This window comes from Nilaparvata lugens, chromosome 2, assembly GCF_014356525.2.
Source record: "Nilaparvata lugens isolate BPH chromosome 2, ASM1435652v1, whole genome shotgun sequence".
Taxonomy (NCBI): domain Eukaryota; kingdom Metazoa; phylum Arthropoda; class Insecta; order Hemiptera; family Delphacidae; genus Nilaparvata; species Nilaparvata lugens.
The window spans coordinates 66,985,199-67,057,287 of NC_052505.1; the positions used below are offsets into that span (position 1 = coordinate 66,985,199).

At 34.5% G+C, this 72,089-nt stretch overlaps 1 protein-coding gene across 1 annotated transcript; it reads right to left on the reverse strand.

The window, feature by feature from the left end:
- Positions 1-4,341: 4,341 nt before the first annotated feature.
- On the reverse strand, positions 4,342-52,114 carry LOC111047709 (serine/threonine-protein kinase ATR). Its single transcript, XM_039422521.1, has 15 exons — positions 50,835-52,114; positions 50,366-50,482; positions 49,410-49,523; positions 46,903-47,153; positions 33,545-33,766; positions 27,884-30,680; positions 27,236-27,376; positions 26,857-27,011; positions 22,793-22,916; positions 19,672-19,779; positions 19,002-19,134; positions 17,690-17,804; positions 13,712-13,865; positions 6,862-7,101; positions 4,342-5,881 (listed from the first exon to the last, which is right to left on the reverse strand). The coding sequence occupies exons 1-15, from the start codon at positions 52,008-52,010 to the stop codon at positions 5,705-5,707; spliced, it is 6,024 nt and encodes a 2,007-aa protein (XP_039278455.1). The 5' UTR covers positions 52,011-52,114; the 3' UTR covers positions 4,342-5,704.
- Between the last annotated feature and the right edge of the window lie 19,975 nt (positions 52,115-72,089).

Sequence of the window (72,089 nt, forward strand, 5' to 3'; positions counted from 1 at the left end):
TATCTCATTATAGTTATTGATTAGAGCCAAATTAATGTAGCAAGTATGATAATTATTATTAGGAACTGTTAGAGTCCCACTCCATAGTTATTGAAGGGTACAACTTTAAATTAATAACAGGTAGGCATCTCCCCGTTATAAACGGCTATGAGCCGTTTGGCAACGGTAAGGACATGGAAAAAATAGAGTTATCTGTTTGTCTAGTGCAAGGTCTATAAATACAAGTCTATAGTGTAAGGTCTAGTAAAAGGTCTATAAAGGGTATTCATTTATAGACCTTGGTCTAGTAGTGTCAGGCAAGAATATCAACCAATGCTAGATGCTGACTATGCATAGCACATGAATTTCATTAATAGGATTGACTACATTTTAAATAAGTCATCAATGCCCTTAAATTAGCCCAGGGAGCTTTCACTTGCTGAACCACTCAGTAAAATCACGATTTTTGAAAAACTATTGCATGAATTGTATGACAAATTGTTCTTCTCAGTAGGAAAATGGTGGGAAGACGAATTTTCAAGGAGAAAGTAAAAAATTTTCAGTGAAAAATGTCAACCTTTTTCAGGAGTAATAGATTATGTTGGAGTTCTATGATGGCGTGAAATGCCGCGGGATTCCTACCTATCAGTACGGATTCCCACGAGTGTCCGGTACAGTGAAAATATAATATCCCATGAGTTCTAATGAGACTGAGTCCAGCCGGGTAAGTTTGAATAGTCTCATTAGTTATTTACCTAAGGGAATAATATATCCACTGTACCGAACAAGTTCATCCAGTGATACTGATAATATGTGGAAATTCAGATTTCAAGGCCCCGTTTAGGCACTGCGGGTACATAATTTGCTCTTATGAGAGCATTTATGACTACAGGCCGTGGAACGAGGATAACTGACGTATGGTCCGCAACTATATTGCATTTTCAAGATAAATATGGTATTTAAGGGTGCCGTAATGATACATTTCCAAGGAAAAAGTCAAAATTTTTCAGGGGAAATGTAAACTTTTTTCAGGAGTATTAGATATGGCTTAGTGAGGAGATCGAGGTACCTCGATGAAACAAACACAACATGTTGTGTTATGGGGCGCCCACATGGCGAGTGGTACGAGTTAAGCCGCGCAGTAAACCTCTTTCTTGAAGGAGGAGGGTTTCAGCTCAGTACATAAAGTCTCTATTTTTGACCAGTTCTTGATATACTGAAACAAATGGGAAATTGAGCCATTCAATTCGTCAAGTTTAACAGCATCAAGGTTTCGTTGCAGGCTGACAGTCAGCTACAATAATTATTAGTGAGAAGTAAGTTAATAAAGGTTAAATGTCAGGTTTAGGGTTAGGTTTTTAATTCTATAGTCAGGTCCACTGTTATAATGGCAGTTTTTAATTAGCAATGGTATTGCTATCCTTGTCTATCAATCAACAAAGCAGGTAGCGCTATCTCTTTCTTGCTTTGATCTGTTGTCAAATCATCTTTTAACAATGTAGAATGACTAATAATTGATTGACAAAATATTTCATCTTAATTTATTATGAAAATAAAATTCTTTATGAATTTTATACACAGACGTATTAGTCTTGTAGGGGTATTCTTGTAATAATAATTCTATTAAATTTTATTGTATAGTGCATTTTAAAGAATAAAAGAATTTTGAATTTGAAAATAATTGAATTTGAATCTATTGAGGCCAACAAAAGTACAAAGGCACTATGGGCCAGTTTCCAAGCTCGGGATTTAACCAAGTTCTAAATTCTAGACTTTGAACAGCTGTAGTCAGAAAATTGGCTTTCCAAAACGGGGCGTAGTCATAGTCCACGTTTAATAGTATATTTCGCACCAAGAGCAGAAAATGAGATTTTTCCGGCCCGTGGTGCGAGCTCTATTTTTCGCCACACACAAAAATAAACTATATATATATATAAATTATGAGAATAGTTGTTTACTAAGCACTTCCGAAAGCAGAAGTGGAAGGTGATATATCAGGAAATTGTCCAAGTATTTTTACTTTCCTTGCCCTATTACCATAGGTAAGGAAAGTATTGCTTTCCAAAAAAAAATTAAGGTACCCTAATTTCAAGTTTTCTATACGTTTCAAGGTCCCCTGAGTCCAAAAACATGATTTTTGGGTGTTGGTCTGTGTGTGTGTATGTCTGTGAACACGATAACTCCATTCCTGATCAACCGATTGACTTGAAATTTTAAACTTAAGGTCCTTATACCATGAGGATTTGACAAGAAGAAATTCAATAAAATTGAATTCAAAATGGCGGGAAAAATGGCGGATAATTACTAAAAAACCATGTTTTTCACGGTTTTCTCGAAAACGGCTCCAACGATTTTCTTCAAATTTATAACATGGATAGCTATTTATAAGTCCTATCAACTGACACGAGTCTCATTTCTGGGAAAATGGAAGGAGTTTCGTAATATTTTTGAGAAAAATGCCGGATAATCACTAAAAAACAATGTTTTTCACGGTTTTCTCGTAAACAGCTCTAACAATTTTCTTCAAATTTATACCATGGATAGCTATTTATAAGCCCTATCAACTGACATAAGTCTCATTTCTGGGAAAATTGCAGGAGCTCCGTAATATTCTTGAGAAAAATGGCGGATAATTACTAAAAAAAACATGTTTTTCACGATTTTCTCAAAAATGACATGACCGATTTTTTTTCAAATTCATACCCTGTATAGTTATTTATCAGCTCTATCAACTGGCATGAGTCTCCTTCCTGGGAAACTAATAGGGGGTCCACCCCATCCTTGAGAAATTTACTTTGTAACCTCCTTCTCGTGCATGAGGTAGGTAGGTAGAGCAGTTCATAAAAAGAACACATAGACAAGATATTTCATCTGTAGAACAGCTGTTTTGACGACTACCGTAAGGTTAAAAAAAAAATCGAATTTCACAATTTACACAAAGGAAAAAGTACTCTGAAAACAATTATATATAAATACTGTACACATAAATACCAAAGACCTTAAAGAGATAAGGTCTTTGATAAATACAGAAGTCTGATCGTAGTTTCAAATATGGTATGTTGCCGCCAATCGTCATTATTTTATTCCCCTGAATTATTCTCGTTTAAGAATGGGGCTTACAGTTCAATGAGCAAGGAAAGTTGTGTGAGTGTACCACACCAGATTTTTATTTTTTATTCTGATTTGTCTAAATAACCTAAAAGATGATGTTCAATTATGTGGGAGGTTGAGTTTTATAACCAAGTAATTTTTATACTTTTTTATTCTTTCAAATGACAATAAGATGATATTATAAATGTTTTAATTATTGAATAATGAACACAAATAATGAAACGTTTTTTGATCAGCTGTTTTTTGATGACCTTTCTTAGTTCCATGTTAGCGGCTGGAAAGTACTCTTTCCGGCCTAGGCCGGAAAGAAACCTGTTCCTATGTCAGACGAGAGTCGTCAGCAAACAATGTCTTTCAGATCTACGTAGGGACTGGAAAACAGCTCGAAATTAAATTTTGAAAAACTGGAAAATTGAACACGAAATAAAATAAAGAGAAAATAGTGTAAAGTTTCAGTTAGGTACTTTGAATTATTAAGGAATGTTTCATTTCGTCAAGGAAAACGTTTCCAATTATTATAATGAGAAAATAAACATTATTTTGCTGCTACTACGCCCCGTTTTGGAAAGCCAATTTTCTGACTCCAGCTGTTTAAAGTCTAGAACTTAACTAAGTCCCGAACTTGGAAACCGGCCGTAAGACTTGAGTTGAATATAGAAGTGCATATTTTATTAATATAACTCAATAATTACACAAAATTAATCACAACTATATTATTTATTAAAAAAATTTTCAAGTATAAAACTATAAACAATTAATATAATAATACAAGGATATGAACATATATAATCACAGAGATTATCTATATTTATTTTTTGTTATTTTTAGAATCGAACAAACGCCTTGTGTTAATGTCAAGGCACATAATGTTAATATTAGGACCCGTATTATAGATAAGGCACATATCATCGAATTATAATTTTACTGCATATCAAGTTAAAGTGAAACAGATTTTCCCTTTAGCTAGTTGCAAAATCATCTAAAATTAAAATTTTAATATAAAATAACAATAACTAATCATTGCTATCCACAAACAATGGTAACTCAATAATTAAAAAATGCAACCTACAAAATTATTTTTAAATCAGTCTTATAAGGATACAAGGATAATGAATGTTGAATAAAAAGACTGGAGGTTTATCAAGACAACCAGAAATTTGTTTTCTACAACTGCGCGTAAAGAAAGAATTTACATACTCAATTCTCCTCGTAAAAAAGCTTATTTCTGAGGAGAATCTACTTTTTCGCTCGCTAACCATCTGCGCATGCGCAGTAGATTTTCTTTACGCTCGCAAATCATTTGTGCATGGACAGAAGAGTTTGTTTACGCTCGCTAATCAGCTGATGATAAGCAGCTCGCCAAAAGACAAACCACTCTCGGTCAGATCTTAACCTAAAAAGTCGGTAATTGTACCGATTCTACAGCCATGATGGATATCAGTGTAGACGAATTATTATAAACTCCGCCAGATATAAGTGATTTAACAGGTTTGTGCAGTTGTAGAAAAAATTTTGTAAGTAATTCGCGCGTAATGCTTCTTTATCGCTCTTGCAAAATTATCTCCGCTTCGCATCGCGTGATAACTGTTTTGCGCGAGCGATAAAGTCGCGCATTACGCTCTTAATACATAAATAGCTATTCTATACGTTTAAATATGGTAACAGCTGACCTGCAAGTGCACACACAAGTCGGAAGCAACTGTTCCGGTTTTCGACTGTCAGTTAGTTGGTCTAAAAATAAGGCACATTTTCTTAAACGATAATTTGACTACTTATAAATAATTTACTGCTTGAGCAAAAGTTTTTAGCTAGCCAGGTCACTTCCGTCTCCCGTATAATCGAATGAGCACGTTGAACTGTTAGTCCCGGCTAGAGTATAACAATCGTAAGGACCATTAACGGCTTATATTTAGGCGAGGTGGGACCTTCTTGCAAGGGAATCCCCATGAACAAAAAGCCATACAAGTTTACTCACTTTATTGCTTATTATATGAAATTAAAATCCATTTTCCAGTCACTAGATCGTGAATAATGCTAATTTTGAGATTCTTAAAAATACTTTAATATCACTAAATTTTAATTATTTTCTTAACTATTCTGGTAACTGGAAATTAATGTCCTTAGTAGAAAGTAAAGACCTAACCCTATTTGGAACTTTGTCATTAATTTATAGTTACAATTTTATTTTTAAAGTATAACTAGTATTATTCGTACTGATTCGTTGGATGTTAGCATATGAACCCCTAATGACAGCTATACTCTGAACAAAATAAGTTGAGACTTGGACGAAATCCGACAATATAATTTGTGATGCCTGATGCCAAATTAAGTCAAATACATGTAATTTCACTAAAAAAGTGAAATTACAATCTTTTCATGCTAGCTCATATGACTGGATATATTAATACTGGCAACTCTGCATTGACTGTGATGTCAAATTGAATATTTCCAGTCATTTATGGAACTGCATGAAATTTCGCACAATTTGGTATAACACGAATATTTTGTGCAAGTCGCTTATTCATAACTTATTTATTCATTGATTTATTAAGAGTATAGTAATTTAGCCATTGGGAAGGGTAACTTATTTTTGCGGCATAATTTAAAATGATGTTCACAGGTAAGCCCCCCAGCCAATGAACATTTGACAGAGATTGTCAATGCTGGTTGCCTCGGCAATCAGCATCTGAGTTTGGCCCTCGACCGATAGAACACGCTCGGTGAATACTTTGTCATTGTTCCTCACATGGCCGAGCAGTCGATGCTGGATGTTCAGTGTATTTTCTCGACCCTGAAACAGGCAAACATGTTCAATGAACAAGATTAATACAAAACACGTATTAGTTTGATTCTCAGAACTACAACTTTAAGCTCTACATCATTCAAATTACGAGGGTCATTTTTTCAATATCCGATTGGCCATAAATAAAAGATAGATTTATATAGAAGAATAATTTTTTCACTACAAGTTATTTACGCTTATGATTATTCTCCAACATAATTGCCGTGAAGGATGAAGCATTTATTATACCAGTGGACCGACCAGCCAACCAAAACTCTCTTCATAAAATGCTGTCACCAAATAAGTTTAATAGGCTATGACGTTGTTTTGGAGCTCCTCGTTACTTTGGAAGGTTTGCCCTCAAAGTCATGTCATTTGTTTGGGGAAAATGTATTACAGTTACTAGTGGCCAAGTTAGGTTTGTGTGATGGATGATCGAGATTATCCCATTTGATTTGCTGGAGAAACCGTTTCGTTGCATGAGCACTGTGAGGCCGAGTTGCCTGCCATACATCACAACCATTACAAAAGTCAAGTTCAACTAACTTCTTTAATTTTTACATACAATTCACTCACAATAAATCATCAATCACAGCGTTTCCTGCGTTGAATTGGATAATTCTTCGCCAGATTCATGCTGAACTATTGCCTTATGCTTGCAAAAAAGAATAACTCTATGCAACTAGCACTTAGTGGGAGACTCAAGTGAGGCGGCCATGTTTCGGGATCTATAACTCTACAACAATTGACGATCTTAAACATTCAATAGTGTGATATATGATATATCTGTTTGCAGTGGGCCTCAAATGATAATTATTGACAATTGAGTTTCAAGTGCGTGGAAAATAGGAATTTATATTTTATCAAATACGGTATTCAATGACGTTTTTTTTATATAATTGGCGTATTGTCATTACATCAAAGTCACTAAAACCCATCTCGATTGGGTACAATCTAGGTTTGTTTAGAATATAAATAGATAGACTTACACATTGGTTGGTCATCTCGGTGTACTCGTCGCGTTTGCAGTTGCGGTTCCACTCGAGCAGTGGGTCGTAGATGAAGGGTCGCACGACCGAGAGCAGCTGTTCGATGTGCGCGCGCATGAGACGCACTGTGATCTCGCAGGCCTCGACGAACATGCCCTCGTAGCCGGTCGGGCCCATCGCCCACACCATGTTGTGCGTCAGTCGGAATGGCACCACTTCCGGGATCTCCATCCGGTCACCCTGTCAAACATCACACAAACATCATTCATCACAGCCACCTCTAACACCAATCAGATGGCAACACTGTAAAAATATGTCATCTTCACATCTAAAAATGTTTGATTCATATTAATAAAACCACGTTCCTAAATCGCAGCTACCTCTAATTAATTGAATTTCAAGACCAATAAGTTGGCAACACTGTAAAAATTGTCATCTTTAAGCAGCTTTAATATTGCTATAACAATGAAAGGAGATCTTGGAATAGTGAAAAAGTACATAAAATTGAAGATAATTCAATGCTCTACAAACCTACAATGAGCATTAATTTTTACAATGCATTGTTGGAGAGTTATAAGCCCTGAAAGAGCAAAGAAAATGGATAGAAACCAGTTATTTCGACAATTCCACACTTTCAAGAGCGGATATCTCGAAAACTGTTGGAAATATCACAAAACTTTATAGAACGAAAATTGAACGAGAATTTATCAAACTTAATTTTTGAATAATTAGTCATGATGGTTTAACATATTGTTCACAAGATATAACCGTGGAAGCAAAAAGATAAAAAATGAAAAATGCAACATGATTATAATATAAACCCCCCTCATCACTTTAGCACATGGGGTAGTGATAGGGACTTTTGATATTTTCTCCTCCTGACTAGTCCCAACAAAGCTGCAAAGTCAAAAATTGTGCTGAAAACACTCCTTCCACATTCCTTTGTCAATTGTTCCAAAACTGAAGATTTCACACTCAACACTAAAGCTGCTGCAACAGTCGTAGGGAAATGCGTAAAAGTGTTAAATTATACATCAAATTGAAGAGAATTTGATGCTTTATAAGCTTATAATTAGCATAGATTTTTTCCATCGATTCTTAAGAAGTTATAAGTGCAAAAAATTGGAAACGTGGTTTTTTCAAAATGTAACACCTTCAAGAGCGGATATCTCGAAAACCATAGGAGATATAGAAAAAGTTGTGGGATGAATATTGTAGGAATTTACGTAAGCTTCAATTTTGTATAGAACTGTAATGTGCGTAAGATGCATAATTTTCGAGTTATATGCGAGAAGCCAAAAAATGGTACCTTTGAAGTACCCCCACCACTTTAGCACAAGGGGTAGGGGTTCGGACTTTTGATATGTTTACCTCCTCACTACTCTAAACAGAACTGCAGGGTCAAAAATTGTATTCCAAACTTTTCCCTCTATAACCCTTCCTTGACTGGACTACCGCGTGATTACAAATGAAATAGACAACTTCAATAGCCTGTACAAAATTAAACTGGTGTATTTCAACATAGTAAGTGATATAGGTTTGTAGGGAATTTCTTAAAGTTTATGTTGGTAGAACTGTTGCTGGCTATTGTTGGCTGCTCCGTGTTACAACAGCCAGTTTAGTTTAGCAATATGGCCGCTACTCAAGTGGAGAAAGCTTATTGTGTTTTTGAATTAGCCAAAACAAACTCTGTTACTGTTGTGTAGCGTCATTTCAGAACAAAATACGGTAAACCACCACCAACAAGGCAATCAATTTATGACTGGTATGAACGTTTTGAAAGCAGTGGATGTGTGTGTAAGAAGAAGAGTACTGGAAGACCTTCTGTTACAGAAGAAAAAATTGATAGTGTTCGTGATGTTTTTGTACGAAGTCCAGGAAAATCGACTAGATCAGCAAGTTTAGAATTGCAAATTCTTCAACCTACTGTGTGGAAAATTCTGCGGAAACGTTTGAAAATGACACCTTATAAAATGCAGTTAGTACAAAGTTTAAATGACAATGATAAAGTTGTACGTAAAAATTTTTGTCAAGAGATGCAACATTGTCTTGAAAATAACGACACATTGTTTAATCGCCTAATTTTCAGTGATGAATGTACTTTTCACATTAGTGGAAAAGTTAACAGACATAATGTACGAGTATGGGGAACAGAAAACCCAAGAGAGACTGTACAGCATATACGCGATTCTCCTAAAGTGAATGTGTTTTGCGCTTTATCTTGTGAAAAGGTTTACGGGCCTTTCTTCTTCCAATTCAATTCAATTCAATTTATTTCACCAAAACACAAAAACTTTACAAAGATGTGACAATCAGAAAAAAAACAATAATTATTATTCTAAATATCTATATCATCTATCTGTAAAATACGGCTGGAGGTGAAGAACTACTGGCATAAGTGAAACACTTGTTCGCCAGTAGGAGTAGAGACTTACCGTAACTGTTTCTAAATCTTAAGCTAATAATTTAAAATGGAATATTTTTATTCAAACAATGGTAAGTATATTTAAAATAAATGCTATTAATTGTGAATTAATCCAGACAACAATGAAAAGCTGAAAAAATTTTGAACTCATAAAATATTAAGATGGAAATAATAGTTGTGAAGTATCCAGTTTTTAATATTTATTGGTACAGACTTAATAGGTACATCGATGAGCTCGTTCGGGATGCAGTTTACAATCTTTGGAGCGATGTATACCAGCTGCTTACGAATGACCGTTAAATTCGAATCATAAGTAACATATCTATGTAGATTGTATCTTGTTCTATGAGTTACATTGATTCTTGAAAATGAGCTTCTATGTTTATTGAAATATTTAAATATGCTAAGCACATAGAGTTGACGGATTGACATGACTCTCAATTCACTGAATGCAATTTTTGAGGGGAACAATATGGGTTTATTTAATATGGTTTTTATGATCATTTTCTGTATAATGAATAGTGGTATTGATGGCAAGAACCATCAGTAACCGGAAGAATTTATCTGGACATGTTAACCGAATGGTTAATGCCTCAACTCCATGAAGATAGATGTAACTTCATTTTTGTACAAGATGGAGCTCCGCCTCACTGGTACTCAGACGTCAGAGGGTATCTGGATGAACATCTTCCTAGACGATGGATCGGCCGTGCAAGTGAGGAAAACGTTGTGTTTCAGCCGTGGCCACCTCTTAGTCCGGACCTAACGCCCTGCGACTTTTTCTTGTGGGGCTATGTAAAAGACAGAGTTTTCGTACCACCGCTTCCTGTTGATATCGATGATCTTAAACAACGAATCACAAATGCTCTTGCTACAGTTAACCGTGAGATGCTTAGTCGTGTGTGGTCAGAATTTGACTACCGTGTTGATATCTGTCGTGTTGCAAATGGTGTACACATTGAACATCTGTAAATTTTCAATAAAAACTTCAAGAATTCTTCTATGTAATCATGTAAGTAATGATCTAAACTTTTAAATAATAAATTCTCTACAAGCTATTCAAACTGTCTATTTCATTTGTAATCACCCGGTATATTAGTTTAAGCTATAATAATAGGTTAACAAGCAGTATTGAATCACTAAAGTTCCTAGGCATTCATGGTGTTATATATATTGATAATACACTGAATTGGTTCTCGCACATAGAGTCTCTAAGTAAGAAACTATCTAAAGGCCTTTATGTGGTAAGAAGATTGCGTGGAGCTGTTGATGTTGATGTTTTGTTAAATGTTTATTAAGCTCAGATTAACTGTTGACTCTGCCGTCCGTCTATGTGATGAGTCTGCTTCTCTATTTACATCAGTATAAAATGGAGTTGGCTACCAACATTCAAGTACATAATCATAACAGGTGGCACAGAAATGACATAAGAACTGAATACCTCAAGTATTCACGATCTCAAAAAAGCTGCATGTTTACAGGAGTAAAATTGTATAATTTCTTGACATTATCTATTAGAAGCCTTTCTTGTAAGTTTCAAAAAAACTTAAATTTATCCTGCATCAAGAATGAATTTATAAAGTGGCTGAATTTTATGAAATTGATTTTTGTATGTATGAATTGTGATAATGGTTTTGTAACTGACTTTATATTGTAGCAATTTATTCATCTTAGAAATTTTGTCTTATTTTTTTATTGTGTTATATTTATTTGGAAAAGCATAATAATTGAGCTATATTTATTGTTACTGTTATTTTGATTATTTTATTGTATATTGTATTTTTGTGTGTTGTGTTTTCCATTCACTGAGAGAATTCTCTTTTCGAATTTAGGATGTCATAGGAACGATTTTATCAAATTTGTCACACTTTTTAATAAAAAAAATTAAATAAAAAATATTTTTAAACACTACAAATTTGGAATATGGGTTAATTATAGATATAAAAAAATAAGTATGATACTCCAATATCCATCTATAAATGAAAAAATATGGAAAAACATGAAAAATTTCAAGTCACAAAAATCACTAACACTATGACATTTTAATAGTTATTTGTATATCTAGAGTGAAAAGTACGACTTTTTCTCCCTGAGGGGAAAGTTTGAAGCCCGAGGCAAAGCCGAGGGCAACAATTTTCCTGAGGGAGAAAAAGTATTTTTCACTCGTGATGTACACAACATTTTTCCTCCATCTACATTTTTTTATAGAAACTGCAAATAAAATCATTTTAATAACTTACGTATTGGTGACAATGTTTCCTAACATCATAACCTAAAATCTAAAACCTAAAAACCGGCCGTCTGATTGGCACTGCCGATTGCGCTATCTATCGGCAAAAGTTGTAACAATTATATCAGCTGGGTGTCTACCAAAAATGGCTGACTCCAGATCACGCGGTTCAGATTTGAATTGCAGATCAAAAATATTTGTTGGCTGGTATTTTGAATAGAATAAGATATTTTAAAAATTGTATAAATTTTCAGACGATAAATTGTATAAATTTTTATCGTCTACTAATATTAAGAATATAATATCATACAAACATATATTTCATGAGTTGATCAAATTTCTGGTTGTGGTATTGAATTCAGTTGACTCAATGACAGACACCTCTTTATGCTTTCTCATCTGAGCGTAGACCTTCTAACCTATTATAATGTAAGTTTTTAAAATAGAGATGCTTCCCATGTTATTTAAATGGAGTCACTTTTACTCCCTAGGGAGTTTTTCTGTTTTTTACTACCGAGAGCGAAAAAGTGACACTTTAGTATTATGTTTCAGGGAGTAAAGTAAGTACTTTAGCCAGTAGGTGGAGGAAAAAGGATTTGAATTAGTTTCCTTTTAACAACAAAATACAAGGGCCCGGTTGCTCAAAGGCCATGATCCAATCACAGAAGGAAAAGAAGTTTTTTCTAACAAAGGCTTCTCAGGTTGGCTCTCGTGGCATTTCATTTTATCAATTCTTCATTCATCAAATTCACACACTTGTACATCACACATGCACAATGCATGCAGAATTGTACATCTTCTTCTTCTTTGGCTTTACAACCCAGTGCGGGTCACAGCCTCTCTCAACTTCTGCCACCAAGCATCCCTGTCCAACGCTGCACTTCTCCATCTCCGCACACCTATCACTGAGGCGTCATTATTCACCACATCCATCCATCTAGTTTTTGGACGTCCTCTCTTTCTCCGACCGTACAGTCTTCCTTCCATAACCATCTTTGGCGGGTATGCGTCGTCAGCTCTCATCAGGTGCCCTGCCCATCTTAGCCTGCGTACTCGCATCAAGGTTACCACATCTGCGTGCTGGTACAACCTGTACAACTCTTCATTGTGTCGCCGGCGCCAGGCTCCCGATTCCTGTACACCCCCAAAGATCCTCCTCAGGATTTTCCTCTCAAACACGCCAAGCATTTCTTCGTCTGCTAGTGTGTTCGCCCATGTCTCGCTACCGTATAACAGAGCAGGCAAAATGATAGTCCGGTAGAGCATCAGCTTGGTCTTTCTACTCAGAGTTTGGCTCTTCAAAATATTGTACATGGCAAAATAGCATCTATTTGCTAGCTCTTCTCCTCACCTCTTTGCTTGTATCATTTTTGGCATTTGTAGAAGATCCTAGATATATAAACTCTTCCACAATCTCAAAATGCTTTCCATTAATTTCAATGAGTGCTTCCCGTTCATGCGTGCCTAATGCCCCCGAGCCACCAGCCACCATCACTTTGGATTTCTTCTCATTAATGACAAGACCTATTCTTTTTGCAGCCTCCTCAAGCCTTCCATAAGCGACCTTCATAGATGATGTAGACCTGCTAACAATATCTACATCGTCTGTCTGCATAAGCTAGAATCTGGGTGAGTCGGATGTAGATATTACCTCTAGTGCTAATTTGGGAGTCTCTGACCACTTTTTCTAGGGCCAAATTGAAAAGCAGGCATGATAGGGCATCTCCCTGTCTTACTCCATTGTGCACTTCAAAATTCTCTGAAGAGTTGTTCTGTATTCTGACGCAGGAAACAACCTTCTTCATGGTCATCTGGACTAGTCTCGCAAGCTTACAATTTGGAATATTCATCTCCATCATAGCCTCAAACAATTTGCTTCTAATGATACAATCATAGGCTGCTTTAAAATCTATGAATAAGTGATGGGTTGTTATATCAAATTTCAATGTTTTTTCCAGGATTTGACGGAGTATGTATATTTGGTCTATAGTGGAGCAACCCTCCCGGAATCCTGCTTGGTACCCGCCCACTGTCTTGTCTGTGTATGGCCTTGGTTTTCCATATAAAATATTGGAGAAAATCTTATATCCTATATTCAACAGTGTAATACCCAGAATTGTACATCACACATCATTAAATCACATTACATGAATTGGATATTGTAAAATTGAAAACGTCTCAAGTGGTAGTGGTACCTTGTTGAAGAGGCAGCTGAAATCGACATGAGTGACCCCTCCGGTGATGGAGTCGAGGAGGATGTTCTCTCCGTGGCGGTCGCCCAGCCCCACCATGTATCCCACCATCGACATCACCGCCGACGAGCGCACAAATGCCGATCGCGCTTCATACCTACAACACAAACAAACAACTTCAACCGTTTCATTTTTATTGATTTTCAAAGTTACTAAAATAATAATTTTGTAATGTTGAGGCTTGGATACAGAATTAATAATAATCGTTATATTGATAATCGGTAACTCATTGTGATATCAATTTTATCCAAATAGATGATAATAATAAGGAGGTATTTGTTAATTTAGCAGAATGACACCCATTCTATTTTGGAATATTGAGGGAACATGTAACTTTCGATGTTGAGCACAGTATGTATTTATTTATTCATTTATTGAACAAAACACTATAATCATAAAATAATTATGACCATGGAGGAAAAACTAGTCTGAGGTTGTACCACTTCTTTCCAAAATTTTAATAAAAGGTTAATGTTGTTCAATTTTAGGTTATGAAATCACACATCACTGTTTCTCATTACTTTCTGCACTCACACACAGCACAGTCTCAACCTCTTTTTCTCAGCTACGTTAATTTCCTTGGTATCACACCTGTAGTTGATAGTATCTATGACATTACCTACAGATGTAGGTCTAATAATAATATCCCTAGATTTTCGATGCGGGAGCGGACCAAGTTGCAATAAGCCTACTGCACAAACGTTACTGCTGTATTCCTAATTATCAAATTACGGCGTGCTGTCTAGTTGTCTCAAATAGCTGGATACAACTCACATGGATGATAAAATATTACTGGTATGCATAGTAGCATCTTCATGCTGTGGATGGGGTAAATCGGTCCAGGGTCACTAATGTGACCTTGATTGTATGGACTCTTGCCTACATATAACTTTCATCTTCTCTGCCAAAGGCAGATATCTGAACAGTTCTCATCACCTTATTGCTTTGAATTGCTAATAATTGGTATGCAATAACTATTGAAAAACTATGATTTGTTTTCGTGTACCTTTCAATGTTTTAAAAAAAAACTTTGAAAAATATTTCCATTACTTTAAATTCATCGCAAAAATGGGTTCAAAATGTTTAAGTTGTACAATAATGACAAGAGCATTGCTCTAAAGAATCGGCCTCAAAGCCTCTAAGGAATAGCAAAAGGTTTCCCTATTTTTCTCTCCTCATCATTTTGATGATGTACTTATTGTATGAATGAATAAATGAAAATGAAAATTGATTTTTCAGCTTTGATGTCTGACCAAACTAATACAATAGCATGATGAAATATTAATTTTTAGTACACTGGATGGTACAGAGAGAATAGGGTGGGCAGAATGTTGGAGGAGGTTGTAAGCTTATGAAGAGCTTCTAAGTTGAAGACAAAAGTTGAATGTTGAATAGTTGGGGGAATAGTGAAAATAATTTATATAAAATATTTGAGATGCAAAAGAAAGCTGTTCGTGTTTTGGAGGGCTTGCGGCCATCCAATTCATGTAGGCCCATTTTTAGAAAATACAGGTTTCTCACGGTCCCAGCATTGCACTTCTTTGAGACTGTAAATTTTGTCTTTAGAAATTCAGAGAGATTTGAAGGAAATGTAGTTTGCCATGGCTTGTCAAGAGCAAAGAGTTCAGCTGTATATCAGTACCCCGCTCACAGACTGACACTTTTGGAAAAAGGACCATATTATTCGGGACTGAAGCTTTTCAATTGTCTACCTGAAAGAATACGGTTATGTGGTAGTCATGGGCTTTTCTTGTCTTCAATTACTAATGTACTTGTGGAAGCGTGTCCCTATACAATGGAGGAATGGTGCCTTCATACTTTGAGTTGATACAGATGCATACACTTGCATAGAAAAATGTTCATGACATGTTACATGCCACTTGAGCTCTGCTCAGATTTGTGGCTTCACGTAACAAATGACAATAATAATAATAATAATAATAACAATAATAATGATAATAATAATAATATAATAATAATAATATTACTCCAGGTTGTTTGCCTCTGTAAACAACTCCAATAGTGCATACAACCTGTTAGAGTAAATAAACCACTTCACTAAATATAATTAAATAACACTGTATATTTTTCCAACTTTCAATTATTCTCTCTGAAATTCAAAATTGATTGAAATGGTCAGTCAAATAGATTCACGAATAGTGAACCTGTACAATCATTCACGCTAGCAAGTTGCACCAGCTATGTGGGAATATTCTTTCACATCACAAGTACATGCGAAAACCTATTTATTTTTACTAGTAGTTCTGCGAACAGTAGACCTCGCTCATGAATAGCCTACAAGTTTCAAACTAATTAGAAGGGCTATTAAGAAAGTACAGTATTTTGTGGAGATTTATCCATGTAATCTATTATTTTATCCACTGAAAGTACTAGCTAGAGACAATGGCCCATATGAATAAAACCAGAGCAAATGTTCATGAGCAAGAGCATTGAGCATAAGGTTTTGCTCATGAGCAAAAGGTAAAAGCAAAAGCATTTGCTCATTTTTATATGAATAAGCTTTACCTTATACTCTTATCTTATGCTCCTGAACTCTGGAGCAAATGCTCAAGTATTTTGAAGATTTTTCATAAGCTGATTCGCTTTTGTAGCCTTACTTTGTTTTTATAGCTCACGGAAGCGCTAAATATGCAAGTAGGGGGCACCGCTTGTGTTTGCGTCGTCTGCTCTGTTTTCTATTTATGAATAGAGTTTTAGGTTAGTTGAGTTTAGAATTTTGAAATAATAGCGTGAAAAAATGTCATCTCTATAATAATCCTCAGCATATTCTTATAATATCAATAGCCTTCTGATAATCGTCTACACTCTCATCTTCTTAATTGCCTATTTCCTATTTTGTGATGGCATCTTTATATCTTTTGTACGGTATTTATTCTTTTGTAGGAATAATGGTGATATATATCATGGTTGAATCTAAAAAGAGTTTTATAGTTCTCAACTATTGGTTGTGATCGTATCTGGTATAGTTTCCTCTTCCTCATACGAATTAGTTGAGCCATTTTACTATGAGCAAAAGGTAATAAGCTGCTCTAGACTAGACTCACCTTTTTTGAAGCATTTGCTTCAAAAGTTGAGCAAATGCTCTAGTTTATTCATACAATTTTGAGTATTAGCTTTTACTTTTGAGCAAATGCTCAAACTATTTTTTTGATGAGCATGAGCAAAAGGTTTTGCTCACTTTTATTCATAGAAAATGAAGCAAATGCTCCATATTTTAGAAGTATAAGCATATACTCAACTTTATTCATATGACCCATTGTTTCCAGGGACACCGGACTTATAAAATAATGTCTCTCATCTGCAAAAAAAATCTGGTCGGAACGAGATTTGAACCTGGGTCCCACAGTGTGAGATACAACGCTCCAGCTCTCTCGGTCACCATGGGCTGGTGACACTGAAGGCGAAAAAGTAGGAACATGAATTACTGTATCATGATACTTCCAGGTTGGAGGTTGGTCTGCGGTTTTTTCAATTACAAAAAAACCGGAGGTCTTACCAATAATCGTTACACATACGTTTCTGCGCCTTGTTTCAAAGAGCTTGCATACCAAATTTCATTCAAATCTGACAATAACTGCGACTGTAACTGCGGTACAAACAAACAGACAAAAGCCGATCGAGTCGAAACTAAGACCTCAGCTTCGCTTCGGTCAATTAAGCCTGTATCTTCATGAAAAATAAGCTTATTGCATATAGGCCTATCAATAATTCTACAAGTGTGATAAATATATATTCATTTCCACCAGTTATTGTAATCATGTTGATACTCAATTCATTAGAAAAGTTAATTTTAATTGGAATCTAAAAACTGCATTGATCGATTTCTTTTAAAAATTACGGTTATACTTGAACCTTGATGGTTAAAATAGAGACGACTACTTGGACTGAGTGTCAACTTACCATGAATTGGGATGAGGAAATTCTTGTAGAAACCATTCTCTCAATACCGGAGGATGCCGAGGAAGTTGCTTTTCCAAAAAGATCTGACGTTTTTTAGCGAGGGGGTCAGATTTTTCTGTAAAAATTATAGAGACGGTCACATAAAATATAGAACCCTGTCCACAAGATCTAAAAATTATTTTTCCAAGAGTTGCAAGTTTATTACTAAAATCTATAGTAGGTTCACCAAGTACAACACGGTTTCGAGGCTTTCTGTAGACTTGAAGTGAAATTACGTGAATTATATGTATTCAAATAAAGCTAAGTAGCAAGACTTGAAATACTGTATTGGAAGATTGCTAAAATTATATGCTATTTTTTATTTACCAAAAATAGTTTGTTAGTGGAAAACAATAGTAAATAGGTTATCAATGAAGCCAATTCCATTAACGATATATTGTTTGGGTTCTCATAATTGACATTTCCTGTATAATTACTAAGATATAAAACAAAACTTAGTTTCTATTATCAGTTTGAACTAGTAGTTCTGTGAACAGTAGACCTCGCGCGGTTATAAACCGCAGCCTCCTCTTATACTGTCCATCAGAGTAAATCCTGTCTTTATGTCGTGTCGGCGAGATATCGGTGTGAAAAAGGCTAATGGCTGTTGGGGTTGGTGTAAAAAATGCTAACATCAAAAGCTAATCTCCTTCAAGACATACTGGCAACAGGACAGCCCGAGTTTAAAGCAGAGAAAGTTCGAGAGACAATACTATGTTATTTTAGTTATTAATTGCATGCGTTATTGCACGCAATCAATAGTTCATATTTAATGGTGCATAAAAATTGCATTCAATGAGGCATGCAATTTATATTCTACACAGCAGCTGATTTTTTACCAAGTTACATTGAGATATTGAATTGCATGCTTCATGGCATGCAATTTATAATCAACTCGACAGCTGATTTATGATGAATAATAATTATTCATCATAAATCAGCGAAAGAATTATTCTTTAGTCTGATTTTTACTCTAATATTGGCGAATGGAGGAGGCTCCTTTTTTCCTTTTATATTATCCTTGAAATGCGAAATTTCCAAAAACCTTGTATATACGTGGACGCGAAATTTAAAAAGAAACATACCTGTCAAATTTCATGAAATTTATTACCGCGTTTCGCCGTAAATGCGCAACATATAAACATTAAGAGAAATGCCAAACCGTCGACTTGAATCTTAGACCTCACTTCGCTCGGTCAATAAATTGGAAATAAGACTGACAAAATACAGGAAATTGATTTCTATCAAGCCAAGCCAATAAAGTTGTACTCACCCCATGTCATTTTATCTCTGTCGATTCTGGGGATTCCTTTCTGCTTCAAGAGTTTGAGGATGACATATCGAAGACACACCAAGTTGCCGACCCACTCGATCAGTCCACTTTTTTCACTGAGTGGTGCTACATTCTAAAATTAAACATTTATATATTAGTCACTTTTATATCTCAGTTAAAATACCACTCGTACTAACAACATAATGCTGAAGTGAGATTTTCTACTGAGTGTGATGCTCAAATGAACTCCAGGCTTGTGCGTGTCGGATGATGATGAGAGATGAGAGTACCATGGCTTTGGGTGAGTTCTAAACTACCGGTAAGCGATTTTTCAACTCATAAATTATATTTAGGATTTGGAGATACAGAATACAACAAATAAATAATAAACGAACAATCCTGTTTTGAAAATACCAACAGCAAACAGTTTCATGAGAACAACTAAAAAAAGTGTTTAATTTAAAAGATCAATCTATGGATATTCATTTCAATAATTTATGATATGATAAGAGCAAGAAAATTAAGATAAAGACTGCAAATTGGAGACAATGAGAAAACAAATGAAGAGACCAACCACCACTCGTGAAATCACACTTTTCCAATGAAAAACAATCAATTAGTAGAATATTTCATTTTAAAATCCAAAATAGGTTTTTGATAAATGACTTACGTAAGTATTGATATGGAGACGGCGATCCCTAGCTTCAGGCGTTCTTTGCAGGTACATATTCATTATCTTACTGAACTCCATCATGCGAGAGTCTATTCGCAAATCATCCTACAAAATGAAATTCTTCTTATCAGTCAACCACTATAATATAGCATCAATATAAAATAAATAAAGTATCTTATTAATGTGTTGATTGGACAGAATTAAAGGGAATTCCAATAAAAAACTTATGAATTATGAACTTCCTGGAATTTTGCAATGAGATGTTGAAATAAAAACAGTTCAATACGAGGTACAGTTCAATAATCTATACTATAATAAAGGAAAAGAACTGGCTTATACATGTACGGGATAGGAAAATTATGTTTGACGCATCATCACGTCTGAACTACTGGGCTGATTGACTTGAAATTTTAGATTAAAAGGTTAGATTCTTAATTAAACGCATATAGATTCTTAATTATACGATGATGGTTATAGGCCTATTTTCAATTCTTCAAGATTTCATTACGTCAAGTTTTCAGTTGTCAAGTTAAAAAACAGTCCCTTGCGGAGCACAGGTTTCCTGCTAGTCTATAAATAATTATAATAAGAGAGTAGGGTTGTGATTGTTCGTGTGTTCGTTTGTTCACATCAAAACATGTCAACTTGTGGATTGCATACCGGAAAAACGGGAATGATTTAAATCTCCAAATTTTGCACATAGATTCTAAAAATATCAATCTCGTGCACCTGGAAGCCCAAATTTTAATTTTCCTTCTAGATTTTTCAGAATTAATATTCAAACTTTATTAATGGTAGTACGATTTCATAAAAAAATCACCAAATCATATGGTCGGAATTAAAAAAGGAACATCTGTTTCTATTATTGCTTTCTACCTGATACCACTTAACCTCAATAATATTGTTTTGATAGTTGATAAATATTTTTAATAATATTTTTATTTTATAATATTATAATAATAGTATTATTTTGATAATTAATAAATATTTTCATTTTCACAAACTCTGTAAATTCTGTAAACTCTGTATGGTGAATGTGAAACAGCTGCATCAAATAAATTCATCTCAAAAACATCTGTTTAGAAAAAACTTTCCCCCAGTTGCACGTATTCCGGTTAACGTTTAATCGCGATAAAATGCTATACTTCAATTGAGATTAACGCTAACTGAAGCATTTTGGTTGCACAAAAAAGAATTTTCAAGAGATAATGCCAAATCGACATAAAAAAAATTTAACAGACCATTCACAGGGAATTAAATCCAACTAACGCCGATTGGGTACCTACTGATAGCTGTCTTCCAAAATTAGTTTTTGGTAGAAAAACTACAGAATTCAATGTATGAGCTAAATTTATACATACATATATATGTATATATATATATATATATATATTATATATATATATATATATATATATATATATATATATATGAATGAATTTCATCCATTAATAAAATAGAAAAGAGTATTTAGCTGATATTAGCATTCAAAATTAGATTCTAATTTTTGAGGTTAGTTTTCGATATTCTTCAATAACATAACCACACTTTTTGCCATTTGTTTAGATTAATAATTTTAATAACATCACTGTCGGATGAATTACAGTGTTGCCGGATTGTGAAACCGTTAAAATCTTGGTTAGTTAACCGGAAAACTTAATCGGAATTAAAAACTAACCGATCTTTGTGGAACAGAAATGAATCCGTAAAACTAAAGCTGATTTGTTAATCGGCGTTAATGTCCATATTTAACAGACGTACGTGCAACTGACCCATAGTTTTGAAACTCAGTTTTCCTGATGCAATGTTTAGGCCTACACGTGGCATGCATTATTAATTTTTCAGCAAGAACAGCTTTTTGAGACAAAGTGCTAAATAATCGTCTACAGTTTCATCAATGCTGTATCGGCAATATGAAAACGCATGCAGTTAATATGTCTTTGAATAAAGGTGTTGATATTTACATGAATAAATTATTCTCTTCCATTTTTATTTAATTAAAATTTCAAAATTATTCGAGCCCTGATAGACTATAAATGACTATATGTACAGTCAGTCGAAAATTTTAATATTGGAATGAGAAGTATTTTGGCAAGCTGTGCACAAAAATAAGGTCATAAATATGCACCTTTTCGTTATATCTTCAAATGAAAAATGAGTTTTGTAGGTTGTCAAAACTCCCTCTGAAAGGGAACTATTCAACTTATTCTATCTTTTAGTAAAATAACAATGATCATCCATCCATCTATTATCTTCTATACTATAATAAAGGAAAGAACTGGATTATACACGTATACAGGTGTAAAGTGGTAGGCTATAGGAAAATTATGTTTGACGTATCATCACGTCTGAACTACTGGACTGATCAACTTGAAATTTTGCATATAGATTCTTGCTTAACCGAGGATGGTTATAAACTATTTTAAATTCTTCAATATTTGATTACATCAAGTTTTCAGTTTTTCAAGTTTTCAATTATTTATCATGCTTTCAGTTGTTGTAAAGAAGCACCAGAATATTTCTCTTAAAAGGGAAATTAGAAGATAGGTATGATTGGGGATACTTTTCGAATGATAAAAACAGGTGTTCCGTCGCACCCAAATTTTTTCCGCCATTTTGAATCCAACTTCTTTTTTTAATTGAAAGGTGGTCATATGATACATGATTCCGATACAGGATTTCCAGAGAAAAGGTATGGTGAAAACCGCACATCGATATCTCAAACCTTTCAAAACTTATTCTGATTCATTTCCTTTATTATACTATAGAAGATGATAGATAAATGGATGATATATCCATCTATCTATCATCTTCTATACTATAATAGAGGAAAGAACTGGCTTAAAGACGTACCTATACACGTGTAGAGGATAGGGAAATTATGTTTGAAGCATCAACACGTCTGAACTACTGGACTGATTTACTTGAAATGCTGCTTATAAATTCTTAATCAACCGAGGATTCTTATAGGCCTATTTTCAATTCTTCTGGATTTCATTACATCAAGTTTTAAAATAGCCCTTGCGAAGCACGGGTTACCTGCTAGTATTGAATAAATTGAAAAACATTGTATAATTTTAAACGTATACAATTGTTTGTTGATATTCTAATAACTTACGTTGGATTTGAGCAACATTGGATACTCCAAACCATCACTTCCGAGAAAGACGATTCGCTTGGGACGTTGCAACGAGACCAAAATTTGCATCTCATCTTTGATACAACGTATGTACACCGGTGTGCTGAAATTTTTAAAAACTACACGTTAAAATCACCACTTTACATAAATTTACCAATTACATCATCACTTTCGATCAAACCAATTTCATTCATTTTAGTTTATGAATACTCCAAATAACATCAACTTCATACTAATGGTCAGCATATTAAAAAAATTATATAAAATGTCCAATTCTAGGTACTACATTCAATATTCGGAGATTTGGTAACTATATTCACGGATTGTCATCAAAACGAAAAATTTTCGATTGTAATGGTGAAAACGAGGTAAATTCCACGTTCCATTATGAACAGTAGGCTACATAATGTATTCAGTATGACATAGCACTGGTGCAAAATTAATATAATTACGCCTGTTGTATATTCAAGTTCTGTCAAATTGACTCTGGCCACAAACATAGTTGTTTCTATCAGTATTTTATTCTCTATGAATAGAGTATACAACACAGTCCACACATTTGATAAATAACAATAGTTTAATAGTCACAATATGTAAAGTAACAATGATAACAACAAGTATGGTTGATAAGTTATTTAATTGAATGTAATATTGCTCTAAGATCAAAACATGCTCATAATCAACATTTTTGTTCTTATTCAATATTTTTATAACACATAATATACGACAAAATACAAACTAGAAATTAATATCATGCATAACACCATTCATCATACAGGTAAAGAGTGTCTCAAAAATAATAGAAGAGAAATAAAAAATAAAAATAAATCTAGGTACCCTATTTCAATATATACAACATTTATGTGATTTTTAAGTGAGTGATAATAAAAAAGTAATAATAATTGTTGAATAGTTTTCAACATAGATCTAATTTTTCACATTATTTTCAAGTTTCTTCAATCGTCCAATTTCATAAAACATCATAATTGAGGGAAGTGATTCTGAATCACGCTTTAGGTGATGAGAGTGCCATTCAGCTTTGGGCTTTTGTTTGCAGCGCTTTACAGCATCTCCATCTGTTACTTATGACGTTTCTGAAATTGGACTTTTAAACAAAATCAGAAATGCAGAAATAGTTATTTGTGCATCTAGGGACTAAAGTGCAACTTTTTCTCCCTGAGGGAAACTGTTGTCGCCCGATGGCGTAGCCGAGGGCGACAATTTCCCTGAGGGAGAATAAGTACTTTAGTCCCGTGATGCACACAACATTTTTCCTCCACCTACACCAATACCTATAACAATGAATAATTTTACTACATCTTCACGCTTTCACACTATTTTTTTAAAAACAAAATTTAGCTCACCTCTGATAATAATTGTTGATAGTTGCTAGTGATAGTTGATAGTTGATAGTTTATAGTTTCCTTATGAGTCACAAAATTCCATGTCGCGTATTAACTATTATATATAGATAGTTTATAGTTTATAGTATAGATGATGATTGTTGATAGAGATGATTGTTGATAGTGTAAAAGCCTACTTCTGATAGTAATTGTTTATTGTTATTGTGCACCCATCACAATTTTTAAAGACCGTGTTCGGGGTTGATAGAACAGAACTGGATTGAAACTGGTGCGTTGCAGCCACTGGCATAGGCCTAGTTGAAGTGTGATCAACATCGCTGGAACTGGATTGAAGCTGGTGTGTTGTGGCCACTGGCATAGGCCTAGTTGAAGTTTCATCAACATCGCTGGAACTGGATTGAAACTGGTGTGTTGTGGCCACTGGCATAGGCCTAGTTGAAGTTTCATCAACATCGCTGGAACTGGATTGAAACTGGTGCGTAGCAGCCACTGGCATAGGCCTAGTTGAAGTTTCATCAACATCGCTGGAACTGGATTGAAGCTGGTGTGTTGTGGCCACTGGCATAGGCCCAGATGAAGTGTGATTTAAATCAATGTTGCTTGTTGTTTGGTTCAAAATCCTGTTTGCTGTTTGTATTTTATTTCCAATTAATTCTTCAATATAGCCTTCGGCGACAGTAGTACTCTTCCATCCGCCATGTCTTTTAAGCTGGGTCATTGTTCCTCCAGCATTAACCAGCAAAGTAGCTGAAGTCCGCCTTAGAGCGTGTCCAGTATACAAGTTAGGATTGGGAAGTTGTAAGTATTGTGCAATACTCATGGGTATTTTTCCCAGGGAATTTTTCCCCATGGCTTGATTGTAGCATCTCCCATTTTTAAAACTTAAAAATAGCCGGGGTGATTTTGTTGTCTTTGGTCTTAAATTTAAATACTTTCTGAAATAATATAAGTAGTCTATGTCTCGTTGTGTGCCATTGATCACAGTGAAAACACGTCCCTTGTTGGTTTTAGAATCAGGTACATTAACTATGAGAATTGAATCTTTGTCCTCAATGTCACTAACAGTCATATTGCACAATTCACCCATTCGGCAAGCTCCACAAATACCAAAAATCAAGGCTACTTTTTTCAATAAGTATTGTTCATCTGGAGCATTTAACAGGAATTTATTTACCTCCTCTTTGGTGAATGTTTTAGACTTCTTAGGTTGATAGCCTACATTTTTCTTTTTCAGAAAAGCACCCACTTTCGTAAAATTACTGATGTCTATGTTGTGTTTCACAATAATTGTTGCTTTCAACATTGAATAAATGGTCCATAAATAACTTGGGCTACATACCTGTGCTTGTTGTGAGAGGTAAACAAGGATTACGTTTTCTGAAATTCTTACTGTTCCACCACAATTCTTCTTGCACCATTCAACGAATAAATCATATCGCTTGATGTATAGTTCCTTTGATTTTTCCGGAAGCAAATTTTCAGTTACATTTTCAGCTTCGTGTCGAATGTTCGGCGGAGTTAGAACAAACTCCACATCACTCTCACTTTCCATTTTATAAAAACGAAAATAACTTCTACAATACCGGTAGCGGATTTCGAAGATCTTAGTAGTTAACCAAGAAAAAACATAACCTGCAATCTTGTTTTCTGTGCAGACACGCTCAGTCGTCTCTGTTAAAGTGGGTTTTCGTTTATGCGTAAATGCCGTCGTCGACCATGACAGGGAGAGAATCTCAGATTGGGTAGATTTCAATCTGTCTACATAACTTAAAAGATTATGTTAAATTATGTTTTAATGGAGCAGGTTGAGCTTATACTTTTTTATACTTTTAAATGGCAATATTTTGATATTATTGAAAATGTTTATTTCTTTATTAATAAAGACAAATAATGAAAAAGTTATTTAATCAGCTGTTTTAGCACACTTGAAATTTGGACAATATGAATGTCAACAATGCTTGCCGTCGTCGACTGCGGAAAAGTTCGCATAAACGAAAACGTACCTTTAGATGAACGCTCTCGTAGAGATGCCGATGACGTTAGAGGTGTGTACTTTTTCATATCCACCAACGGTTGAACATAACCTAACAATCGAAATAGAGCTACTTATTTCCTAGAGCTAAAATATTCCAAAGATCGAAATAGAGCTCTTTTACTTTTCCTCTACCGACCACGACAGTGTTGCCACATTCCTCATTCTTCAATCGCGGCGTTGTCGGACTTCTTCCCATGTTAATCTTATGGGTTTATTTTTACTCCCTTGGGAGTAAAAGTGATCACTTTTCCCGCTGGGAATTATTTTTAGTCCCATGGGAGGAAAAGTAGTACTTTAGTATTCGATTCCAGGGTGTAAAATGAGACTTTATAGTCTCAAGTTTCAAGTTATAGTCATTTAAATCTGTCAATAGCTTTGTGTCGGTCCCTATTCAAATATAGTAAGAACCTATTAAGAAATCCATTTTTAATTCTGTGGCTACACTATGAAACTTATATTGTGGCGAATAATCCCTATTACAATGATTTTGAAGAACCAACCATTATTAAAATAAATAGCCAACTTCCTCACAATTAAAATAAGACATACAGACCATAAGGTCTTATGTAACGTAGTATGGAGTGGGTGAATGTGTATGCAACCAGTAAGGAAATAAAAATTGTAATTTGTGGTATTTGACTTACTGCGGATAAGGATTGTGATGGTTGTCATCGGCTGATCGCGGAAGAGAGAGCGTTTGAAACTTTTGAGCTGGCATCAGAATTTGACTAAATCCAGAAGTTTCGAAAAGTTTAGGTAGACTGCTTACTAAGACCTTCACGGAAGTTACCTTGGTCCTCTGCAATAAGAAAATCAAGTTTTTAAAAATGTTGAATTAATTTGGAATAAAATGTTTTTGAATTACTACCTAAAAATAAAAACTGAATGCATTACCTACATGATATAATTTAAGAAAGTTATCTTCGGGAAGTAGTATGAATGTTGCCATCAGATAAAAATAGCGTAAGCTCAATTAATTGAGCAATTAAATTATATATAAACAATAATAAAGCTAATTTTTACCTGGTCAACGCCCCTTTCGCTGAGTTCCACCAATTTTCCAATCAACAGTTTGTAATGTTTTATCAGTGTAGGAAGATACTCATCATTTTTTATGCTGTTGAAAATTGTCTCACATCTTTTTACTCTCACACTGTAATTCGACTGCAAAAAAAGATGGCACATTAAAGAAATACGCTAAAACACAGCATAGGAATACATAGAATCAGAGCATGTTCTTAATTTGTTGAATGAAAATACTGTATAATGGAAAAACCTGGTATCAGTTGAGGCGTTATATTTATAATATTACACTGAATATTAAGGGAAACGTGATAGAGATATGAATGGCATTCATTTTGAAAGACTTATACGCCCCGTTTCTAGGAAAATTATTAAATCTAATAAACCATTGAATCTGATAACCCGAGAAAAAACAATTAGACTTTTGAGGTGTTACATCTTCTCTATTTTCCTATATGCTTGATAATTAAATAACAAAATATATTAAAAACAATAAGTTTCATATACCTAGAAAAGGTGTAGTCTAAAAATAAATCATGTAGATGTGGAAATGTACAACAGAAAACCACAAGATATAAAAATATAAAATCATGGAATTATCAAAATAGTAAATGTATTTTTAGGAAGGATCTTGGAAATATTACTCACCTTACTAACGTGCATGATCATCCATAACACCTGGTGCGGATACGTTTTCATAATTTCGACAACAATCTTCGTCAACAGTTCAAAACAGGCTGGATGAGGATGACAAATTCTGGAGATGAGCTGAGACATAGCAGTCATGAATGTGTAATTGGGAAGTCTGCGGAGAAACTCATCGATAACTTTTATCATGATGGACAATGTGTTTTCCTGATCAGCTAGGTTTCTGTGGTTTTTCGATTTTCTGTTCTTTGCAACGATTGTGCCAAAGTCGAGCCAGATCTCAAGCATGCGCGGCATGGACTGAAAGATGTACTTGCGGCCATACTCCAGCGACTTGCCAAAGTAGTTGATGATGTGCAGCTGACTGTCAAGGTCAGCCTTCGACCACACGTTGTCGTCCTGCTTGCTCTCTCTGAATACGCGGTACTTGAACTGAGCTAGACACACCAAGCTCTTCTCCCACTTCTTGCACACGTCCACTGCTTCCTTGTAGCACTTCAAATTCAACTCTAAATCGATGTTCATATTTGCATCGTTGTATTTGGCCACAAGTAGTTTGGCTTTGGCCAACAGCATTCTCTCCGATTCTGTCAGGTTGGCGGCGTTGGGAAAGTGCTTCTCAATTCCCCAGCGCAAAGTTGTGATTGCCGTTTGACATTCGGATTTGGCCCAGTGCAGCTTGGCTTCCTCGATAAACAACGCCTTCGGACTAAGCTTTTGAACAGTCAGGATGTTCGAATACGCCTGTTGGAAATTACAAGATTTTCTAGCCAGGGAAATACTTTTCAGCCAGCATTTGCTGATTATTTGTTCCAAGTGTTCAGTTACACTAGGGTGCTTTTGATCGAGCATGTCTTTGGCTATAGCCAACACGACTCGACGCATACACAGTACGGGCTGCAGCACATGATGAGTTGGCTGCAACAATTTCAGTCGTTGTTCTAGTTCATTCGAGATGAGCTCTTTGAACTGCTCTAGTTTGTGTGCGGTGCTTTCTCCTGCTAACAAACCCAACAAACTATTGCCCATTTTTTCAAATTCATCGAGAATGTGTAGTTTGACAATGTAGTCGTAGCCTTGCCTGTAACCTCCACATGTGACCGTGGCTGTGCTCACTTGCTGGATCACACTTTTCTTGATGGCATGTAGCTGTTCTGTCATTGCAGGTTTGTCTTCGTTGCGCAAATGTAGAATCGCTTTACCAATAGATATCCCCCAACTTTTTTCATACATTTTTGGTGGTGTTTTGAGGACTTGCTGCAATTGATCCATCCTGCCAAGACTCCACACAGCTTCGGCCTGTTCGCCGTACAGGTCGATATTGCATTTATCTTTGTAGATGACAGCTTCAGCTATCTTGAGCGCCGTGCACGGCTGGTCCATGCTCAGATAGCACTGCACCATTCCTTTGAGGTACTCGTCGGCGGCGGCATTGTTGTGCTGAGCGAGGCTCTCGTAGCAGGTGGCCGCGTCGTGCAGGTGCCCGGTCAGTGTGTGGTACAAAATCATCTCTTCGGGAGCTGGCTCTCTCTCATGCACCGCTATCACTCCTCTCAAGCCATCCGGCTCTTTCAGGTACGAGTAGATCTTCCCAAACTTGGGAAGCAACTCTTGCAACTTGCGCGGGTTCTCTAATGCATATTCTTCCAGATACATCAGTGCTCTAGCATATTCTTGACAATGGATCGAACCGTCAGCAATATCAACCAATGAAAATCGTTTCAAAAAAGCAGAAACTGTTTTATAATGTTTGTTCTGAGAATTTTGAAGCAGCACGGATTTCTTCTCAGTTTCTTTTTGCCACCTGTGGAGAAAATCTATCAATGAATAAACAATTTTCGTACAGATGAGACTATTTTGCGCTGTAGATAAACCTTGATCTGATTGCGATGGAGTTTCAAATTTGATTGTATTCCGTCTCACTTTCTGCGACAAAACCACTTTCTTTTCGATTGATTTTTCTCTTTCATACCAGCTTAGAACTGCTATTATCTCTTCTTCTATCTTCTTTGTATTCTCCTCTGAACTATGAATAACTGCGTAGAGGAAGATGTAAGGAATGAAAAACATTAGTACCTGCATATCTTTTTTCAAACTGAGATGGCAAACATTGAAAACTTTACTAGCAAACTCATCTTGTGATGCCAGAGGAATGAGGAATGTGGCCCAATTATAAGCCCAGCTTTTCACTGTGCTTCCTAGATTGGAGCCAAATATCGGATGGGTGTTGACAATCGTGCGGTTCGTTGCAGTTTGACAGTTCAAATAGCGTGTTTTCAAGAAAGGAGTCATCATATTTTGTATTTCATCTGGAAATTCTTTCCAAACTGCTGAAGTTGGTGAAATGCTATAAATTTTCAACAGTTCTTGGATAGCCAATGCAAGACAATCCATCAGAAATGTATGCCTTGCTTCTTGAAGAGCTTTTGTGAGACACATCAATGCAGCAATTGCAAATTCATTAGCAGAAATAGACATGGGCTGTTGCTGATTATTTTTCTCTAGAATGAGATTGCCGGTTAAGTAACCAGGATCAAGGGCTCCCAGGGATCCTAGGCACTCGCCGCAAGCCATTCGAATATCTTCGTTTTCATCGCGAGAGCCTGTTATGACGGCTTCGAAAAATTTGATGACGGTTGGATCGAGCGAGTCATTGTTCAATATCAAGTCCGAGATGAAAGCCCTGTTTGATGCCAAGTAGTCATGTAATCTTTTCAGGCCATGTAGTCTCACATCGACATTCTCATGACTTGCTATTTTGATGGCAAAATTAAACTGTTTTCGCACACTCAGTTTTCTGCAACAAAAAATGAAATAAGTTAGCATAATTATTTCATCAGGGCTACTTGATTTGTTGGCTAAAAATAATTTATAGTATTTTATTAAAAAAAGGGTACCTACTATGGAATTATTTACTATCGATCAGTATATCAGAGAGAACGTTTTTTCCTAAAGTAGAGTGGGCCCCCTGTGGGTTGGGGGAGCTTTGAGTGTTTTGACTCAAGAATGTGTTGAAAACCAGAATTCACCCACAGTAACCATGCTTGTCGTAGGAGGCGACTAAAATGGACTTCAAACCCACGGGTTCTGCCCCATCAGGGCAGTTTCGGAGGGGCAAAAGGAAAACCCAAGAAACCAGAGATGGGTGAAACTCCAGGCACAAATGTAGGTCAAGAGGCTAAGTCGAGGGTCGCCAGGTGCCCTAGAGGTAATTTGGCGACCCCTTCAGCGGAAGGACCTATAAAGAAGCCAGGAGTGAAACTCATGTAGGTCACGATTTTGTGGGTGGAGAGACCAAAACTCACCACTGCTCAAAGAAGGACGGCCATTTAGGTAAAACTTCTTGGGAGAGGTGAGGATTCTGACCCTGCAGAGTTTCGGTGGGGCAAAAAGAAAAACCCAAGAGACCAGAGATGGGTGAAACTCCAGGTACAAATGTGGGTCGAGAGGCTGAGTCGAGGGTGGCCGGGCGCTGGGCACCCTAGAGGCAGTTTGGCGTCCTCTCTCTCAGCGGAAGGACCTACATAAAGACCAGGAGTGGAACTCACGTAGGTCACGAGTTTTGGGTGGAGAGACCAAAACTCACCACTCTGCTCAAAGAAGGACGGCCATTTAGGCAAAACTTCTTGGGAGAGGTGAGGCTTCTGACCCTGCGAAGTTTCGGAGGGGCAAAAAGAGAAAACCCAAGAGACCAGAGATGGGTGAAACTCCAAGCACAAATGTGGGTCAAGAGGCTGAGTCAAGGGTGGCCGGGCGCCCTAGAGGCAACTTGGCCACCCCTTTCTCAGCGGTAGGACCTTCAAAGTAGGCCAGGAGTGGAACTCACGTAGGTCACGAGGATTAATCAGTCTGAAGAGACTGCCAAGCATATCACACTGGATTGCAACAAGCAACCGGGTGATGAATGAGATGTTAGTATAGGGAAAACTCCTGGTTCTTGTGAAGAACTCTGGTATTGGTTTGCCTAACTAACATACTAGTTGGGAACACAATAAGCTTCGGTTGACATGTGGGGTTCTTTGAACCTTTGAATCCTTGAATCAGTCCCTTCAAAAACAATAAAGTAGAGTGGAAAAACTCGTGTTACTTATTGAGAAGTTTTTTAAATGATATATATCAAATAGTGTTTGGAAATATTTAAAAAAGTAGATTCAAATTATTGAAAACAATAGTTTGGGAACTCTTCTTCACCATAATTGGCGGTTCTTAGAAATTAACTGGTTGAGGGGATTCTATACCTATTCATATTGGAAAATTAAGACCAGTTTCAATATGGCTGAGTAAATTTCAAGAGTTTCAACATTAGTTTATTGAATATATAAATTCGAAAGACAAATAAGCCTCTCAACCACTACGAAATTTATAATAGCACAAGTAAATGATCAATATTCTGCGAGATCAATTCTAACTATTATTGAATGCAAAATATTCAATTTGCAAAGAGACACTATACTCCTTGAGAGAAACTCCAATATTATTATTCAGCTGTTAATTTTTCAAATCAGGTGGTAGAAGGAAAATATGGAGAGTAACAGGTTAAGGCTAGCTTCACACGCATTCGGTTTCATTCGGTTCGGTTCGTTACCGAAAACGAATGAGGCTTTCATACATGTCAGGTTTTAATTCGTACGGTTCTAATTAGGTAGACTATTTTCTTCTCAAACACAGCTGTGTTTGGATTTTCACAGTTCATGCTGGTATATTTAAATATAACAACTGGTGTTAAATTGTAAGATGTTATTTCTTGAACAACAACATTTTAAAGTAATTAAAAATTATGAATTAATTTGTTTAAAATTAATAGTTTATTTTTGATTATGCTAACTTTGGATGTTCAGAGAGATTATTTTTTTAAATTGAAAATTTGTTCCTTGTTTTGACACATGGTATATAAACTTCATATCTTCTCTCCATTGATGAAATCATGTAATATTCGTGGAAAAATAATACAATAATAAAAAATAAAAATTCTCCCTGAGTTTTAATTTATATCTTTCATATTTTTTAGCAAACTATTCATCAAGAAAAAAGTGTTCCTGTGAACTAACAGAAATGAATTGACCATATAATTTTGACTTGGGAAATTTTGAAAGATAATCACGCTATCAGGTTAAAATAAAAACAAAAAAGGCAAGCGTGTGTAAAATACTTTGTTTTTTCCTGTTTCCCTAGCAACGAATTCGAATATGATGAAACCTATTCGTGTCGAGGGGGCGTTCGGTGCTATGCGGTTGCTATTCGGTACCGAATTCGCCGAAAACGAAACGAACCGAACCGAACCGAAAGTGTGTGAAAGTAGCCTCTCCCTAGCAACGAATTTAAACCTGATGGAATTTATTAGAGTCAAGTGGGCGTTCGGTTCTATGCGGTTTCTATTCGGTACCGAATTCAAACCGAATTACCGTTTCAAACTTATCGGAATTTGCCGAAAACAAACCGAAAACGAAACGAACCGAATGAGTGTGAAACTAGCCTAACTGGTCAGTAAAAACACAACTACAAGCCCAGATTATATAACTTTCTGAATGAAAATGAAACAATATTCAATTAATATCAATATGAATTGGATTTACTACTACAATCTATATTATTATTGTAATGAAATCTATATATATATTAATATTTTTATCTTACAGTTAGATGGACAACAATTCAACTCACTCGTGTTCTTTGATTTTATCCTGTATAGCCTGATAAACGTCTTGTATGGCCTCGTGATTGGGCACAAAAGACAGCTCATGAATATGCGAACAAACTTCGTCATGGTTCTCGATCACTAAATAGTGAAAGATTCTGCTGACGATTTTGCTGAAGTTTTCTAGTAGAGGTAGCAATGATATGAATATTGTGCTCATTAGTGGTGCAAGAGCTTTCAAGTCAACGCTGAAACATACAACAAACAAACCATGATAATGGTTTATCCGATCCACTGTAAATTACAATCTATTGGAATAGTTAGCTGCTAATGTTTTCACTAACACTAAAAATCTGGTGTGGTACACTCACACAACTTTCCTTGCTCATTGAACTATTTAAAATTTTACATCTATTTTCGCTTAAAAACCTTTCCCCTTATTTTGATCAAATATTTCTCTTGTAAAAAAAACATCCACGGAACAAAGTGCCCGTTTTATAACCCTACCTTAAAATTTCCAATATAGTTCGCTAAATAAACCTAAGCCTCAATATCAAACGAGAATAATTTAGGAGAAAAACATAATGACGATTGACGGCAACATATTTGCAACTACGATCAAACTACTGTATATGTGTATATACAATTGTTTTCAGAGTACTTTTTCCTTTATGTAAATATTGTGAAATTCGATGTTTTTTTTTTGAAATTCGTCAAAACAGCTGTTCTACAGATGAAATATCTTGACTATGACTGTGTTCTTTTTATAAACTGCTCTACCTACCCACGGTATATGGAAGAAGAAAAAGTAAAAACCGTGTTCCTACCTACCTCATGCACGAGAAGGAGGTTACAAAGTCCATTTCTCAAGGATTGGGTGGACCCCCATTAGTACCCCAGGAAAAAGACTCATGTCAGTTGATAGAGCTAATAAATAACTATACAGGGTATGGATTTGAAAAAAATCGTTAGAGCCGTTTTTGAGAAAATCGTGAAAAACATGGTTTTTTAGTAACTGTCATTTTTCTCAAGAATATTACGGAGCTCCTGCAATTTTCACAGAAATGAGACTCATGTCAGTTGATAGGGCTTATAAATAGCTATCCATGGTATAAATTTGAAGAAAATCGTTAGAGCCGTTTTCGAGAAAACCGTGAAAAACATGGCTTTTTAGTCATTATCCGCCATTTTTCTCAAGAATATTACGGAGCTCCTGAAATTTTCCCAGAAATGAAACTCATGCCAGTTGATAGGGCTTATGAATAGCTATCTATGGTATGAATTTGAAGAAAATCGTTGGAGCCGTTTTCGAGAAAACCGTGAAAAACATGGTTTTTTAGTCATTATCCGCCATTTTTCTCAATAATATTACGGAGCTCCTAAAATTTTCCCTGAGATGAGACTCATTTCAGTTGATAGGACTTATAAATAGCTATCCATGGTATAAATTTGAAGAAAATCGTTAGAGCCATTTTCGAGAAAAACGTGAAAAACATGGTTTTTTAGTAATTATCTGCCATTTTTTCCGCCATCTTGAATTGAATTTTATTGAATTTCTTATTGTCAGGTCCTCATGGTATAAGGACCTTAAGTTTGAAATTTCAAGTCAATCGGTTAATTAGGAATGGAGTTATCGTGTTCACAGACATACACACACACATACACACACACACATACCAATACCCAAAAATCATGTTTTAGGACTCAGGGGACCTTGAAACGTATAGAAAACTTGAAATTGGGGTACCTTAATTTTTTTGGAAAGCAAAAGGCCTACTTTCCTTACCTATGGTAGTAGGGCAAGGAAAGTAAAAAGGATAAAAAACAGGTTTATTTATTAACACTAATTACATTTTTAAAAATCTGGTGTGGCGCACTCACACAACTTTCCTTGCCGTTATGAAAATTAATCAACTGACGCTAGTGTTCACGCGCATCTCAAGTCTACTATTCTAAGATCTGAGCCAGCTGGTGACAGGACAATAGCGCTGCATACACACGAAGTCTGCTATCTCTTTATAGTGAATGATTTAATAGAATCAACAGTTGCAAACAGTTTGCAATTGAATAATCTTATTTTCTAGAATTTCGAGCTTATTTTCAATTTAAGGTAAACATTTTTACTAGACATTGATTGTAGAGACTTTTATGCTCAATCTTTTCCACTTAATTTTTTTTGTTCAGATTGTATTTGAAGCCTGATAATTGGGAATTTAAAATCCAACTCTGCATAGATGGGGCAGTGCTCCTGTAATTCTTACAGATTTAGGACTTGTGGCAGTTGATACAGCTTATTAATGACTTTTTTAGATATGAATTTGATCAAAATCGTTGGAGCCGTTTTCGAGGTTATAGGACAAGGAAAGTGAAAACTGGACCTACAATAAATTTTTTCTCCATATTGACGTATATGGCTCGAGATTTCTGCTCAAACTACTGATTGCACTGCAATTTTTTTTTACATATATTTGTTAGTAGTGGACTCGCTAACTAACTCCGATTCCTCCATTTTCCGCTCCTCTTCACCCTTAATTCCTTACTTTTATACCCTCTACCTACCTATTACATGGGGAACCATAGTTGGTCAGGTATTTGCCATCCTTTCTTTGCTTCCAGCACACCCCATCATAAAGCCTGTTTTTATGTATTTTATCACTAGTAGTTCTGTGAACAGTAGACCTCACGCAGTATTCTCATTCACAAGTACCTAATTGAAACTATAGACCTTACGGAAATACAGCAATAGATTGGATTTTCCACACATCTGTGTAATCACTTGTCAGCTAATTTATGATGAATAATTCTATAGTCTGATTTTCACTCTAATATTGACGTATGAAAGGAGGCTCCTTCTCCCTTTTATATTATCCTTCAAATGCAAAATTTACCTTGTATATACGTCGACGCGTATGAACCTTCTATATATGTCGACATGCACGTAGGAGTACCATTAGAAATGGAACATACCTGACAAATTTCATGAAAAACTATTACCGCGTTTTGCCGTAAATGCGCAACATATAAACATTCAAGCATTTAAACATTTAAACATTAAGAGAAATGCCAAACCTTCGATTCGAATCTTAGGTCAATAAACTAGCAGGTGAGACGTGCTCCTCTGTAACAATATTTATTGTTACAATTGTGAGTGATGAGAATTATGCGAATTAGCCTGAGAAGTTAGCCTGTTGTGAAAATGGATTTTGCTGTTTTGCTTTTCGGCGTTGTGTTGTGTTGACTCTGTAAGTGTGTGCGTAGAAGCTATGATCCTAAGAATAACATCAATTTTCCTGGAGCAACAGCTTAGTTCATGAGCCTTGCTTTTCTGCGTTGTGTAGTGTCGACTCTATAGGTGTGTGTGTAGAAGTTGTGGGAAGATCAACGATTTTCCTAGAATATAAGTCTGGTTCACAACCTTATAAGGCAAGGAATTTGTAGCTGTCAAGGAAAAATAGTTTTCACTTGGTGGGAGAATGTATCTTAAATTGTAGTTGTAACGTTCCTTTCTATTGGTGGAAATTTTTCTAGAGAATAGTAACTCCCAATCACAGTTAACGTTGGTTAACGTCTATCTAGTATAGACGATCACACAGCTGTCCACGGCAAGACGAGAAAAGCGAAGTGGACTCACTCAGCGTCTATCCTCCGACATAAGCAGTACTAAATGTAGTCTGATCAGAATTTTGTGCTAATCATGGCTTCCATGCCAGCTTTAGGCTTTTTAGTGTTTGACTCTGGAACCTTTTGTTCCAGCAGCATTTTTAGTTTTCTTTGCCTCAGTAGTTGCTTTAATTAAGAAGAGAGAGAGTGAGTATCAAATTGTCACCTCACAATGGAGATTTTTCTCCTATAACCGCTACTAAAGGTACGTCATAGATTTATAATATAATTAAGGAAATTATCTTCAATGAAAGCTTCCATCAAAGTATTTATTGTAATGTACCGTAATTAAAGTGTAAAAATTGAGAATAGTCCTTTTGATTTGAATGGAAGATGGTGATGGTAATTCAAACTGATAAATGTTGGAAGAAAATTAACGATATATGTTTTGTAGAAATTTAGAATACCTATTAGTAGGAATTAAGATATTTGTTTGATTTAAACTATTTTTGAAGAGGAAGCTATTAACCTAAATTTCAATTACTGTTGTTTAAACGCAAATTGACTGATGTTTACAGTATATTATTATGAGCTCTATCAGTATTTTTGTTATAGATTTTATTTGTCTTTTGATTCTAATGAAAGGCTTTCATGATTATTTAGGAAACACCTATCATGTAATTTATTCTTTTAAATTACACCATAAATGTGATTTATGTAAGAGAACTGACTAAACTAACAACAATACTCGAAATACCTTATGATGAAGTAATTCAATCAACTTGTGAATTATGTAGGCCTATTATGGAATAACTATGTACTCATCGCTTTGTGTATAGGGCATAACCCTGATTACAAATGAATTCTATTCTATTAAGTCAAGAGATTGAAGTAGGTAATGTCTATTTATGTTTTAAAGTAATAATTGTATTGATTTGAGTTTCATATAACCTAAAATAGGTTGATTTTATTATATAGCTGAAGTTAAGTTAATTTGTATTATCCTAGTTTATTTTTTTATTCTAACAGCGGTGTAAGTACGGGAACATCAAGTATGGGATCAACGTACGAATCCATCATTTCATGGGTTCATGAACGTGTGTCTTTAAGCCGCTGAGACGCCTCTGAATCGATGGCCGTCCTAGAAGCTTGGGGTATGCTGTCTCCTGTCCATCTGGACGTGTAGAGCTCGATCACCGAGCCTAGATTCAAATTGAAGAAACGACTATGAGGTAACAACTTTTTCCAAATTAAACGAACGTCCCAGGAACTCCGGATGTGACAAAATGGGTTTTAGTGACGACAGACTTTCAATCAATTAAAACGTGCGGAATTAGACTTTTTGTTAAATCGTAATTTTGAGATATTATTGGGGATAGATAGATTATTAATTTTATTAATTGGTTTGAGTAATAGATTTTCGGTTGTATCTTTACATTGAAATGTGAGGCCATATTTTCTCTGTAAGGATCCAGCTGGGAATTTCAGTTTTTCTTTAAATTTATAAATAATTATAATCTTCTAAACTACTAAAAGTTGAATGAGTATATGAATTTTTAAAGGTCCCTTATTGATTAAATTAATGTTTTAAAATAATTCTCATCTTAAAGTTGTAAAGGATCAAATGAAGTTTCAAGGACCCTAACCTTTTCTAAATTTGTTTTGATGACATATATTTTCGAATATTTTTTTCCAAGGTAGTATTCCATGATGTGATATTTAAGGAATGTTTGTCTTTGCAGCTTTCATGATATAAAGATACAGAATAGTTATTATTGGGGATCATTAATATTATTTGATAATGTTTTGATAGTGTTTTTAAAGTTTCCAAGTGTGTTCTAAATTTAATGTTCTAAGAATTTTATGAATTTTATGTGGATTTTTTCTTAAAATATTTATTGTCATTTATGATTAACTTCTGAGACATATCAATGATAATTTTCAATAATTGTTCTTTTGAAATTAGAGTCCTTTAAGCTTCTTATGATTCAATCTAAAACGTTTTCAATGTAGAGCATACAGAGTAGGTTATTACCGAATCATCTATATCAAAGATAACTTTCTAAATTTAGTAATTTTATTTTCGGTTTTCATGATGTAACTTCTTTGTTTTATTAATTGTTGAATTTAACTGTAAGAGGTGACAATATAGTTGATACCTTCTCTCTATTTCGTTGTCTCTCTTGTCATTTCTGGTTTCCCGTTCTCTAGCACTAGGCATGTTTATCAAGCATCCCTTTTATTAAGTTATATTGTGTGTGCTTCTAAATTCTAAATTCAAAATTCACTTTCTAAATTCATAGCACGGCACAATTCGCTGCGCCACTCTGCTACCTTTGCTCTTTTTATTGACTTATTATGTTAATTTCAAATCAGTTTATTCATAAAATTGATAAACATTCTTATGGCTAATGAATGCTTGATTCCAGAAATGAGTATTGAAGTTTGGAGCAGCATACAAATGCTGAAGATAAACTAATTGAGGTTGAATTTTTTATTATTTTATTAATGTGATCAATATTAATATTTTCCCTGTCTGTGCTTCCATTTAGCTGTGATGCCCTTGCTAAGGCATTATACTGGTATAGGGACAATTTTATTTTTCGAGATTCTTATAGAAAATGACATGTTAGGGACAGTCAGAAATTTAGTAGAAGCTATGATATGTCAGAAGACTGTAGTGACAGTAGCACTGCAGATTGTAGCCTGGATAATTGACAATGAAGTTGAAGAAAGGTTAGATTTGAGGAGTATAGCAGAAAAATAATAATTGATTGATTTAGTTGAATTTATTTTGTTTGTTTGAGTTTTGATTTTGTGTTTAAATTAGTCCTTGCATCTTCTAATGAAAGCCTAATTTCAGTGTTGCATCAAAGACCACCAAGTCTTGTGAACGGCGATTTTGCGTTTGATTGAGCTGATAGACGATGGCTGCAGTGTTGAGTCTTGATGTTGTCCGTGATGCCGATCTTCAATAGCGGGTCTGGTGAGCCAACATACTGTAAGGTTGGTGCCGAGACAAACATTGTCTATCCTTTATTATATTGTTTGAGATGTTCGTCTATCAAAATTTAGTTATCTGATTAGTACTGGAATTTCAGTTGTTTGATAATATTTCATTGTTAGGGTCAGTAATGTGCTATAAAAGTGTAGGGTGTATTTTGTGGTCTGGCGTTGTAAAGAGAGTTGTGAGACGTGATAGGGTTTGTTAACGTTTCCTTTAGGCTGTGGTAATTTTTTTTTTTGAGCTTAGATAGGTAGATGTGAGAAATCTTATCTGTTGAAGTTGTAGTTTTGTTTGATGAATTATGTATCTGGAGTGAGTGTCGCCAGGTGTTAGGGGACTACTCAGATGATGTCCATATGACAAATCGAGGTTAATAGCTGGGACTATCCTTGTTGTATTTGTGGAATGGAAGATAGAATTTTAGCAAAAGGTACTCAGAGAAGTATGAGCTAAAATTGGGTTATTCTGTTGAATGGTGTGGTTCCTTTCTGAAGATTTATGGGGGTCTGAAGAAAATAGATGGAATGCTAACCAAGATCAGGATTTTTTTTTTGAAATTTTAGGGTAAGCCTCAGTTGAAAGGTTCGTTAGATTGATAGCTGGTAATGGCCACAATACACTGTCAAAATTTATTATCTAATTATTTTGGGATAAATTTTTTTTTAATAATGTGGGTAGTGAAAATCAAAAATTTAATTTAATAGGGAAAGTTAAATTGTTAATAAATAAGTCAATTTGAATCAAAAATAAGTATAATGCATGAGAGAAAATTTAAAAATTTCATTTATCTATCTATTTATTTATTTATTTATTCATTCATTCATTTATTTATTTATTTATTCATTTATTTATTTATTTATTTTTTATTTATTTATTTATTTATTTATTTATTCATTTATCTATTTATTTATTTATTTATTATTTATTTATTTATTTATTCAGTCATGAACATTTATTATTCAACTTATGAGATTATGAGAGAAGGCACAATAGGCTAATGCCCAAAAATATCGTAATCTCTTCCTTGTGTTCAATAAGCAATGGATTAGATTTGAATGCCGGATCAGGATGGCTATAATTCTAGACCTCTGATCCCTCTTGCCCGATTTCGAAATTGCGTCCTTAGATCTTTCCTCTATTTCTTTCCCAGACCATACAATCTCTCCTCCCATCCATCTCTCTCGCTCACCCGCAAAGGCATCCGAACAACCAGCTTAGAGAATCGCGGAGAAAATCGTCGTCAGAGGCTTGAAACGCGTCTCTCATTCAAAATGGCGACGCTTAACTGGAGTAAGATTATTTTCAAACTGTCAGCATTTGTTGAATGCTAATATTTGGTGTTTTTCATGGGAAATACTGCTAGTGAATTTCTCTGAAAGAGATTACTACTCAATTTGTACTTTTTCGTAGGCTAATTCAGGGAACCTTGTTCCAACGAATAATCCGCTTTTGCCCAACAGATACAGACAAACTTTTAATGCGTTTTCTTCCCGATAGACTCAGTTTTGTTTGGGATTGGTTGTTTGTCGGAAGATTTGTTGGTTGCTGAGTGAGTCCTATGATTCACTCCAAGCTGTCAGCAGATACTGTTATTAGTTGAATAGGTACAATATCTTATTTTTATACACCTATCTGATTTAATGTTGGAAGAGAATCACCGAGTGGACTTTTAATTGCACAAGAGTCGGAAATATCAATATTGTTCTGGTTAAATTCGCATGCAAAAGGGTTTAAGGCCTGCCGCAAAGTAGACCCACGCTAATCCACAAAAAGCAACCCACGCCATGGGATGTTTTGTAAACCATTGCTTTAGAATTATTCATAATCAATCAGCTGACAAGTGGATTATTCATTGCATGTATTACACAGATGTCTGGAGAAGCCTAGCAATGGTTTACAAAACATCCCACGGCGTGGGTTGCTTTTCGTGGATTAGCATGGGTCTATACACTTTTTCAATGTTCTCACTTGGCCTTTTATGCCTCCATCTGTGGCTACTAATACGAATTAAGATTTGGGCTTCGATTCGGAATTTGAATTGACTTTAATGTAAGCCGTGCTTGTATTGATTTCCATTATTATTATTCCAATATCATCACAACTGGTCTATCTCTCAGAATGCAGTTCAAATCAAATCAAATAGCGTTTTATTCACAAAAACATGATACAAATTTATAAAATTCATTTACACATTTAAAAGTTAATACTCTCCACAAAGACTTGAGTCTGTGAGTGGAGAGTGAGTTCTTTCAAGTTGATTAACATTATGTTCTCATGATTTGTACATAACTAAAACTATTGTGATTGAATCAACTAACATTCTTCAGAAAATTAAGAACATAAATTGCACAAAATGAAATTCCATACTTGTTATAAGTATATACAGACAAATATATAAATAGTAGCTTGAAGGCTATACTACTCATTATAAATGGCAAATGCACTATGAGTTCAAGTTCTGAATAAGAAGACGGATTGAATCAGTTGCTCTGCAGCATCCCTACCAATCTATAATAACCATCTACTCAAATGTAGCTAGTAGGTGTTGATACTGTAATTTTCCGACTGATAGGGAACGTTTCTATACAATATAATTATGACAAATGTATTTACTATTATTTTTAAAGCAGTTATGTAGGAGTCGTGAATGGGCAATACCAAAGTTACTTAGATTTCTTGTATTATGAGTATGAACTTAATTATTGAAAATGAAATGTTTGTTGTAGTATACGTAATCCATTAAAACTCGTATGTGGAATAAATTAATATTGTCGCTGTCTAATATTAAGGCTGTGCAACGACTAAAAATAAACTTTCTACTGGCGATATTTTTGAAAGTTTTTCGTTTTGTATACTTTCAAGCTATCAAAATGAAAAAGTTTTCTCAGGAAATTTTTTTTATCATTATTTTTGGAGATATGAGCGCCTAAAGTTAAAATTCTTGGAACAGAACATTCCAAGTTCGGTAAGAGATAGATCCATTGGATTAAGAGGATAGATTCATTCTTCATTGTATTGTTGATCTAGTAAAACGAAAATATTCTAAAATTATCAATGTTTGAGAAAGTTATTCAATTTACCAAAAATGACCGAAAATAACCCAACTGAAAATTATTTTTGGTCATTTCTAGTAAATTGAATAACTTTCTCAAAAATTGATATTTACAGAAAATTTTTGTTTCACTAGATCAAAAATACCATGAAGAATCTATCCTTCAAATTTCATGGATTCATCTCTTACCGAACTTGAAATGTTCTGTCCCAAAAATTTAAACTTTAGGCGCTCATATCTCAAAAAGTAATGATCAGAAATTTTTTTTCCTGAGAAAACTTTTTCATTTTGATAGCTTGATAGTATACAAATCGAAAACTTTGAAAAATATCACCAGTAGAAAGTTTATTTTTAGCCTTTGCACAGCCTTTAAAACTTGAAACTCTTGGTAAACAAGATTAGATGGGTAGCGATAGTCTCGCCTGAGACATGTCTTGATGTCATGTTGGTCGTGACAGTGACAAAACAGTAATTCATAATGACATCCTAAGTTATCATGTAAGAAGTTTCACTGCACGAGAGTACATAAGTCCATAGAGAAACAAAAGCGTAAGTAGATATCCCATGGTATATGGAATTTATGTCGCAACTTTTAATGTTATCTCAAGCCGATTACTGTCGATTATTGTCAGTTTTTACTGTTTTGTTGGGGTGAGAGTGTAGCTGCATGGGAAAGAACTACGTGAACTATCGGCTTGGGATAACAGTAAAAGTTGCGACATAAACGCCCTATACCATGGGATATCTACTTATGCTATCGTTTCTCTATGAAACATCTAGATAAAATGAACAGTTACATTACTGGACAGATACAAATCAAGTACAGGTAGCAGTTCTCCCTAGGAAGGTTCACGATCGAATTCTGGTTCGTAGGAAAGTAGACGTAGGTTTGTAGAAAACGTCACCGTGGGAAACGTCATTCTAATCAACCTGTTCAGCGTTCAGCAAAAATATCTTCAAAAGGATACGAAATCAGAGATTTATTTGAAAAAGAAGATTTTGCATCATAATCAGTCATAGGTGGGACAGTAATTACTCTATCACTTCTTTAAATCTGTTGATTTTTGAAAATTAATATTCCAATTATTCTCGTACCGGTACTTCAAACATTTCCCTCGATGTGACCTGTTATCATTCCAGAGTTATTTATTAAAATTAAAGATAAATTTGAGAGGATAAACTGTGCATCATCATCAATATTATAGGTGGAACAGGCCCAATCACAACATTGAATCTATCAAGTTTTCATAAATTCTCCAATTATTCTCGTATTTTCAACATTTTGCCTGTGAATCAGCAGTAAATTGTAAAAGTTGTAATATTCTTGCAGCGTGTGTTATTTTAATTCTGTTGGCCATCGCTGGCATTGAGTCTAACCCGGGTCCACAGAGGACTGTCGATGATTTGTTTCAAAAATTAGAAAATATAGAAAAAACGAGCTTAGATACGATTCTTTCTGCTAGGTCGCGCGCTTGTCGGTTCAGCCATTTTGGAGCCAACTGTTGACAATAATTGAGATTGTTGGCGTGTATTTTGAATGCAAATTTGTTCTATCTGTACTCTTTTCTGATTTTTGTATAAATGAAAATGAGAACTTTTGCTGAGAATTTTCAAATTCAATGACAATTATTATACATGTAATTTTGACAAAATGAATAATTTAAATTGATTAATAAATTATTGAATTAAAAAATTACAAGATTTGGATTGTTTGAATTATTAATTAAGCAAGATATTATTTCTAGTTTATGTCCTAACAGAGAACAGGAGCAGTATAATAATAATCGTTCTTGCTTATTATTAGAAATGAATAAGCTATATTTTACCTGGACAAATAATTCACAGTATTCTTCAATCCAAAATTATGCTGCTAATACAAATCAAACAGTTTGGGAAAGAGGAAAAGACAATCCTAACTATTCGCCACATTGCATCACTGCATACACTTTTGGTCAGTTTGTAGGTTAGAAAGTTACCGCTTTATGTTCAATGTAAATAAAAAAAAAAAACAGCTGATCTCAATAATTTGAATCTTTCTTTCTAATAGTTCGCAGAGCTAACGCTAGATCGCATGACAATGCTCTTTCACAAAAATATTAGCATAATGACGGTTGGCGGCTACATATTTGAATCTAAGATAATAATAATTATTGTATATTGTTTCCAGAGTACATTTTTTTTTTGTAAATAGATTATTATGAAATTTGATGATTTGTTAAAAGTCGTCAAAACAGCTGTTCTACAGATAAAATATCTCAACTTCTGTTCTTTTGAATAAACTGCTCTACCTACTTACCTCATGCATGAAAAGAGGCTACAAAGTACATTATTTTCTCAAGTATGAGGTGGCCCCCCTGTTAGTTTCCCAGGAAGGAGACTCATACCAGTTGATAGAGCTGATAAATAACTATACAGATTATGAATTTGAAAAAAATCGGTCTGGTCATTCTTGAGAAAATTGTGATAGAAATTTAACAAAACTCATTTTTCTCAAGAATATTACGGAGCTCCTGAAATTTTCCCAGAAATGAGACTCATGTCAGTTGATAGGGCTGATAAATAGCTATTCTGGGTACAAATTTGAAGAAAATCGTTAGAGCCGTTTTCGAGAAAACCGCGAAAAACATGGTTTTTTAGTCATTATCCGCCATTTTTTCCGCCATCTTGAATTGAATTTTATTGAATTTCTTGTTGTCGGATCATCATGGTATGAGGACCTTAAGTTTAAAATTTCAAGTCAATCGGTTAATTAGGAATGGAGTTATCGTGTTCACAGACATACACACATACACACATACACACACACAGACCAACACCCAAAAATCATGTTTTTGGACTCAGGGGACCTTGAAACGTATAGAAAACTTGAATTTAGGGTACATTAATTTTTTTTGGAAAGCAATACTTTCCTTACCTATGGTAGTAGGGCAAGGAAAGTAAAAATTGAAATTAATTTCATTTCTGCATAAATACTATACAATAAATAAAAATACAGCATAAAACATTAAAAATAAAATAAGAAATTCTTATAAAAAAGTTTCACCAAACATTTCAAATCATAAAATTGATTTAATAATGAAAATTACCGTTACAATTACTCTGAGAAATCAACTAAATCTTACATATAGTCCGTGCAAACCTTAGTTCGCAGCAAGGGGGTTTATGGCCAATGTTATTTCTTATGAGAATAGGAGTACACTGTTGCCGTTTTTATGCTAATTCTATCAAAATCGCAAAATCTTTTTTGCTCTTTCTCTCATAGAATTAGCTCACAGGCTTTCTGGCTTCTGTGAATTCTGGCAGCACTGTACTCAATAAGAGCAATGATTTAATCTAAGGGTTGCACAGACCATAAAAATGAGTAGAGAGCTAAGTTACGATATTTCATTATGAAGGCAAAACTGTCTTGAAAGGCACTGCCATTATTCATAGCTGTCTTCATTCCCGCAATTTCAATATATTATGCTACCAAAGTGCATTGGAATACAAGATTACAATATCCCATCCTCTTTGGTGCTATTGAAAGATTGACGAGCCAGCCAATGGAGATACATATTAGACTGGCAACATTCCAAGTTTACTAGGGATTAATAATGGTTTTACAACCCGTAGTATCAAAACTAGTACGTAAAACTAGTATCAAACCAAGTATTTAATATCAAACTGAAAAATACGTGAAACAAGTATCTCAAATTATTAAAATAAATGAGTGGTTTTGACAATACCTGTGGAAGAAAGCGAGCCAGACATCGCAGGTGAGTTCGGGAAAGGAGCTGTGACAGAGCTTGAGTGCTTCCCTCAGCATGGCGATGATTCTGAGGCGAACAGGTGTGATGTGCTTGGCACCCATCAGTGCGAAGATCTCCGGCAATGCCAGCAGCACCTTTTTTTTCTCCTCATCTGAAGAATCTCTACTCACTAATCTGCTTTCCATCATGCCAACTACACCAAGAAAGCGTGGAGCCAGAAACTCTATCTACAATGATACAATACATCATTCGTATTGAATAAAATTCAAAATCATAGCTCAAATTTCAACTGTTTTTTTTTTTTTTTTAAGAAAACAATAATTGGCTCTCGAATATCAGGAAAGATTCTTTTTTTAATTAAAAGCACTAATGGAGTCAATTTTTTCTATATACAGGGTGGGGCAGAGTGGACTCCCTGATATGATCGGTTAACTGTATAAAAACCATACAAGATTATTACAAAAGCTTTTTATTCCTGAAATATAAATACAATGCAATTTATTTTTCATTAAGTTTTAAAAATGATATCATCCAGGTGACGACCTTGACGAGCGATGCACATATTCAGGCGTTCCAAAAACTCTACGCAGCATATCTGGCGTTATTCCAGTGATAACATCAACAATTGCTTTCTTAAGGGCTTCCAAGGTCCTTGGTCGAACTTTGTAAACCTCAGATTTGAGGTAACCCCAAAGAAAATAATCGCATGGGCTTAGATCGGGGGAGCGAGGGGGCCATGAAACATCCCCTCGTAATGAGATCAAGCGGCCAGGAAACCGTTGTTGCAGAAGTTGGCGAGAGCGACGGGCGGTATGAGCCGTGGCACCATCCTGTTGAAACCAAAAGGTTTCAAAATTATTTTCCTCACCAAACTCCTCAATTCTGAGGGAGAAAAAGTTCTCCAACATCTGACAATAGCGCACAGCGTTCACAGTAACGGTTGCACCTTCCGATTCAAAAAAGTAGGGGCCAATTATGCCTATGGAGGACACAGCACACCACACAGTCACTTTTGGAGAATGAAGAGGTTTTTGGTGAAGAGTTCGTGGGTTTTCAGCTGCCCAGTAACGAAATTTTTGTTTATTTACTGTGCCCGAGAGGTGAAAATGTGCCTCATCACTAGACCACAGAATAGTGCCGTGTTGTAAAGAAGCCAGTATTGCATTGCAAGCATCTGTACGTTTAACAAAATCTGCTGGCATCAATTCTTGAACAACCATCAACTTATACGGGTGTAAATTGAGGTCTGAGTGTAAAATTCGCCTCACCGTTCTGGCCGACATTCCAAGAGCAGCAGCATGTTTCCGCGCAGAACGCGATGGAGATTGTTCAATAGACGCTCTAACCGCCATTATGTTCTCTGGTGTCCTCACACTCTTTGGTTGTCGACTGGTTTTCTAGGCAGTGCAGATCCGGTCACCCGTACACTTGTAATCCATTTCCTTATGGTTTTAGCATCGGGAACACTATCATGACGATTCAAACCAAACCGTCTACGAAATGCACGCTGGGTCGCCACCACACTATCCTTATTTTTAAAGAACGTTTCGACTACAAAACCACGATGCTCGCCAGTCCACGGCATGGTGTCTACTAATAATGGCGTCTTTTCCCCCACCACATGGAACCTCTTCCACACCGCTAACTCCCGCGCGTACTCTTCAGTGACTGATTGAAACTAGGGAGTCCACTCTGCCCCACCCTTTACTAGTATTTTTAATAATAATTTATATATTTTTGTATCTGATATTGCAATAATCATTATAGCCACTTATGTTATATTATTAACAATGTGAGAATATGATATATAAGAAATAATGTGATTGCTGTATTCAAAAATATACATTATTGTATTAAAATAATATTAAAGTATATACATATACTTTATACTATAATTAAAAATAATAATATAGGCCCCTCCAGAAAAGCCTGAAGTAGGGTTTACATTTGTCAAGTTAACTTAAATTCAAGTTTTTTTAACGTTTTAGTTAAATGGGCGATTTTGAAAAATTGAAGTCAAAACTTAAGTAATTCTAGTTTTTATAGCCTCAAAAGTATATAATTATGAAGTAAAAAAATCTTTATACTTGGTTGATGTAAACGCCCCTCAAAGGTTGAGCTCTGGAAGGGAAAAATGAAGGTTTGAGAGGAACTACCTCGTTAGTAATAAATTATTGTCAACTAGTTGAGGCATGTGAACCAATCAATATGGTACTTCTTATACAACTATTTTAAGGGAATCCATTTCCTTATTTTGGCAATGTTATCATTGCATCAAACATTGTAAATTACCGTTAAAATTAACAGTCAGATCAATAATTTGACAATCAAATCTAACTGATTTGATAGATAAAACGATTTCATTTCAAGTCACAAATTGAAAAGCAGGTAACTGAATAATATAAATTTGATGAAGGCTACATAATATAGTACATGAAACTGTAAAATAGATAACTATAATAATAAAATTAGGTGACCCTTACCACATTCGGTGTGTATTCTTCAAGCGTGAACACATCTGATTTCAAATAATTGAGTGCATCCAGTACGCGTTCTTTTTTTCCATGAATGTGCAATAATATTTCACACACAATAGTCTGCAAAAATAAATATCAATAACGCCGCGTAACATAAATGGAAACAATTGCATAATTGACATTACAAGCGTAAAAATGTACAATTTCATGAGGTGACCACAAAAGGGGAAACAAAGGAGGGTGAATTCGACATGAATAAATTATAAATTATTTACATTTTATAAATTATAAGTAGCCTAGCCTTACAATTGCTCCAAAGTCATTAGTATAATTCAACAGCCTGGTTAAAGGATACAAGTAAAGGTCAAAAGGTCAGTTGAAGCATTGCAGCCGCACCTATTTGTTTATTAGTGCACAGGTAGTGAATGAGTCGAGGAGAGTTGGGGGGGGGTTACTGGTGGAGGGTTTCCGAAGGCTTTGTGCCTTATGGGGAGAAGAGACACCTCTTCTCCATGGTGACTCACTAAGGTGGGAGGAGAGGATGCAGACTATTTTACTCCAGATGGCGTATACCATGAGTAAAATAAAGCAATTATTAATCTGTGTGAGGATGCTAGTTTTACTCTAAGGGAACACTAGCCAGTTTAATGGTTATGCATCCAGTGTTGAGAGTATGGAAATGCCAAGGACGCACGACAATGTCGAATGCCTCCTACCTACATGGCTAAGCTTTCAACTCTGGAACAGAGTCCCACACAAGGTGGGCTTAGATTGCTAGGCTCTGTGCGTGAATGCATTCTGCCGTCTTTTATGGAAAAAATCAAAACATTGCAAGTTTCTGTAGCCTACCTGATATTTTTTACCTAACAATGAAAATCTCTATTTTGAAAGATTTTGTGGGAAATCTCTATTATAAAAGACTGAGTGGAGAACTAATTTATAAAATTGAATAATGTTGGTACCTTGTAGCAGGATTTGATGAGTGCTTCTCTTGTTTTTCCTGTGAGATTTTCCGTAATTTCGCAAACTTTGTCAAGGGTGCAAGCATCCTCATTCATGTAGAAGTATGGATATACATGCTGAAAAAAAGTATTTTGTAAATTTTGTGAGAATTTTGGATTTTTAATTGATAATGTTGAACGGCAACTGCAAATACAAATCTTGACTTGATCAAGTTTTATGCGTTTTACATACCATATTTTTCCATAATATGACATTTAAAATATTGAAGATTACTCTTCTACTATACAAATATATAATTCAGTGAATTTATGAGTAAATTTTTTTTCTCCTGTTGAACTAATTGTTCACAGTTGCCGTTGTTGTTTAATAAATAACAAATATATATATATATATATATATATATATATATATATATATATATACTAATAATTAATACTTCTTAAGTACAATTTATTGTAATTTACTTACCTGGAAGCCTTCTTTCATCAATGTGGAAACATCCCTCTCCAATTTATCTCCAATGTAGTAGATTATCCATTCAAATTCAGGTACCTCGAGCACCACGTGCAGGATGTGCTTCAGAAGGTGGCTGGAAGCATTTTGGGCCAAAAATGTGTCTTCCTTCTCATAGGATAAAGCACGCGAAAACTTGACAAACATACTGGACAAAGTATATTTATTCAACGGTTTTTTTATCAAGAGCATGTCAGCTAGCTGTTTGCAGAATTCACCACGGTATTTGTAGAAAATTTCCTTCAATAGTTTGTTATGTTTTTCAGCTATTTTCTGTAAATAGACAACTACTGAGCTCACACACGAGTTCGGATGAAGAACGTACATGAGAAGCATTTTGAACGTTGGGTAGAGCACAGAGTCTAGCGGCGTCATACCAACATTTCCTATAGCTGCCATTGTAGTTAGTTGGAGATTCTTTTTAGGTTGAGGAACTAGACTGTCACAAACTGTATCCATTGCGACTGTTTTGAAAGAAGTAAGAAGGAGCTCCGAGTTCATCAGTTCCTGTCGATCATACTGACTGAGAAGACCAACCTCTTCTATTATACAATCTTCGTGTCTTTTGATCCACTTCTTTCTGAAGAGGAGATCGGCTACAACATTAACAAAGCTCTCTCTCACCTCGTTGTTGGGATGTTTTATCAGCACAATCCACCTGTTGACGCAGTCCAAAGTGTGGAACAGAGATAGATGATTTGCGAAGCGACGTAGAAGTGGTATAATCTTTAGTAACACCTCTGCCGAAGTAGACGATAACAAATGCAGAACACATTTCAATAGCATGTGAATCTGGTTGTTGGAGTTGAGCTGGCCTTCTTCTATTGCCAAATCACACTCTTTGCACATGACTTTCACCCTGCCATGGCCGTGACCAGTTCGTGTCACGAAAGCAGTGCTGGACATGATGCAAACCAAAGCTGAGACTGCTTCACAGGCGGCTATTTGAATTTGAACGTTATCCATCGAAAATGAAGGTTGCAATATTGATTGATCCAGCTCTGTATACAATGAGTGCATGTGCTTCACAAGAAAGGGCACACTTTCAATTATTTCTGATAAAAGTATCTTGTTATTAAAGCATTCGACTAGGAGCCTCACTCTGACTTCTATTTCATTATTGGCCACCATTCTACTAAGGCCTAAAATACAGTCCTTCAGCACTTTTTCAAAAAGTGGGTTGCTCTCTTCTTTCCTTATCAAAGAGACCACACCTTTCAGCTGACACCTAACGGAATCGCCCTAATATCATCAAGTCTTCATGTACGGTTGCTAAACAATCGATCATTTCAAGTTTAGAGACTAACGAATTGCACAAACATTCCCAAAGTTCACTGTCCATCAGACTAATCGCTTCATCTGGTCTTCTGAAAACAAAATAAAAAATGTCAAACCATAGCCAGAGATGCATCTATCATCAACAAAACATTTGAATGATATAACAGGAGCGATAACTTAATTTATAACTGTTCAGTACTAGTTTTATGATGAAAATTACTCAATTAATTTTGCTGAGAAAAACGACTAAATGAATTTGTGTATTATTTGGTGAATAGAAGAATTTTCTATCAAAAGCGAATCACCAGGAAGTGAATTTATACATTTATTGGATAAAGCAAACAATTTGGAGCATAACTAAAGCTTAGTATGGATGATTAATAAACAAAACTTGTATGGACAGATATTCACACATCAAATCAATTTTTTTTATTTCTCAAAAAACATACACAATTATAATAATATAATATTATAACATCTAAAAATAATACAAGAAAATACTATTAAATATATAAAATGATCCCAAAACTGCAGTATATTTTTTTATGTCCATCTATGTTTAAGGAGTAGCCTACAAGGTAAAACCTGTGCGTAGACCTAAGTTGCAGTAATATATTTATTCAAAATAAACTAAGAAATTAAACCAAAATAAGAACAAAGATTAGTGGAATTTACACACAAATATAATTTTGTAGATTAGTAGATGATGAAATTAGATAAAAGTTAATAACACACAATAATTATTATATGATAAAAAAAAACAAAACATAAAACAAGAGACAGTTGATGCTTAGAAGATTTTTTCTTCAGTTTTATTTGATCTTATCCATTCCTCAATCTCTTTAGTTTTTTGCTCCGGCTTGTATTGGCAACAAAATGAGTAGGAACAAGATTTATTATTCTCTGTAATAAGTAAGTGAATTGTCTTCTACATACATTCAAATCCAGCGATGGAATGTTTCTCTAGTAGGACGTAAATTTAAATTCAAGTTTCTTTCACGAAGAAGAAATTTATTTTTATTCTTCTAAATATATATTATCAAGTTTTTTATGTACAGCTGTCGAACAGTTAGTACTATGAATTCATTGAAAATATCGCTTGTAGGATAAAGTCTGAGTTTGCCTAGAATTGTTTTAATGATATATTTTTGAACTAGCCGTCAGGCTCGCTTCGCTCGCCATATTCGTCTACCCAGGGGGCTCCGCCCCCTGGACCCCCGACTGGATCGTCCAAGAATGAGTATTTTTATCATATGTTAGGACGATCCAGTCGGGGGTCCAGACTAAACGTCTGGCTAAACGGATATGGCGAGCGAAGCGAGCCTGACGGCTAGTAATATAATATTCCCAGGAATAGCTCTGACTGAAGTAGCAGTGCCCAATCAATTTTTCCGCGATAAATGCATTTCAATCTTCAACTTGGTGCCAACCTAACAAAGTCAACTCAAGTTAATGCCAACCTGACAAAATTATTAATTTAGTTACCAGTTAAAACTGTTTCAAAGAGGTACTCTTTCTAGATTATAGTTCTATATTAACATTATGGTACGGACATTTTTCAATTATAGTTAAGATAATAAGAAGAATATACATACTATAAGACGAACTTTAAACCCTTAAAACCACCATTAGAGTTAAAATATTGCCAAAAGATTTCTTAGTGCGCCTTTAAAGGGCCAACTGAACATACCTACCAAATTTGAACGTTTTTGGTCCGGTAGATTTTTAGTTCTGCGAGTGAGTGAGTACCATTTCGCTTTTATATATATATAGATTATAAAAAGTTTTTCAAAATGTGTGTTCAAGGCTCCACCCCAAGCTCTTATTCCATATTGTAAAACAGCTTGTGCATAAGAGAAGTAGATTAATCAAGCTATTTTCAAGTTATTTAGTTCTCTAATTTGATGAAATTTATGTATTAGAAATTTTATTTTTAAACACATGCTGTTTATATGAATGTTCCATCTCAGATATGGATCCAACAGTATTCCCAGGTATTTTATATGGTCCTTTTTTCGAATTTCAGGACAGAAGTAGTAATTTGTTGATTGTTGACAATTGCAGTTTACTTGGTGTATTTTAATACTTTCTATTTCATGAGGTTGTGTTTGGGCATTGGGTGAGAAAGTCATGAATACGCTTTTAGAAGCATTTAAAGTAAGCAGATGTTCATCGAGCCATGATTGTACTACTCTGAGACCATTTTCTGCGCTAAGGCGCACGTCCCCCCAGGAATTGCCAGTGAAAGTGAGAGCGGTATCATCAGCAAAGGATACGATTGAGCAGTTCCCAATGTCAATTTTAAGAAAATCATTAATATAAATTTGGAAAAGTATTGGTGATAAAACAGTGCCTTGAGGCAGACCATATTCAGTAAGTTTTTCTATTATTACTTGATAAGTTACTTGATAGTTTTTTTATTACTTGATAAAGTATTCAGCTTAAGTAGTTGATACCGTTCAGTTAGATAACTATTGAAGTTTGAGAGGTGAGCCTCTGATTCCAAGGTGTTCCATCTTCTCTAATAATCTTGACTGAGATACAATGTCAAAAGCTTTTGTCAAGTCTAAGAAAGTTGTTAAAGTTTTCTTTTTACTGTTGAAGTTTTCAATTATTCTTTCCAAAAAGTCGGATATTGCATCTTTTGTTGATATTCCACTCTTAAATCCATATTGATTTCTATTGATAATTCTATGTTTATTCAAATAACTTACCAGTCTCTTTTTTATAATTTTCTCCATTATGTTAGCTAAATTATTTATTAAACGTATTGTGCGATAATTTGAGGGGTTTGATTTATCACCTGATTTATAAAGAGGAACAACTTTAGCAACTTTAAATAGCTTAGGAAAATAACCTACCAAAAAACATTCATTTATTATCATTTTAAGAGGCTCTACAATATAGGAAGCTATTTTTTCAGACAGGCAGAACTCAAATTGTCTACTCCAGGAGAAGAGTTACTTCTGAGAGAACTGATTGTGTCTATTATTTCATCATTGTTTGTATCAGCCAAATAAAATTAATTGAAAGAGGGGATTGACGAATCGGCATGAGTACGTTGTCTAGGGCTGTTATTTATTATTTTATTAGCATATAATTGACCTACATGCGTGAAATGGTGGTTTAGAACTTCGGGATCTATATTGGGTATTTTTTTATCTCGTTTTATATTCAATAAATCATTGATACACTCCCATGTCTTTTACTTTCCTTGCCCTATTACCATAGGTAAGGAAAGTATTGCTTTCCAAAAAAATTAAGGTACTGTACCCCAATTTCTAAATTTCTATACCTTTCAAGGTCCCCTGAGTCCAAAAAAGTGGTTTTTGGGTATTCGATATCTCATCTCACAATTGACGGAACGACTTGAGATTTGGAACTTAAGGTCCTTACACTATAAGGATCCGACACGAACAATTTCGAAAAATGCAATTCAAGATGGCGGCTACAATGGCGAAAATGTCAAAAACAGGGTTTCTTCGCGATTTTCTCGAAAACGGCTCCAACGATTTTGATCAAATTTATACCTAAAATAATCATTGATAAGCTCTATCAACTTCCACAAGTCCCATATCTGTAAAAATTTCAGGAGCTCCGCTCCATCTATGCAAAGTTTGATTTTAGATTCCCAATTATCAGGCTTCAGATACAATTTAAACAGAAAATTTTAAGTGGAAAAGATTGAGCATGAATATCTCTACAAATAATGTTCAGTAACATTTTCACCTAAAATTGAAAATAAGCTCGAAATTCGATAAAATGTGATTATTTCAATTGCAAAGTGTTGGCAACAGTTGATCTATGAAATCATTCACTATGAAGAGATAGCAGACATCGTTTGTCTCCAGCGTTATTGTCCTGACACCAGCTGGCTCAGATCTTTGAATTGGTAGACTCCAGATGCGTGGGAACACTAGCGTCAGATAATCAATTTTCGTAACGGCAAGGAAAGTTGTGTGAGTGCGCCACACCAGTTTTTTTCGAATTGCCTCTGCTTTGGAGTAGTTATTATTATAGTAGTCATACTTCGATTTTTTATCATGTTGTTTAATGTGTTTCTGTAGTTTTTATATCCGTGATTTGATAAAGTTGTTTTGAGGCTGTTTTTTTAATTTCTGATGCATTTTATCTCGTTTTCTTATTAAAGTTATTAATCCTGCAGTTATCCATGGCTTGAGAGGCTTTAGTTTGTGTGGTACAATTTTCATTTGGGTTGCATTTCCAATTTCAGTGGATAATGCATCAACGAATAATTCAACAGCATTTTAAATATTTAAATCAAGTTGTGATGCAACATCGGACCAATTGTACTTCTCAAGATTATTTATCAAATCATGGTAGTTTATAGATTTTCTAGTGTTAACACTTGGTTTAGTTCTACCAGTATTTTTTCCAAGACCAATGTTTATACAAGTCAGATAGTAGTCAGTAATACTTGTTTTCATTATTGATCCAATAATAGACTCACAAGCATCGTTTGTTTTTCTGTAAAATATGTGATCAATACATGATTGGAATCCGTTTATTTCTCGAGTAGGTTTATTAATGTAAGATTAAAAACCATTTGATGACTAAAGATTGAAATATTCATTAAAAAAGTTTGTGTTACTGTTTATATCTATGTTTGTATCACCGATAATTATTATGTTTTGACTATTTTCATGTTTCAAGTAATCAATGCAATCATTCAGACTATTGAGAAAAATTTGCAAATTAGAAGAAGGTGAACGGTAAATAGTAACTATTGTGAATTTAATATTTTCATCAGGTTTACTGACACTCAGTATTAGAGAATTACATTCGAGTATAAGAAAATTTATGTTCTCAACATTGAATGTGTTCCTAGTAAAAATACAAACTCCATCGCATTTATTCAGTCTACCTGGTACACTATGAATTGAATAATCATTCAAACTGTAATTAATTGTGCTATCGTTAATCCAAGTTTCACTAAGAGCTATAAAATCAAATTTAGTATCACAATTCCCTAGAATATATGCTAAGTTATCAAAGTTTCTATTCATACTTCTTATATTCATGTGACAAATATTCACAAATCTACAAGGCTCAGTGGTATAATTTTGCGGTTTGAAATTGAAAATATCATCTACTTGAATTGTATTGTATGACTCAACTGAGATTTCATTTTCAAAATTATTTTTATTAAATCATTCGTCATATTTATAGAGTAAAAATAAATTAATCACAATAAGGTAAAAGGCTACAAAAACTAATCTGTTAAACAGTATTGAAACAGTCAATTGTTTTTGATATGTGATGAGCCAGCAAAATGTTTAGGTTTTCGTATTTCTGTTTGAATGACACGATTTCGAGTTGGCTCTTAATAAGTGTAGTGATAGAAAAGGTTTTTGACCTCTGCTCTAAATACAGAATTTTATTGGCCATAGTCCGTTTTATCTATTAAACTTTGAATTGCTCTAATATAACAGGGACAAGTTGTATCATTTACTAGATGTTTATCATCCTTTTTATGGTTCTTGCAATTGGCACATATAGGTGCTTGTGATTTGTTACGGCAAGTATTGTACTCGTGATTCTCTTGAGCACAGAAACCACAGATTGTGGTTTCTTCGTTACAAAATTTTAAGGTGTGGCCAAATTTCAAGCATTTTAAGCAACGAGTTACTGATGTGTAATCTTTGACTCGACAAGAGGTCCAATCTACATAGATTCGTCCCTTATTAATTATTTCTCGTCGAATATCGGGAGAACATTCGATTACCCAATGGGTGTACTCTCTCTCTCTCTCTCTCTCTCTCTCTTTCTTACCTACCTTAAATAATGGGTTGAATTCTTTATAGAATGTTTCTTTATTTATTGTTTTTGAGAAATTCCTGTTGAAAATTTCCAGACTTGAATCACTCTGGCTCAATTCTTTAGATACATTATATATAATTACTCTAGGTTTTTTTAACGAAGGAGTACTAATTTCTGAATCAGTTTTCTAGTTCAGTAATTGTGACGAACAAGAAAAGTAAAGTAAAGTAAAGTAATCCTTATCATTAATTAGTTTGTTTCCTAGAACTTTTACCTTGTCCTCGGATGGGTCCATCACCAATAACACTCCACCTCCACGTACGTTTACAGCTTTTTTCATTTTCAGTGATTTTTCTTTCAGAATTGTTTTTTTTTTCTAAGTTTCTCTGACTTTTGCACTGCTTTCACTATCACTTCCTGTTACCACTGCAGGCTTCACTATCACGATGTTCTTCTCGGTGATCTTGCGCACTATTTTTTTCCAGTCACTTGTTGCTGCTGCTGTTTATTTATTTTAATTGGTACTTGCACTACTTCTGCAAATGATCTTGTAGCAGTAGTAGTGGGTGGCTGTCCTCTCTTGAAGTCCGATGAGAGCTGGTTTATGTTTTTTCCAATTTATCCAGTCTGCATAGAACTTCGTTTTTTCTTTCTCCTAGTTTTTTTCCTCGTTTCGACTCTGGTTATGATCAATGCCAGCTTGTTGCACAGAGCACTGTATTGATCAAAATCCGCTCGAGATAGCTTTTTTTTTCAAATGTCTCACTGCCCCATTTAATGATATCGGAGTAAAGATCGTGAAGAGTTCCCACGTCTTCCAGTAAACTCTGGTCCATGATTTTGCTCGCATTCTGATCCTCCAAGTTGATGAAGCTGTATCTCTCCGAATATTCATCTTCCTCCTCAAACTCTGGAGCTAGAAGAGTTGGCAATTTCACCGGTGTACGGAATTGAGATCCCGATCTATCCATAATTGAAGTTTTTTATGGAAATACACTTCATAACACTCGAATACTTTTCAACTGTTATAGTTTAAAGACAATAATTTTATTATTGCTGACGGCTAGAATACTGTTAGCTAATTCTACAATATAGACTACGCTGGCACTACGATGTCTACTCTACCGCGTTCGGCTGACGAACATGTTCGACACGTCGACACACTTGTTCTGTCTTTAGTGGCCTGCCTAACTGGTATTTGGTTAACTATTTATGAGTAGGGATAATCTATTTGAACTTGATCAAGAGATTTGAATTTGGCGTTTTTCATTTTAAGTTTGAATACAGGCAAAATTATTGAGCTGTGAAGAAAGTAGTAACAAACCAAGCAATAAACCCCAATCAGATTATTGGCATCACATGTTTTCCATTGGTCTTTCAACTGTAAACCAAGTAATAAGGAGAATTACCTTTGTAATAGTCCTCAATTGAGAACTCCCCTCAAATAGAGGAGATTTTTTTATAAATACCGCTACTATTGAGGTTGTTAGTTATCTTCAATATACAAAATAATTACCTATCGGCTGTCATTATATCTTCAGGTAAATCCATTCCTTCGAAAGAAGCAGTCATTTCTTTTTTGACAAGTTCTTCCAATATCGGCATAATTTTCTGAAATGCAAACAAATTAATATGATATAATTTAACTCCGCAGTTGGGGAGATAGAAACCAATGAGTTAAATGTGCATCATTGAATTTTAATAGATTTCAACAGTTTTTATACAATAAAATAATTCTAATTTTACATGTACTTATTCCTTGTGCATAAAGTAAGTTTTTCAACATTTTTAAATATAACATACCGAACTTATTGGATGATAAAGTAATATTTTTCAAACCAAAATGAAAAAGAAGCATAATGCATTTTTGTGACTTCTGTTATTGCAGGATTTTGAAAGTCGTGAATGAGTTAAATTCATAATTATTGATCAAGAGAATAAAAATGAATTTGATAAGTCGAATGCAGCAAAAAACATAACAATGAAAAAAGAATATGTATAATCGGGTGAGAGCACTTACCAGGCAGTAAGAGACATCTGGAAGGAGAGCCTTGATTTGGGTTTTCAAAATGCTGTCATTCCCCAAAAAACATGACGCTGAAAGAACAGCTATCAACTTGCTAATACTCTGACCAACATCTGTGAAAAATATCAAAGACACGATTGTCACAAATATCAAGTAATTACCGTATTGAGGAAACTCAAGCTACATTTGTATAACGGATGTAATTATTCATCTAAGAATAAAAGTGTAATAGAAATTATTGCTTTCTATTGTTGCTTTCCAATTACAATTTCCATCTAAAGCCACTTTTACACCAGAGTTGTCAACAAAATGTTGTTCACAAATTAGTTTTCATTAAAAATGTTGTCAATTTTACAGTAGAAGCAACTACTACTTAAATGTTGCTGTGCTTTTTGAGAAATTGGCAACAAATTGTCGAAATTTGTTGAAATATTAGTTGAGAACTGTGGTGTAAACGTAGCTTAAGCTTGCAGCTGGCAAGTGCCGAATCTTCGGCGTTTTGAGCTGTGACAAATTATAAAAATATGTACCTAGTATATCAAGGGCACAGTAGAATGACATTTCAACACAAAACGTTCGAATCTTGAAAATGAATCGTTAAAAATGTAATATGACTCGAGATTAAAAAATCTCAAAAGTACAAGTGAGAATAAAATTGAAAACAAAAATTTATTCAATATCAAAAATAAGATTATTATTATAATAATATCATAAGAATTATTATTATTATGCACATGGATGTCCCAGATATCAGTCGCAGGGTGTGTCATAGAGCACCAGCGACAATCATGCACATCTTATCTTCGTGCTGTGTTCATGCAGCTGCGGGTTACATCCATAGACATAATGCTGCTCTGCGAGTGCTCTATTACCATCTTAGACACTCATATTGTATCGACAAAACACCAATGCTGCCTTATGCCCCAGGGGAGATTAAGTGTTTTGGGAAATGAAAGATGCCGAGTTTATTGGAATTATTCATTCTTCACCACCAGGATTGCCACAAAGCCTGATGTTGTCCTCCTTGACATAGTCGCGAAGAAAATGTATATAATCGAAGTTGATGGAGGATTCAGAGATATTCCAGGTGAAGGAGACAGAGTAGTAGGAGTTGAGTTGATTGAGGAAGTGGGAGAGGGTATCAGAGAGGTAAAACTGGTGCTCACAAGCAATGCCTTCAGGTTTGAAGATAAATATTATCTTCAGACTCAGGGTACAGCCATGGGCACCAGGATGGCACCATCCTATGCAAACCGACTCTTTTCAACGATGTCCTTAAAATTCACTTAAGACCAATGGTTCTTGAGATATTGACGATTTAATGACTGGAAGTACGCCTACTTGAAAAATATAGAAAAATCGATATATCTCGAAAACGAAGGTCGATAGAAAAAAATTTTACTGAACATTTTTTGTTGCAAATCGCATGTAGAATCTATGGTAGCCGGGGTTTACTCCTTATCTGGGACACCATATATATATATATATATATATATAATATATATATATATATATATATATTATATATATATATATATATATATACATCTTGCTATTCAAGTGGCAGCCGCCTGTAAAGCATAAGTGTGGCAGCCACTCTTAGGAGTGGAGTATATGTCGTTTTTATGGTGTATAATGTCTTAAAACATCGAATTTAGGTCCGAGATCTACTTTTTATTGTCATAATATCAATAAACAAAAAGTTTGCTAACATTACAAAATTGTCCTATAATAATGGCAGCCGTCAACTTTCCAAATTTATGGCAGCCGTGTATATTTTTGTATGTTTCCCCATGATGACCAACAAGTGGCAACAACTGGTGACTTATGGCAGCCAGCAACGTTGCCAATTTTACCATCATAGATTACAAATTCATTCAGCCGGTTTTGCATCAACAATGTTGGAACTAGATAAGGACCAGCCGTTTATCACCCCACAACTCTGCTCCCTCTGCTCGCATTGAACGATCACTGCACTGGGAGGGGGATCTTTCTCTGTCTACACCAGGCTTAAACATTCTCTCTATCTCACATAAGCCCACACGTCAATACAGTACTTCTCTCTCACAATCTTGTTCAACTACTCTCACTCACTATCTATCATTGCAAAAAAAGTAATTAGTGATAATTCGCGTGACAGCATGCTTTAATCTCATTCAAGCAATACAGACAGTTTAAAATGAATAATTTCATTATAGAACAACAAGAGCTGAATACTCACAATCGATTATATCTGGCTAATTAGGAATGTTATTGAATAATGACTATCGAAGTGTATAACGGTTTCAGAGGAGTCTCGCTTAAATTGTTCAAAAGCTATCTGAGTAATAGAAACCAGTCTCTAACCATAAATGATCAATCTAGTGTAACTATCCTTTGCAGATGATACTGCAGCTATTTTTCACGGTAATTCATGAAATGAAGTTCATACTATAGCTGAACATAATATGCTTTTAATTAAGACGTGGTTAGATGAGAATACCTTATGTTTAAATATTGAAAAAACTTATTAAATAACTTTCTCTGCAAATAGAGTAGGGCAGCCCAACGAGAATCAAGATTTGAGACTCCATTCTCAGTGCAATTTAAATTTGGGTAATTGTGATTGTCCCACCATTAAAAAAGTCACTAATACTAAGTACTTGGGAATCATAATTGATGAAAACCTTAAATGGGATGCTCATATTAAATACATATATGTAGAAAAAAGAGATATTTATCTTTTAAATTTTACCAAGTTAACAGAATTCTTAATAAGAACCACCTGAAAATGATCATATCATGCTCTAGTCAAGTCAATTCTGCAGTACCTATGGCATAGTTGTTTGGGGGGGCTGTTTCAACTGTCATATTGCTGAATTATTTTTAGCACAAAAACTGATAATTAAAAGTATATTAAGCAAACCCAGGTTCTATCCAACGGATATGGTTTTTAGTGATTTTGAGGTCATGTCTATACGTCAATTATACATAAAAACCGTAATTGAGTACTTAATAAAATATAGATCAGATTTTCCCCCCACATTGAACTCTACACTCAATTTTTATAATCTAAGGGCCACTGCTAACAAATATGTAACCTATAAAACTAATATTGAATGTATAAGGAGGCAGTTAATTCACATAGGTACTAAAATAATAAACCTTATTCCAAATCACTCTCTCATGGACAATAAGATCAGCGGAAAAATTAAATTGGACATACAGTAATTTCCTCTTCCATTTAGATACCTACATAAGACTCAAGATTTTTGCTCCAGCTTTGTTTTTTCATTATTTTTTTTTCATTTTTCAGTGGACTTGCTTACCTTCATTTTGCGTACCTATTCCTCTGTTTTTCTTCCTTCCCCCATTTCTCCCTTCCCTTTTTCCCTCTTCACTTCTCTCTTCTCTTCTTTGCCAGCCTATTACATAGGAAACCATAGTTGGCTAGGTATCTTCCTTTCTTTTTTCTCTTCTCCAACTCACCCAACCACAAAGCCCACGGTTTTTTTATATTTTTAACATTCTATTGTATTTTATTTGTTTTGTAATTCTTGGTAATTTTGTTTTGTTTAGTGTGTTTTAATAAATTGGAAATTGAAATTGAATTATTACTTCTTTATTGATAAACTGTAGCCTATTGGAAATTGCAATTACACCTACATTAATCGAATTCTTTTTATTCTTCTCTCTATGAATCTGTGCGATTCTTCTCGAATAATAATAAACAATAATAATAAAACAATATTATATAAGCTACAGTAGTTATTTTATTCACCAAGCACTGTTCACCAGTGTTGGTATACTTATTAAATATAATCTAATGATCTAATCTAAATTTTTGTCTTTGAGTGGATTATTTTTTTTTGTACCATACATACAATAGCCTAGTCTATTATAATCAATAAACCTAAATAATCAATAATCATAAATATAAATAATACTAGCAGGTAACCTATGCTCTGCAAGGCTATTGTTAAAGCACGGGATAGATTGAATTCAGCTTTATAGTTCTTGACTTTAATCAAGCAGAAACCAAAAATCCCTATTAAAATGAATGACAAATAGAATTATCATTGTGATTAGTGCCGCACACTTTCAAATTCATCCTCCAACAGAACAAAATAAGAGAGCTGTATATTTTGTTAATGATTCCCAAGATTTCAGAGCATTTGTGATCAGAATCTTCAAAGCCTTGATCAGTATTTATAATTTTTTAAGTATCGACGAATTGCTTTAAATTCAGCCAAATCTTGCTCGAAATTAGTGAAGATTTGTCTAGTCTCAACAAATGGATTCACAGCGCTTATATTTGTTTTATTGGAAGGAGTTCAGCATATAAACTATAAACTAAACACGGCAAGTTCTCAGAATTTAATACGCACGTAGTATCGCATCAAAACTTCGGAGCATTCGCGTCGGTGTGCACCTGTATTAACAATAACAATCGCTCGCCAATCGCCAAAGTTGTTGGCTAAACAACTTGGATAAACGGGAATGATTTAGATCTCCAAATTTTGCACATAGATTCTAAAAATATCAATCTCGTGCACCTGGAAGCACAAATTTTAATTTTCCTTCTAGATTTTTCAGAATTAATGTTTAAATTTTTCATTAATGAAAGTACATTCGATTTCATTAAAAAATCACCAAGTCATATGGTCGAAATTAAAAAATGAACATCTGTTTCTATATTGCTTTCTACCTGAAAAACATAGATTCACAAAGAGTTTCAAAGAGTTTATCAGAGATTGACAATGGTGTAATAACCGAAACCGGTCTTTCTAATTACCAATAAATCAGTGGTTTTTTGACAATTTCTTAGTCTTTTTCATTCAATAGTTTTGATCTTCGTTTTCCTGATGCAATGTTTAGGCCTACACGTGGCATGGATTATTAATTTTTCAGCTAGAACAATTTTTGAGACAAAGTGCTAAATAAACGTCTACAGTTTCATCAATGCTGTAACGGAAATATGAAAACGCATGCAGTTAATATGTCTTTGAATGAAGGTGTTGTTATTTACATAAAGATATTATATTCTTCCATTTTCATTTAATTAAAATTTCAAAATTATTCGATCCCTGATAGAATGACTGACTCACTGTACAGTCAGTTGAAAATTTTAATATTGGAATGAGGGGTATTTTGGCAAGCTGAGCAAAAAAATTAGGTCATATGCACCTTTTCGTTATATCTATCTTCAAATGAAAAATGAGTTTTGTGGGTTGTCAAAACTCCCTCTGAAAGGGAAACTACTCAACTTATTCTATCTTTTCGTAAAATGACAATGATCATCCATCCATCTATTATCTTCTGTACTATGATGAAGGAAAGAACTGGATTATACACGTATACAGGTGTAAAGTATAGGAAAACTACTGGACTGATTAACTTGAAATTTTGCATATAGATTCTTGCTTAACCGAGGGTGGTTATAGACCAATTTTAAATTCTTCAAGATTTGATTACATCACGTTTTCAGTTTGTCAAGTTTTCAATTATTTATCATGCTTCCAGTTTGTATGGAAGCAGCAGAAGATTTCTCTTAAAAGGGAAATTAGAAGATAGGTATGATTGGGGATCCTTTTCGAATGATAAAAACAGGTTTTCCGTCACACCCAAATTTTTTCCGCCATTCTCAATCCAACTTCTTTTTTTAATTGAAAGGTGGTCATACTGATTTACTTGAAATGCAGCATATAAATTCTTAATCAACCAAGGATTCTTATAGGCCTATTTTGAATTCTTCTAGATTTCATTACGTCAAGTTTGAATAAAGTCCCTTGTGAAGCACGGGTTACCTGCTAGTATATAATATTACAATAGTTATAACTTTAGTATTATCTCCCCAAATTCATTTTATTGATATATTGTTGTATTGGAAATATAAAGATTAGATTTTTAATATTGTATGACACAATATTTTTATTGTATATATATTTCGGCGGCGCCCTCAATTTTGCCGCCCTCAGACAAGAATCCTACTCACCTTCCACCAAGACAACGTGGCCCTTAAAACTTAGAAATTAAGAATTTAAATCTCATCAACAATCGTGAAAATCTTCAATGATAACCTCCGAAAAAATAGAAAAGAGCATATTAAAAAAGTTTGAGTTTCAAACAAATAACCAAATAAATACCAGAGAAGAAAAAAGCCTATTTAGAGATTGAAATTGTTATTATGATGTACATTAGTTATTGAATAATACTTGTGAGTTACAAACAGAATCTAAAATAGACCAATAGAGAGCCTCTGCGAACAATAATCACCCAATCAACTAAAAGCGCGCCAAAGACTATTTGAGCCGGGAAATTCAAAACCGGTCTTACGGAGTCAAATCGCCCGAACAGTTTTTCGGATCTGGAGGGGAAAAGAGCCATGGAAAAATTCTACAAAAAAACAGGAACATTTATCTTAACATTAGTGTCCTTCCCATAAATTTTCAAGTCAATCTGTCAACAACTAAAAAAGCTATTGTGATTTTTCGAATTTTATGTCATTAAACGATCAAAGTACAATAAATTCCGTGTAACCTACATAGATGTTGAACACAATTCGGACTACCCATTTCATTTTTGTCAAAAATTGATTATTCAATGATATTTTTGAATTTCTGAATGCAGGATTGTGTACCTAAAGAGTTCCTTCATATATCTAACATATCAGATAGATTTTAAATTGTTCAGTTCTTCCGTAATTAACACTTATATTTTATACACGCGTATATTTTTGACAATGATATATACGCTTTCAAGATGTATAATTTGAATACTTCTAATTCAATTAACTACATGAATCAATAATATTCTAGTCGATTCGTAAATATTTCATTGCCTTATTTGAAGGTTTTTATTCAATTATTTGAGTATAGTGTAACAGAGTCATACTTACTTACGACTTACTGCATTCGACTAATTATTTTATTATAAATTATAACTTACTCTCTTGTAAAGTCAATTAATGCAATGAACTGAGTGAAGATACTTGAAATAATTATTAATAAAATAGTACGGGTGGGTGTTTCTTAAGATGAATTAATTACACCCAGCATTTTCACTGCGGTATGGAAATTTTCCAAGAATCTTACAATCAAAACATTGAAAAGTATTCTGAATAGAGTTTATTTGATTGTTCCTTCTTAATCACGATTTAGAAATATTGTTGTTAATTTATTTTTAGCATTACCACAGAAGAAGAAGTAACAGTATTCCTTCAACTTTGTGGCATTATACAATAATACAATCATTGTAGCTGAACTAAATATTTTAACTAACATACTATAATACAAGAATCCAAGAATCTTCTGATAATGAGAATGTGATTTCCTTAATTATAGGTACTCAATTATTGGATTTACAATCAGTACCTTTTGACTCCTCTTTGTTTCTTCGCTATGAACATTTTCCATCACTCATAATGTTCACCAGGAATTACAATAGCTTGTTTTTTCTTCTGGTTTTTTTCATTGTTATCTTACGTTTGTTTTCCAAGCTGGTTCTCAACTTGTTTTTGATCATTCCATCCTCAAGTCTCACAGTATGACCAATTAACAAGCACTGTCTCATTATAATAACAATATTTAATTTTTATTACCACACTCTCTAGAACAGTTTTACTTTGAATCAATTAGTTACTGATCTCCTTTAGTCTGAATTGCAGTAACTATATTACTCACAGTATGGCCATCGACTGTCACACATTTGATTGACTAGCTCAATCACGTGGTACAAATCCGACATTAAGATTTCAAACAAACTTTATAGTCCAATCTTATTGCGTTGGAAATTTGGTACTTATCTCTTCTTTCACCGATTGAAAACAAATTTTGAACTTCCGATGAGTTTGGTATAACCTTTTCGAAGGGAAGTTGGTTAGGCCTATACTTAAAAAAAAGACTGATAAAGTTTATTCAAATAACACTAATAGCGTAAACATCAATTTTTCTTTCCTTGGGCTCCTTGCGGACCACTTTCTGGTAGCCACTGATCTTGATGAATATGCAGATAGATTTCAATTTTATTGTATTTACTCATCCAATTTATTGGATCGAACTTCTAATGATCTAATTTCAAAATACTTTTGCAGCTCAATTGGATATAACATTTCAAGAAATTAATATATGAATCACGGTTGAATATTTTAAAGGTTTTTTCCCGCCTATGAAGATTCGAAATATAATGCAGCATATTCTTATAATGCAGCATATAGTGAATTATAAGTAGGATCGCTCGCCTTCACTTATTAAAGTATATAAGATTTCCGTGATTACTTCGATATAATCTCTCTGGAGTTTTTTTATATATTCTCAATAGAGTTTTTGAACTTTAATTAGTAAATGGTAGATAATAGCAAGTGAGAATGGAAGGTTCCTAGTAACGCAACCTGAAAGCTGAATCTCCAAAAAATGACTGATAATCTTTTGAAATATGTCATGATATTGTTATGTTATATATTGTTCCATTGACAAAAAATAATCATTTTATAAGTGATACTTTGAAACCACTGCTAGTGGTATTGCAAGTCGAAACTCATATATCAACAGCTATTGAACAATTGAACATGCTATGGGTAGGCTTTTCAGGACTGAAGAGAATCAATCATAGAAGAAGAGACAGTTGAAACAGAGGCGAGCGATTACCAGTAATGTCATTTCAGATTATCATTACTCTTTAACCCTACACAATCATTCTTCACTGTCATTACTTTCCTTCAGTAAAGGTGTGGTCAAGCTTGTGTTACCACAACGTAAAAAATGAATCAAGCAAAAAAGCTTGTGTTGCTATAATTGACCGAGCGAAGTGAAGTCTAAGATTCAAGTCGACGGTTTGACATTTCTCTTTAATGTTTGAATGTTTAAATGTTTATATGTTGCGCATTTACGGCGAAACGCGGTAATAGATTTTCATGAAATTTGACAGGTATGTTCCTTTTTCAATTGCGTAAAAATCAGACTATAGAATTATTCATCATAAATCAGCTGACAAGTGATTACACAGATGTGTGGAGAAGCCAGTCTATTGCTGTATTTCCATAAGGTCTTTAGTTTCAATCAGGTACTTGTGGATGAGAATACTGCGTGGAGTCTACTGTTCTGTACTACTACAAAAACTATTTCCGCATGAATGATATTATGTTTGAGAAATTGCTGAAACTATTTACACCTTTTTTACTCCGAGAAGATACAAACATGAGACAATGTTTGCCAGTTAAAGGAAGACTAGCAGTAACATTAAGGTACCTTGCCACTGGGTGAAACTTTGAAGACCTAAAATTTGACAGTAGGCTTATAACTGTAGTGCTCTCAATAATGAAGAGTTTGAAAATGATTAGAGCTTACACAAGGCAATCATCCCGTTGTTCTCAAGATTATTGTTTGTGCTTAGGCCTAATGATTTTTAGAAATTATTGCTGAGGAAATCGAATTTCTTCAATATTTAGCATTTCCTCAATTGATTGACAATCGGGAGTATTGAGTATCGGATTGACATTGAATTATGATCAAGCTAGACTATATAGCAAGATTTGTGAAAATTGATCAGCTATCAACAACTTTCAAAACGTTTGAGGCTTGCAAGATTGTCAGAAATCATAATCTAATTTGTTAGGCAACAAAGAATTCAAAGTTTCTATCTACTGCAGAAGGAAAATTCATAAGAATTTTGGTGATTAATGATGTGTTAGAAAATTTATTAAATTTGTTCCGCTTCGAACTATATTATTTTATTCTATCTGATATTATCAGATTAGCTCATTTACTTTAGATTACCAGTTTACCAGAGATTTATAATGGTGTAACAACCGAAACCGGTATCTCGATTTTTTATTAATTTGTGGTTTGACAATATCTTTTCTTTTCATTTAATATAAATTACAAAATACGTTCGCTTGAATTCTAGGTTATGATAGTTGAAAATGATACTAATTCAGTATTCAATTGATTGACCAAAGCATAAATACTGGAAGGACTTATTTGAAGAAAGAGGGAAATAAAGAGAAAGAGGGTGCGAGAGTCAGGTTCTCTTCATCAGACAAACCCATGAGTTTGTGAGCGGGTAAAAGAGAGTAAGATAGAGAGATAAAGAAATGATAAAAGATAGCAAACGATATAAGATAGCAAATGATAGGGATTCAGAGAGCTTGTACAAGAGAGCAAGAGAGTATTGGAGGGTGCATACAAACTCGGCAGTAATGGTCAAAGGAATTTCAGAATTTCATGGGACCCTCAAAAAGTGCTATACAAACTCGGTAATTTTTGTAAAGATTGAGCAGGGACTACATAATACACCTATTGTATTTCGTGTTTGCTTGTAGAAAACCTTTCCACTCATCACCACGATCCTTCCCATGAAACGCACATGACACCACTCAATCAAGTGATCTAACAAATAATTATTAATCTCGAATCGTCCTTTCCAGTTTTCAAGTAGATTTCAACAACTCTTATACTGACAGATAACAATTTCTATGAGATTTACAAGGTTCTGTTGAAATTCAACACCACAATAGAACATTACTCCATCATTTACAATGTATAATCCTATATTGTTAGTAATAAGATTGTTATTCTTAGTCTATCATTCATTAATTTTATAATATGGAAAACTGATATTATTTCATATGATCTTGTTGAAGAAATATTTATATCTTTTAGGAAATAATTACATGAATGTGGCATATGAAGTAGGAAATTAAATACGAAGACCTCGATCAACAAGTCACAGATAGGGCAAGAAATATTTCAAAATCAATTAGTTTGATGCAAGAAATACATTGTTCCAAATGGGAGATGGGAGTAGTAATTTTAATTGAACACCAACTAAAATTCATCGCATACTGATTCTCGATCATGACTCTTACTGAATGATTGATGTAAATGTGACGGACACAGTTGAAATTAAATGGGATCATTCTATATTCTTCACCATGCATTCATTAAACGTATGAAATATATATTCGATTGGTCATTCTTCATAATATTTAATGTTTGATTACCGTGGCTGGTCACCCGTAGCCATTAAATGCTATAAGATAAATGAATGTTTTAATCTTCTGATAATAATAAGTCCTATTACGAAAATAGCGTACTTTTTTATACATTTACATCCATTGAGAGTCGAATACATCTTAAATCGAAAGTTCGATTGTCGAGTTTGTAGGGCCCTGACAAGGATAGCCGAGTTTTCATACCTGAGAAAAATAGCTGAGTTTATGTAACACTCAAGAGGGATCTTTTTCTTAAAACTGCCGAATTCGTATACTAAATTTGTGAATTTCTGACCGCACTGCCGAATTTGTATACACCTGTATAGGGTTAAGAGACCATGTGGAAAGTAAGAGAAAAATAGAATTGAAGATTATCTACCAGTTATACTTTTTGACTTAGATAATATTATAATGGAATCATTAACATTATATGGTACCATTTCATTTCCGTGAAACTCTTATGTCAATTGGGATAGTAATGAGGGTAAAATATATAGATATGTGTAGTTTTCATCTACATTATTATTCAATCTGTAAGATTAACTATTCACTCCATCCATAAGAAATCAAGTATACTAAATTTGTGAATTTCTGACCGCACTGCCGAAATTGACTGGAATCATTGATTATAATGGTTGAAAATACTATTGATTTTATAGACATAGATCACTATAGAGTTATATCCGTTCATGGAATTATGTTGTTTAATGTTGTTTACTGATGATATGATCATCTCCACTGCATCAAAATGAAACATAAACACAAACTCAAGGAAGGAAGAAAGAAAGAGAGACATAGTGAGAGAGAGAAACATTGAGTGAGGAAGCCTGTGAAGGAGTAGTGGGCGGAGAATTAAGTTTAGAGAATTGCAAATGAAAGGGAAGGTATCAGTTGTAGTCAATAGTCAGACGCACCCACTCCCGCGAGAACTACTCACGGTCATTCGCTCATACACTGTTGCCAAATCTCCGGTTGCCATTTGTACGGTAGAACCGTTTTTGTATATTTCTGGAAAAATATACATGGGTGATGACAGCCCTATCTGACGGTAGAACGCTGAACTAAAATTTATACATTTCATACATCTTCCCAACTTATGACAACCAGAAAACATTTTTTTATCATTTTTTATTGACGTCCATTTACTTTGAATACC

What these genes read in the sequence shown, in the direction of transcription:
- LOC111047709 (XM_039422521.1), bottom strand. Translation starts at nt 52,010, where the DNA reads ATGGTGGCCAATAATGAAATAGAAGTCAGAGTGAGGCTCCTAGTCGAA. An exon ending in TGATCATGCACGTTAGTAAG is followed by an intron (nt 27,377 to 27,883) that starts GTGAGTAATATT and finishes CTTTTTTTGCAG; the next exon opens with TCGAATTACAGTGTGAGAGT. An exon ending in CATCACAATCCTTATCCGCA is followed by an intron (nt 22,917 to 26,856) that starts GTAAGTCAAATA and finishes TAAAAATTTCAG; the next exon opens with CACACCGGTGTACATACGTT.